Here is a 63,322-nt window from a genome sequence, read left to right on the forward strand (position 1 = left end):
GACATAGGTTAGGCAGAGAAACAGTGACTAGCTCAAGGCCAACTCCATAGCTGAGTGGTGATTTTAACCGTTATTGCCTAGATCCCAGGCAACCATCTCAGAGCTTGTTTAACCACCAGGTGAATGGGGCTTCTACCTAGGGCAGCAACATTTTAAGAATGGCAAAATAGAAGGCCAGTAAAATTTGAAAGGCGCTCATAATATTTTGCACCTTTGAGGGCTGCTGCCCCATCACCACTCCTTTGGGCTGTGTTTTGCTCCTGCCCAGTGCACCCGCCCCAGTTTCCCCTTATTGGGGTCACCCCAATGACTCGCCGCCTCCCTACTGTCAAGAAAAGAGGAGACAAGCTCTCCACAAGCTCAGGTGGTGTTGGGCAGCTGCAGCCACTGGGTTGTCCAAGCGGAGGAGGCAGCAACTGAAGAAGAGGGGAGGGCATGGAAAGAGCAGGTAGGATCCAAACGCTGTCATCACCCATACCTTTCCCTCCAGGTAAACTGGCCCATTTAAGCCTCCCTTCACCCACTTTCAAAGGGCTGTAGGAAAATGGGGGGTGATGGTGTTATGTGTGGGGTGTGACCTAGAGCTGTTGCCTTCTGAGGTGGCATGGACCTCCTTCCACCTTAATCTGAAGTGGGCCTCAGCTTCCCTGAAGGATGTGTGGCGAGCCGAAAGTGTGGTCCCTCTGCAAAAGTGCAGAGTGTTATAGTACGAGTGAAGAGGGGGTTGGAGAATCAGCGTTTATTAGGGCATAGAATACTTTTGTACTAGCACCGTTCCACCTTATTTCACATCCTGGGGGATCACAGTATTTTCCTATAGGTCTGGAAATGTATGGGGGCCCTAGTTAACAGTTCTGCAGTGTACCTTTAAGACTAACCAGTTCTGGCCGCAATCCTTAACATACTTATTAGGGAGCAATCGCCGTTGAGTTCAGTGGGAATTACTTCGGTTCAGTTGGGTCCAAAGTACTTGTGCAGCTGATCTGCTTTAGAATCACATAATAGTAGAATTGGAAGGGATGACCTACTTGCAAAACAGAAATCTAAACAAAAACATCCTTGACAGATGGCCATCCAACCTCTGCTTTAAAAATATCCAATGAAGGAGAGAAAGGTGCAAAGTACTCATGCAACTGAAATGCTTGCATCCACAGTATATTTGTGACAGTGGAAGATGGGGAAAGAGCAAGAGCAAATAGCCATGCTTCTTGAACTCATTGGCTATGCCCCCAGGATTACCTAGCAACTCTGCCAAGTACCCTGGGCACCAACCACCACTGCGTTGGAGCGCCATGACTTTTGACGGTGAGCAGAGAGCATGGCACACATTATGTCAGGTTATGTGATTATGTCAGCAGAGACATCACCTTGCCAACAAAGGTCCATATAGTTAAAGCTATGGTTTTCCCAGTAGTGGTGTATGGAAGTAGAGCTGGACCATAAAGAAGGCTGATTGCCGAAGAATTGATGCTTTTGAATTATGGTGCTGGAGGAGACTCTTGAGAGTCCCATGGACTGCAAGAAGATCAAACCTATCCATTCTTAAGGAAATCAGCCCTGAGTGCTCTCTGGAAGGACAGGTCCTGAAGCTGAGGCTCCAATACTTTGGCCACCTCATGAGAAGAGAAGACTCCCTGGAAAAGACCCTGATGTTGGGAAAGATGGAGCGCACAAGGAGAAGGGGACGACAGAGGACGAGATGGTTGGACAGTGTTCTTGAAGCTACCAGCATGAGTTTGACCAAACTGCGGGAGGCAGTGGAAGACAGGAGTGCCTGGCGTGCTCTGGTCCATGGAGTCACGAAGAGTCGGACACAACTAAACGACTAAACAACAACAGGACAGCATCATGTCCCTTTCAGGACAGAGTAGTCATTGGTTGATTGCAAGAGGGGTCAGTCATGGCCACTTGCAAATATGCCTCAAGACTTGCTTTTGAATTAGCGTTGGTATCTGGCATTTTGGGTGGGCTTTAGCAAAATCATCCAAACTTAATTCAGCATTTGGCAGGAGTACATAAAGGCTTGCAGGAGCCTAGCTCTCCCCTAACCTACCGGACCTTGGCTTTACAATGCTTTTATGAACAATACATTCAACAGGAATAGGAATAAATATATGTCAATGGTTTTCAAACGTTGAGAGAGCCTTTCCCATACCAAGGAATCACTTCATGCCTGCCACAGAATTTCAGAGATTTCTGCAGCACTCAGTTCTTGCAAAGCACTATCTAGGCCTGCTGAGCCTCATCATGTTTCAAGGAAGTTTGTCAGTCATTATTGATCTAGCTGAAGAATTTGGTGGTTTCACAGAGTACTGTTCAAAAATGATTGGCACATACAATTTTTCAAGCACGAATGTTTTCCTGCTCATCAAATATTGACTACAAAAGCCCCATAATTCAGCCAAATTTATTTAATGAATATGTGTTTCAAAACAAAAATATAAAGGCACACGCTGTAATTCTTTTAAACAACACTTTGCAAAATTAAGGCACCTTGATGAAATGTTGTTACTCCCTTCACAAAGATTCTTGCATAGTTGACATACAAGTATGGGAGAAGACGCAAATAAACTAGTTTTAAAAACAACAATTTACAAACAAGGCCCACATCAATAATGGAAATTGGTAGGGCTTCCTTTATGCAAAGGCTTCTGGACCAAGTACCAGTTGATATATATCTTCCTGAACAAGAATAATTTGTTGCATGCATTTCATTGATTGTTTTAGAATTCAACAATTCAGAGCAGGCTTTTTAAAGGCTAATGTTTCACAAACCTTACAATTGTGTACTTATACACTATAGTGGAGATATATTTCTTTTGATTTTTAGATTCATGTGGGTTACTTAGTACAATGGCTCATGAATAAGACCTGCTGAATTCACCAGGGCTCACTATTTCCGCAGGAATACACATTCCATAAAGCAGAGGACTTCAGCAAGAGAGTCAAATTCACAAATCAGACAAGCCAAAGTTCTTAAATATAAATTGTTTTAGTCCCACTGAAGTCAATAGCATATCTTTTTCCAGATTCAAAGCTATCAAATCATCACACCACAGGTCAAACTTGCTGCTTCTCAGGTTTAGTTTCAACCAGAGGGAAGTGGCGTCAACTATAAGCATGCCTAAAAGCTAATTCGGTTAACATCCCTGGAATGAAGGGCCACTTCATATTCTGTACTCAGCTACAGAAAGTACAAAATGTAAATGAATGTTGCTTCATTGGGGATATGGGGAACGTACATATAAATAATTGTTTTCTCCAATAAAATACATACGAGGCTGCAATGCTAACCCCACTTGCTTATGAATAAGCTCCATTGAATTCTGTAAGTCAGGAAAGGCTCTGTCCCCCATTTCTATACATTTTAACAAAAAATAAGTGTTTTTTTTCAAATTCAGTCTGCCCTTATCAATGAAAGGAAGGTGCATGTCTTTTATACTTTGGTATCAGTATGTGAGTACACTATTTAAAACAAAAGAGCATCTCTTGCTTCTAATCAAATTAGCCTGACTCATAAACAGATTTTGCAATCTGGTTTCGGGCTGGTTCCTATATGTACAAAAAATGATAGTACAAAAGAATATACAAAAGATAGAACCCACATTCAACATCCCCACATGTACACAGTTGAAAATATGGGGAGTTTAAATTCATACAATGTCTGCCACCTTTTGCACCTCGAACAGGTGAACGGTAGCACTGGTGTTTAAGTATGTAGTGTTTGCTTCTTCATTCAAGCATCTCTGAATGGAAGCTAATGTGTTTACTGTAAGTTTATTTTAATTTGGGACTTTAGATAGCCAGTACAGTAATCGATCCAAGAACATTCCTGAACGCTCGCATTTTGAGAGAGTTATCTTTGGAGAGTGCAGGAGAGAGAATCTATCAGCTTCGCTAGCAAATGTTTTACGTAGTGATGAAAACGAAGATCCTATGTCATTGCTTAAAGTTTATTATGATTTCTAAGGTAACGTCTGTGTCATAATAGTATTTAATAACATAAATCACATGGTTTTGCTGATCTAAAGGTGATACATTTACATAGCTTACACTCTTGGGTTTTCTCACTTTAAAGCTTATTTACTTGCAGGTGGAATGCATTTAAATTATAGAGTTCGGATTCATAGAAAAGGGGTACATTTTTAGTTGCTCCCTGCTCTTTAGGATCGTACCAGCTAATGCATCTTTTAGGAAGTGCTTTCCTCCCATATACACTCCCATCTGCTTTTATGGGGTAGAGGATGTTAATGGGAACAAGTAATTTGGTTAATGTTTTCCCTTATGATTTTTCTTTTTGCTTTTCTTCAGAGCTTCAGTTCTCTTTTTGTACAGTCTGCTTTTTCGCAGGTCTGACGAGCCTTGTTCTTCTCCGTGGTGAGCCTGTGGACCAAAAAAGTGAACAGTCAACATATTTCCTATATGTTGTTGTTGCTGCTGCTATTTTTAAAATTTGCATACAGCCCTTCATCTGAAGATCCCAAGGGGGTTCCCAACAGAAAAATACAAAAGGAGAACACAAAATACACAATAAAACAAAAGCAAAAACAAACCATCGCAAACTACCCCAAAGACACAATTGATTGCACACAATATAAATGCATAAATAATTAAGAAATAAATACGACAGTGTTATGTTCCTCCTCATACCTTGTGTTCTTCTGGATGTTTGTACTTTTCTAACAGGTGCTTCTAAAAAGAAGAAACAGAAAACAGTGTTGCGATCTTGCATTATTTATTGTAGAGGTTTGAAACAGCGCAGTAGGTATCTTCCGAAATCTCAGAAATTTAAAGCTGACGAATTCTTTTTCAGTTTAAGACACTGGATGAATAATAAAAGCTTTTTACTATGCAGTATATTTCACATGCTCTATAGATCACTTGCTGTTTTGATGGCAGATATTATTCAGTGATCAGAGTACAGTACTCTCCAAAACATGTTATCATCTGCACACAGGAAAAAATGGCATGTCAGGCAGAAGAGCTCTAGCCTAGTTTTGTCCCTGATAAGCAACATTTCTACGTCTAGGGTTCCCCTCCCTCCACCAAGGAACACTCAGTGATTTTGAGCCTCTCCTTTAATTCAAACATAGTACCACCCAAACATAGACTTACCACCTCAGTGAGATGTAGGGCACTGTGTGCAATTATAGAGACAGAATGAGATCCAAAAAAACTACTTTAAGCATGGTGAAGCAATATAGCACTCAACATGTCCAGGTGGATTTTTCACTTTTCAAAAAATTGAAAACAAAATAGGTCTCTGCCTCCTGGCATGAGGGGATGCTGCTTCAGAAACACACACACACACACACACACACACACACACACACACACACACACTCACTATAGTACATGGCACAAGTTGACCAGAGCTTTGGGTTCTCTATCCACAGTCCTAGAAAGCTGTGATACAGAGCTATGAGCCAAACAACGTTAAACACCTGTAAATCACTCTGAATGGAAGAGACCATAATTTGGAAGAAGAAAACAAGATACAATGAAGTGGAAGCCAGTGCTTTTAAGTTACTGCAGGCATGAGTGTGAGTACATGCAGTTTCACACTGTAGCATCCAAGTATTGTAGGGGCAGATTGCTACAGTTTTAACAGGCTGATATTAGAAATAAAAATTTATCAATGGCGATGCTGTCAAAAATACCAACTGCCCACTCGTAATGCTGAGACTCCCCCCCCTTTCACAGTACTGTGAAAGTTCCCACATTCCCCCCCCCCACCACCACCACACATCCTTTCTGGGTACCAGCTCCAATGTTTCTAGTTGGCTTAGGCTTATGAAACACCTGCATATTTTTGAACAGGCATTCTGCATAAGTTTCAAATAAGACCTGGTCCCCCCCCCCAAAAAAAGCAATTAGTATTCTGTTTAATCATGCAATATCTTGAACAAATCCGTGACATGACATATTCAGTGAGCACAACTTAACATACACAGTAAAGTAGATGACAGGTATGTTGTAGTCTTGTTGGAAGTTTAAAAGGAAAGGAACTATGAGAAATGCTTAACAACCCTTTATGGTGGTTAGAATCATTGAAACAGATTTTTGTTTGTTTGTTAATGACTAATAAATTATTCAAGTATGTTGTAAATATACAGAACACTGCAACTTTAAACTGGTGAACAAAACAAAGTCATTTCATGCCAATAGGCTACATAAATAACTGGGTTAGAAAGTATAGGGTGGAAATAAGCAATTCTGTATTCTCTAGGTCTGGTCCTGATTTCCATGCAAGTAATTCACTCACAACAATTGTTTGGATAAGAGGGTGGTTCCATATTACTGCATAACTAACCTTCCAGATGAATTTTCTTTATTTCTGTCTCGATAATCTGTGGCTCTGCCTCAATTACTTTAGTAACTTTGGTGTACTCAGATCCAGCTACAACAGGCATTAAAAACATTGCCAGTTAAGAGTGGGTAGGTTTTTTTAAAAACAGGAAAGTGGTCCATATTTGAAAGAGGCTGTGGATGGGTACAACATGAGCAAATTCCGAAATATTTTCTTAGAAGTGACAAATCCTCTGTTCTGTGGCTGGTAGCCAAGCATTGCCTCAACACCTGGGATGTTCTCCCAAATGTGCAACCAGCACGCACTGTTGTTAGTTTACATTGCAATAATCTTAACAGTGCGGTTCACAACTTGCAAAGGGCTTGTTGTGTTACCATAGGCAATGGAAGAATTTTTGTACCAGTTTGAACTGGGGAAAGACAGCTCCGGTTAATGTCCAGAATATCTGTGGAGCCATCGCCATCATGATCGCAGAGTGCAGATCATGTGTTTTTTTATATCTGTGTATGGGGGTGGGGTGGGTGGGGGTCTAGGCAAGTCTCAAAGAATTATACGGGTCTCTCATGGCAGTCAAAGGAAAAGAAGGGCTGGAATAAACGAAGCAAAGTGAGAAAAATAAAAAATAAAAACAAAGATAAATAAACGAGTCAAGGGTTCTGTTTCCAGTAGCCACTTCACAATTGCAAGAAGAACGGGAAAGAAGAATTCAGTGGATCGCATTTTGATATTTCAGGTTTTATGCCAGAGATTCTAGCTACTTTCGTGTGGTCTGCGGCTCACTACTTGACCATCTGACCCAGGACCCTATTCTGACTATCAGAAGCTTCCCAGGTCCCAGGCAGGGACCATTTCTCAGCCCTGTTACTGGAGATGATTTTAAATTGAGATTCTGTGGAATGTTTGTGAGATCTTCAGCATCCATCGCATGCACTCTCCCACTGAGCTAATTGTACTCATGATTTATCACTTGGAATATTTGAAGAAGAAAAATGACAAAGAATTGAGATTAGAAACAATGAATTGCACTGTTGTTGTTGTTTTAAAAAAATTACAGCGTAAGTTTGAATAAGCCATAGCAACTCCATGCAAAGTGGATTAGGCAATTCTTACGTTACAGTTTGAAGGCTACTGCCTTCAAATGCCTGCTTGCTGTTAGATCCACATCCTGCAACCTACAGCTACTTATCCTTTAGAATTTTTTTTAAAAGGGAGATTCCAGTCTTCCAGATGCTACTCTTCTCAAATGCACAATTGTGAAACCACTATTGGAGTCACCTTTTGGTTTGTGGAATGCCATAAAAATGGATGCTTTTCAGTATTTCTTTTCTCTACAGTTAGGTCCCTTAGATAAAATTAATATGTTATCACCTGTTCTTATAGTTTTATTAAACTAAAGGTATAACCCTAATCCCACTTCCCTGAGAATGAGCCCCATTGAATTCAATGGGACTTTCACAGCTGGATTTTTGTGCTCTAAGATGACATTTGCTAAATGCTTTCTGAGTTCTTTAGGCAATTTTTATGCAAGAAAGGCTTTCCTGGTTAACTTCATTATATAAGGATTTCAAACTGTAATCCAATGTAGAGCCAGTTGGACTGTAATTCTGTGAGGTAATCATAGCAGAAGCTGATGTGGTCTCACTTTAACTTGAGCAAGAATAAAAATATATAGTTTGGATTTAGCAGTCGGGGTTACTGTTAACTTTGTCCAGATACTTGAATTCTTTTTTCCCTTCACTTCTTAAATATCCCACAACAAGCAAAACCATTCAATCGAGGTATACAGATTAATAACATAAGCATTCAATTTTTTTAAAGTTGCCCGTCAGTTTCTTCTGGTTATTTCTTGGCGATCAGTAGATTATTAAGGAGAATAGAGAGGATCAGAATGTCATTTCTGGCAATACAGTGCACCCGACTAATACTGTATGGCAGTTCATTATGCTCAGACGCTATTGGCTGGCTGGCAACCATATGGTGGCGAAATCCTCATCTACAAATGGGCACGCCCAGGATTGGGCACAAAACAGCATGCTGTGAGTTGAACATCCATTGAAAGGTGTTACTTGTATCTCTCAAACACATGGGATTGTCACAGCACCAAATTGGTTGCCTCTGTAGCGTAGCACACGTTTTCCTACTTCTAGGAATCACTGCCCAATTCTACTGCAGTCATTCCTCATTTGAACCAACCATATAGCCATTTTGCATGACATTTGTATGCCATATCTGGTAATAGTACCTGCTACTTCCACAGTTGCACTGAGAACTGCTTTGCTGGCTAGCATTAAGTTGGCCAGGGGCGCCAGGTCAAGATGGTACTGCACATTATTGCAATAGGTGTTCAGACTGCGAATTCTGCACCTTTTTATTATTAACTGAAATGAGTTTGCATCAACATGCTCATCAGTACAAAGATGAGTGCACTGTACTCTTGAAGATAATTACAAAGCTTTAATGCACAGAACCAAAAGTCATTTCAAAAGAAGGATGCTGTACATGCCTTTGACAGTTAAATAGTGAGCAATGAATATTCATTTTTAAATGAGCAATGCAAAAAAATTTGGACTTTTCTCACGTGTTGCACTTCATTTGGAAGAATATCTTAAAATTCAAAAGTGATCACAGAATATTTATAATGCAAATAAATCTTCATTGCTCATTTGGAACTTTTTAAAGACTGGACAGATTCACACAAATAAAGCTTTATTGTACTCCAACATGTGTGGAGGTAAATGGATTGCTCAAAGTTCATCACTTCATGCATTGGGCTTGGTTTTTCTTCCATAAATTTGGCTTAATTGAATCAGTCTTTAAAAAGTTTAAAAGATCAGTTTGTCAGCTCTTGGCACTCATTACGATGAGGTTAGTTGTCTCACACTCACTAACCTCCCTTGAGGAGTCTTTTGATTTCTTCATCTTCAAGTAAATGACCGTCACCTTCAATGAATTTGGTCACCTTGGTCACCTCTGACAGAATACATGTTTATGGCATGATGCGGAACATTGAGAAATTGGTAGTTGCAGCACATTTAACGAGCTTACTTTATAATTACACAATTATCTATTGCAGTGAAAAGCCTCCTGCCAAACATCTGGTTGTTTTCATTAAAAGAAATAAAAGGTTGCAGTGTGTTCCTGATCTACAATATACAGTATATTGGCTGTTTCACTTGAACAAGAATTAAAATATCAATGTAGTACATATTGAATTCAAGACAGATTACAGCTAAGACATGCCTTCCATTGAAACCAGATAGCAGACTAGAAAGTCAATTTTGAATACTGCCAATTCCAGATGGATTTTGCTAATTTCTAAATGCTTCAGAAATTTGCAAATGAATGCTGAAAATCTTGTTTAGGTGACTGCCAACATTAAATGGATGTGTATCTGAGTTTTCAGACATTCACAAAATTCATTTTAGACATTTGAAATCCTATTAATCATATTTAGAAACTGAAATCCTGTTAATTTTGTGCATATCATTCCCATGATCAAATGTTCAGATCTAGTCATTTCCAGACTCTGCCTTGTAAAACCGCTATTCATGTTATGGAGCTGCTAAAATGAGCATTATTATCCTTAGAAAATAAACCCTTGAGCGTGCCAGATCACAGTCCATACTTCTCCCTTTGACATAGAATACTAACCTTCTTCCAGCAATTTCTTAAGAGTCTCCTCAGTATCTGCCCCACCTCCTGTAGTGATTCGAGTGTATTTCAGTTCAGGACCTGAAGTGAAAAAGATCCAGTTAGGTACATGCGAGGTGGGGGGGGGGGAACCCTCCCAAATTATCGTTGTTGTGCTGTAGGTAACCATATCTTCCTGTTCAAAGTAATGATATCAGAGAGTAATAAAAAAAAGTCATGGTGGAATAAGGTCTCCGTAGAAGCTTAGGTGCGTTGAGCGTAACTTACAGGAGGGTGGCATGTTTGGTGGACGGTTTGACAGACACACAGCTTACAACAAAGAGAGCAGGGCGGCTTTTGAAAGTGCAGGGGAATTTGTTGCCAGAAGTGCTACAAGTATCCGACCAATACACACAACCACATTCTTCTCAGAGGCTGATTTTTCACACAGCTTTCCTGAATTTGTGATGTGGTTTGAAAGTGCCATGCAGAGGGAGCTTGGGGGCAAGGGGCTGTCACTCAGCTGAAGAGACTCAGCTCTATTTTTCAATAACATTTGGGTAAGGAGAGGCTCTGCAGGCCCTGAACTGATGCCTGGATGCAATGGTAGGATGGATGAGGCCAGGGCCGGATTTAGGTTTGATGAGGCCCTAAGCTACTGAAGGTAATGGGGCCCTTTATATGGCCAGCTGTCCTTTGCCAACAACAAATTGATGCTGTTTTTTGTGTTGAATATATGCCATATGGTAATTTGTGGACCTAACAGGTATCTAAAGCCATTTGCACATAACAAAATATGTATTTTATCAAAGTAATGGTTGAACTTATCTTATATTTTGGAAATGTACATCCAGTTTTTCCCCCTTTAATTTTTTTGGGGGGCCCCCAAGAGAGTGGGACCCTAAGCTATAGCTTGTTTAGCTTATAATGGGCGGGTACAAATAATAAATTACAATCACAATTATACGTAAATCTGGCACTGGATGAGGCGGCTGCCGCCAGGGGTAAGGTCCTGTCAGCATAGTACATCTCTGCTCAGAGAACTGCACTGATTTGCTGACTTACTACCATGCCAAGTTCAAAATGTTACTATCAGTGCTTTCTTTCTGATGGTACGCAATGGTACCCAGTGCAGCGACCTTTTGGGAGGGAAGGAGGCAGGGGGGCTTTCGGATCCTGTCAGAGCATCGCACCTCCTTCCCCCAATCTGGGAAGTGTTTGCCCAACTTAGGGAAGGAGGCGCGATGCTCTGAAAGTCCTGGAGTCCTCCTGCCTCCTTCCCAAAGCAGGGGAGAGGCCTCTTCACCGGGGCGGCAGCGCCCTGATACTTGGGTAAGTGGGCGAGGGAGCATCAAGCAGCTAACCCACTCTCGGCACCCAGCCTTGGCATTAGGTCTTCCCTCCACATGCTGGACACTCCCCCTGCTTGTTGGTGAGCGCCAGCACTTTTTGCCTAGAAAAAAAGCACTGGTCTGTATTCATATATAAAGTCCTTAACAGCTTGGGGCCAATTTACTTGCAGAATAGCGTTGCCCTATACATGCTCATTGGACCTCTTCGTTCTGCAGAAATGGCACTGTTAGAGGTGCCACGTAATGCTTGTTCTACAAATAGTATGAAATCAAACTTTTAGTGAAACGCTGCCTACACTTTGGAGCTCCTTGAAGGTTGATATTAGCCAAGCACTGTCACTGAACACTCTTTAAATATTTACTTTAATATTTACTTTAATACCTACTTTAAATATTTTTGTTTAGGCAAGCCACTCCTGACATATCTAAGTTGGATGTGCTTGCATCTGTTCTTAGTTTATTGTTGTTTTTAATTAGTTTTTGAATGTTTTTCAGTATCAGTTTTCAACTATCTTTTTTAAAAAACTGTATTTTAAAAAAAATTAAGCTACTTTAAGGTTTTATTACAATCAAGTGGTATATAATTTTTTTAATACAAACAAACAAACAAACAAACAAATATGCAGCAAACAGATAACAAATAAGAGGAACATGAGATGGCAGTGATGGAAGATGGCAATGAACGTTAAGGTGGGAATGGAATTCCTTGATTGAGGGCTGTTTCTTCCTGCTCCTAAGGTCTTTTCTCAAGAACTGAGATTATATGGCCATTCTATGAAAAGGTTTGTTCTGCTTCTTGTAACCATCACAAATGGCCCAGAATCAGAAGTGGACTCCATCAGGAAACCTTTAAAACTCTGCGTATTATTTTCGTTATAAAGCTATTGTTTTCAAAACTGGGCGTATTTTTGGCGCATGGTTTTTTTTTTTTTTTTACCTTGAATGATTCTTTCTTCGGTCACTTCTTTTTCAGTCACTTCCACAGGGTAACCATCAATTATTTTCGTGTATTTTTTAATTTTAGGCTCTATAAAGATGTTTTTAAAAGTTAGAGACGGTCAATTCACTGGATTATTTCGATGTTTCCCCATTGTCTCAGTTATGCAGCCATTGGGGCAAGAGGGGTCAATGTTAGAAATGGTTAGTTTCAAAGTTCTCACTCAGGGCCAAGTCATTTACATTCCCAAGCATGCCCATGTCAAATATTCACCATCTCAAGCTATGAACATAATGTATTATTTAAAAATAAATAAATATTTAGTTGAGCCTTTGGGTAGACTGGCCGGTAGTTTTCATTTTTTTGTTCACAGCTAGGATGACAAAACATCAAGTTTCTTGAGGCTCAGTCATGATTCTTAGAAACATGCTACTTATGTTAGAATACGAAGGAATCAAAAGAGTTTTTCCACATTTCATCTCATGGGTACAATTCAGAGGGCAGGTGTGAAAAAATAGAGAAAGCAAAAATTCAGTGCACAAAATGAAAAAGAGAGAGAATACATTCCAAGAAGAAGGGAAAGAGAGGCAAAGGGTTTAATAATAAAACCGTATAGTTGCAATACATCATTATAACACATGCTAAGAACAAATCCAGCAGTTTAAGAAAACTGGGAGCTGCCTCTTCCAAACCATTCTGGTTAGTAATGTGCAGTCCATGAGACATATTCACCTCCATGAATAACTTTAGTGACTGTCTCGCCTTCCCTGACCAGCTTAAATTCTGGGTCCCCTTCAATCACTTTGGTGAGCCTTGTAATAGTGGGCCCTGAAAAGCATTATTTCAAAATGGGAAGGTGCGTTAAAAATATGATGTACAAAGCGAACAATGCTTAATGAAAATGCCTCTGACAAAATTAACTCCTACTCATTTGTGTCAGAGCCAATCCTAAAGCTATTGGGACTAAGATATAATTCTTCAGAGTGATGCGCCATATCTGGAATAGACTCTTATATCTAGTGCTTTTTTTGGGGGGGGGATGCAGGGGTACGCATACCCCTAAACATTTTGGGAATTTAAGTTTGGCCTCAATGAGGGGCAGTATTTCAATATGAGTAGGAAAATGAGAGTACCCTTAAACATTTTTTTAAGGAAAAAAACACTGCTTATATCACTTTCACAGCCATGGCTTCCCGCGAAGAATACTGGGAACTCTAGTTTGTTAAGGGTGCTGAGGGTTGTTGAGAGACTCCTGTTCTGCTCACAGAGTTACAATTTCCCTCTTTCCAGGGAACTCTGTGAGAAGTCTCCTAATAACTCTCAACACCCTTAACAATGTACAGTTAACCGCCTACACCTTTAACGGTCTAGATTTCTTTAGGGGAAGCCATGACTGGTACATATGAGGCCACTGTTGTAGACTGGGTTAGGATTCCAGAGCATGAATATGTAAAGGTAAAAAAGGTAAAGGACCCCTGGACAGCTAAGTCCAGTCAAAGGCGACTATGGGGTTGCAGCACTCATCTCGCTTTCAGGCCGAGGGAGCCGGCTTTTGTCCACAGACAGCTCAGACAGCTTTCCGGGTCATGTGGTCAGCATGACTAAACTGCTTCTGGCACAATGGGACACCGTGACAGAAACCAGGGTGCACGGAAATGTCGTTTATCTTCCCGCCGCAGCGGTACCTACTTATCTACTTGTACTGGCATGCTTTTGAACTGCTAGGTTGGCAGGAGCTGGGACAGAGCAACGGGAGCTCACCCCGTTGCACGGATTCAAACTGCCGACCTTCTGATTGGCAAGCCCAAGAGGCTCAGTGGTTTAGACCACAGCGCCACCCGCGTCCCGAAATATGTAGAGTGTTTGATCCTGGTGTGAATTGATATACATTCAATGCAACTGTGTAATCCAATGTGTCATGGATTAAGTAGGCCTGCAAAAAAAGGAATATATGGAACATGGGAGATATCTGTTTGCAATAGCTGTGCAGGCGGGTTCAAGGTTTTGATTCCCATCTGCTGCTTTTGTACCTCTGCTCTTTCGTGGCTATAATATTTTGGCTGCAAACTCAACAGAAGCACATTGGCCACTTGATGATGTCATAGAATCATAGAGTGTACAGCTGGAAGGGACCACAAGAGTCATCTAGTCCAACCCTCTGCACTTCAGGAATCTTTTGCCCACTGTGGAGCTCGAACCCGCAACCCTGAGGTTTAGAGTCTTGTGCTCTCTTGACTGAGCCATCCCAGAAGTCTTACATCAAAAGTGGCAGCAGCCATTTAAAGAACATTAATAGGAAATAGGGAAGGAAGCATTTCCCTCTTCGAGGTCAAATGAAGTACAAAGATTCTGTTTTCCAAATTGCTCGAGGACCAAGTTGCTCTTGGTCCTTGGCTCCCTGACTTTGTGATTTTTCTGCCCTAAAAATAATTTTTTTTTGGGGGGGGGAGGCTTGATGCTTTGCTTCATAGCTGGATATTATGAAAAGTCTATTAGTTATCCTCTTTCATGATACATTACCTTCAATCTCTTTTCGAACTGTGGTGCCACCAACTACTTTTATTTCTGTGATAATGATAAGAAATATTTCAAGAGAATCAGATGGTTGAAGTTTTTAAAACAATTTTACGTCGTGCTAGGCTACATAATCTAAACATAAGAAAACATTTGACCAACTCCGATAAAAAGCTAAGGGCATAATCTAATCCCATTTAAGTACCAGGACCTGTTGAGTTAAACACATGCTCAATTTTTCCAGTGAAGTTAGTGGTGCTTAAAAGTGCCTAACTATGCTTGAATTGTATCCACTGTTGGCTTATTTGCTTATTCATGCTAGCTGTAAAATCTCTTCTGTGTTTCCACAGCATTGTGTCTAAAATACATGTTGAAATACAGATCCAGAGCAGAACAACCGCTGAAACCAGTGTTGTCCCGTTATAAACGCTGCCTTTCCTTTCAGCTGTCAGAAACAAAACCGAAGTAAAGTTGAGGGAAAACATGGCACCCCAGAAACATCACCAGAACCTCCTTACACAGTGTGTTCACAGCCATGTAGCATTTCGTATTGGATTTACTTTCCCTCTTTGGGTTGCCAGTTGGATGAGGAGAACATCATGCACACAACACAAATTAAATGGGAAGGCGAACAGCAGCACGTACACATTCGGCACTGGTGTGGACAAGCCCTTTCCTTTTGAATGAATGATTGGAATATGGCTTCCTAAGACATTTCATGGCCCAAGTATCTTCTGGTCTCTCCACACATTTGGGAGGCCCTGTGAAGAATGCTTCTGTGTTCTTTTGTGGCTGCCAATGTTGCAATTGTTGGCATATAAAGAAAAGCTGGAATTGGCTTCTAAAGAGGACTGTTCTTGAGTCATCAGAGGTGGGATTGTGAGCAACGTTGAGAAGCCTGCCCAACACAAATCATACCCTGGGGCGAAGCCAGCGGTAGGATGACGAGTCTGGCAGCCAATGACAAGTTGGCTGCATAGAGGGCGTGATTAGCACTCACTATTTTCTCTGCTTATTTAATCTCCACTCGGGGAACTGCTTTTCTAACCTATAAGCCTGGCATTACTGAACGTTAGTCATTGCCTTTGGCATAACTCGATGTGAGTCACTGCTTTTGGCTTCCTTCTAGAATCCTGGGATCTGCATTTAAGGCTTGTAACAATCGTAGATCTTTGAGGGGTCTCCTAACAGTTCTCAGCCCCCATAACTAGCTACAGTTTCCAGCACTCTTGGAGAAAAGCCATGGCTGTTAAAGTGGTATCAGAGTGCTTTAAATACATGGCATGGATGCGACCGTGTGATGAAGCAGACTTACTCTTTCAAGCCACAAATACAATCATTACAGAACTTAAAGGAGAACGATAATAAAGAACATGCTTTTTCGGTTAAGTTATACCTCTAAATGACCCAGTCTGTGCTTGCGGCAACGTATTATTAAGCCCACTCTATATTCCCCTTTTAGAACACAAAATGAGCATGGACTTGGTTGCCTAAGTAACCCTGATCTTATTAAGTTTTCCCTTCATTCTTTCATCGCCAGTCTGTAAAGTCACACATTGAATTCAAGGTTAGAGCATTTAAAACATTTTTTCCTCAGTGTTCTTCTAAGGTAAAAATTAGAAGTGGATTTGTTGAGAATTGCAGCTTGGGAAGTCCAATCAATTGTCATAATCATTTGTTATTTGTACTGACAAATTTTAAAAACCCATGCGATCCACTTGCAAAAGTAGCAGGAAGTTCTCCAATAGATACCATCAGATAAAGGGAGCGTAGCAGTTGTCGCCTCCACCTCAAAATCAAAACAGATTGTTTTCAAATGGGCAGTGGATGTTCTTCTAAATTAATCTGTTTTAATTGGCCTCTTTCCGATTTGGATAGGCAAAGGCCCACCCAGCACTAATTTTTTCAATAGATTAAATTTTGGTGGCATCTCTCGCTTTTACCTCACAATTTCAACACGTTGTGGGCTTTTTTCCTTTCAGCAAACTCAAAGTTTCTGAATTTTATTTGGCTATATCTGTTATTATTCATATTACTCCTTCCAACCAACCACTTTTACCTTTTCGGATGCTGGGCTCAAAGCTGCTCTCAATTACTTTAGTCCCGGGGTCAACAACTTTAATAATTCGGGTGGCTGAAAGTAAGAAAAAGCAAAAACTGGTGGCGTTAGAAACGGCTACCCTACAGTGTCCTTTTTAATGGTATTGGGGAACTTACTGGGATTGAATGAGTTTTATGGGAGATCGCCAAAACAGGAATGTGATGCCCTCAAGAGGTGCAGACTGTGCATGCTTTTTGTTCCAGAGAACAAAAAACAATCTTTTTCAGAGTTAAACTAAACATGTGGGGAGGGGAGGGGGACAGCCATGCTATTTCTTCTCCCTGCCACTGTTCTGATCACCCTCCACACACTGGAGGGAGAATTTCTGAAGCAAGGAGCTTCCTGTACTTGTGGAAGTTCCTCGTGAACAAACTCTAAAAAAGAATCTGTGAAGAGAGTTCCTGACACATATACAGTGGTACTCCCATTAGCAAGACAACTGATGTGGTATCAGTAAACCTGTGGCCACCAAAGTCCTTTTTTTAATTTTAAAAAAGTGATAGCTCAGTTGTTAGAGCATGAGCCTCTTGATCTCTGGGTCGTGGGTTTGAGCCCCACATTGGGCAAAAGTTTTCTGCATTTCAGGGGGTGGACTAGATGAGCCTCATGGTCCCTTCCAACTCTAAAATTCTGTGATTCTGTGATGCTATACCAATGAAGCCCTTTGCTAACAGCTACCTCCTTTCTGACTGAAAGACAACTCCGTACCATATATATATATATATATATATATATATATATATATATATATATGGACGCGGGTGGCACTGTGGGTTAAACCACAGAGCCTAGGCATTGCCGATCAGGAGGTTGGCGGTTCAAATCATCCCCACGACGGGGTGAGCTCCCGTTGCTCGGTCCCTGCTCCTGCCACCCTAGCAGTTCGAAAGCACGTCAAAGTGCAAGTAGATAAATAGGTACCGCTCCGGCGGGAAGGTAAATGGCGTTTCCGTGCGCTGCTCTGGTTCGCCAGAAGCGGCTTAGTCATGCTGGCCACATGACCCGGAAGCTGTACGCCTGCTCCCTCGGCCAATAAAGCGAGATGAGCACCACAACCCCAGAGTCGTCTGCGACTGGACCTAATGGTCAGGATATATATATATCCTTTTTAGACTGAAAGCAATAATTTAAGCTATATTTTCCAGAATTATTTGTGCTTCTTTCACCAGCACAATAACTATATAATTGGGTGATACAAATGCAGGGCACGATCCTGCCGAATTTCAGTATTTCCAAGTCCCATGTATTCTGACTGCCTTTGCTTTTCCACATTAAAAGTCCAGTTGCACCTTTGAGGAAACGATTTTGCTGAAGGAGTCAGCTGAAATCTCTGGTTTGCATCTCACAGTTGCAACAACAGCAACTCTTCTTCAAGCCATGAACATCCATGAATGGACCGTTAACATTAATGGACATTCGTGAATGGAGAGTTATCTCCAGGCTTCAAAATGGGTGATCATCTGCTAATGAATGAGTTTTAGGGACATTTGTTTTAGTGTCCACTCTGTGCCACACATGCAGTATTGCCCCCCAATTTCCTGACCATTATTTGACAGTTCTAGTTATCCAAAATGGACATTCAAATCCCTCCATCCCATCAAACATTTGTGACCTTTATGTCACCTTTAAAAATACTTACTGTAAAATGTCAATGGAATCTCTTTGAATGTGCTGCCACGGACATACTGTGGAGGGGAGAGAAAGATGAGTTAAATCTAGTGGTACCTAAAGGGAAGTGGAAAACAATACTTCACATTTCACAAGGAAGAAATGACCATCACACTGGCAGCACATAGGGTAAAGTTCACATGGCGAGAATGTCATCTTAAGCATGCAACACAGAGGAGCAGAGATCCTTGGAAGTTAATCTAGGACTCACATTAAAAAAAAATAATAATCCCATTTTTGGCCAAGAACTAAATGTTCCCACAAAACACAGGGTTGCCAAAACTCCCCTCTAGTAAACATCTAGTAAAACTCAGCCTGTAGACCAAACTCGTCATCAAAACTGAGCTTGCATCCTGATGTTTTCTACCTCCACAGCTGGGGGCAGTATCCCTCTGAACAGCAGCAGCTGCAGGGAATCACAAGTTGGGAGAGCAGCAGTTGTGCTCTGGTCCTGCTCAAAGGCTTCCCACAGACATCTGGTTGTCCACTGAGAGCAGGATGCTGGCTCAGGATGCCATTGGCCTGATTCAGTAGGGCTGTTCTTGCATTCTTCCCACGTTGTGCATTTTCTTGCAACAGCAGTCAATAAGGTGGAGTAGAGGAGGTGAAACCAGGGGCGAACGAAGGCTAACCGACACCCGGGGTGGGGCAAACCATCGGCTGTGCATGCGTGGCGCCGCTAAGTACAACGCATGCACTGCGCAGATACATATGACACATGTGTGGCGTCGCTACGTAGGGGGCATGTGCGGTGTTGCTAGGTAGGGTGCATGTGCCATACGTAGCAATGGCGCACATGCACCATACATAGAGGTTTGCCGCTGGCACTGCTCGAGCGCCGTACAGACGGTGGCGGGATCCTCTGCTTGCAGCTGCAGCCACAAACGGAGGATCTTCCATGTGCGGCTGCAGCAGTGACGGAGTAATCCCACCACCGTCCGTTCAGCGCTTGAGTGGCGCTGGTGGCAAACCGCTATGTCCGGTGCATGTGCACTGTCACCACATACAACGCATGCGTGCAACACCGCGCATGTGTTGTACGTAGCGGTTTGCCACATGCGCTGCTCAAGCACTGAATGGATGCGAACGGAGGATCCTCCACATGCGGCTGCGGCGGCGCAATGGCTGCGTGCGTCGCCGTGCCCGGGGCGCACCCCCCCCGTCCCCTTGCGATGCCACTGGGTGAAACATGCTATTGCAATGGCAGCAGGGCACAGACTAAGCTCTATGAAATGGGAGGGGGAGACTCTCAATATGGAGCTATTCTTTGCTGCAGCGGCTGCTCTGAGTTTATTGTGACATTAATTTTGACCCACAGCTGTCACTGAAACCTCCACTTTCCTGAGCATCTTTGACTGTGGTTGCCCAGGGCTCTGGGCGCCCTGCAGTGTGCATGGCCCTGGCACAGAAATTTGTGGGTGCCTGGCCACTTCATGGGGAATTTTGTGGGTGCTTGGACACCCAGGGCCCCAGGGAGTTGGCACCTATGGTGCACAGCTGTCAGGCGGCAGAGGAACCAACCCCTACAGCAGGTTGCCAGGAACGGCTAAGACAAGGAAAAGTCCTTACCATCTGCCTTTTATTCAATATTTACAGAGAGAGGCTTGAGAACACAGCCTCTTGGAATAATGGCGCTGTCCCGAGTAAATCTCCACCCCTCCTTTCACCCACTCCCCATTTCGTCAACAGCAGCAAGCCCTTTATGGTTGTCGCTTAGGGCCATCTGTCTCCAAGCTCTTTGCTCTCCTACTTTTAAGGCTCGCTGGCGTCTGGGAGATGGTGGGTCTTGGATGCTTTTTAGTGATAACGTGTCAGCCAGCTGCTCTGGCTCTGCCGCCTCCTCCTCTACTATTATTTCCCAACTTTCTCCCTCATCTTCCCCTGAGCTGTGACTTCCCTCAAACCCCTGTTGTAATTGTGAGCTGTCTTCTTCTTTTCCTCTGGAAGGGTCAGGTTGGGGAGGCGGTCTCCATCATTCCTCTTCTGCCCAGACCCTGACTAAGGCCTTGCAGAATCATAGATCTGTAGAGCTGGGAGGGATCCCAAGAATTACCGTATTTTTTGCTCTATAAGACTTACTTTTTCTCTCCTAAAAAGTCAGGGGAAATGTTTGTGCGTCTTATGGAGTGAATGCAGGCTGCGCAGCTATCCCAGAAGTCAGAACAGCAAGAGGGATTGCTGCTTTCATTGCGCAGCGATCCCTCTTGCTGTTCTGGCTTCTGAGATTCAGAATATTTTTTTTCTTGTTTTCCTCCTCCAAAAACTAGGTGTGTCTTGTGGTCTGGTGCGTCTTATAGAACAAAAAATACTGTAGCTAGCCCAACTCCCTTGCAATTGCAGGAATCACAGCTGAAGAATCTCTGACAGGTGAAGTCCACCTTTGAAACCTGCAGTGCAGAAACTGGAGCACAGAGCAAATTGGGGACAACCCCTCAAGCATAGCTGTCAACCTTTCCCTTTTCTTGTGAGGAATCCTATTTGGAATAAGGGAATTTCCCTTAAAAAAAGGGAACAGTTGACAGCTATGCCCTCAAGGCTCTGTCCACAACCAGATACCTTGCCACATACCAAATTATTTCTGTTTTCTTTGCCATTGGTCTCTACTCATTCCAGTTCATCTCTGTGCTGTCCTCTATATTTGCTATTCTCCTGAATAAAAAGCATTTGGGGAATTACTTGTTACTAAGGGCTCTTGGCACCCATGTCAAAGTCGAGTTTATGGACAGCCACCCCAGCTTGCTCCTTTCAGGTGCACCAACTCCAGTCTAAGCAAGAGGCAAGTGTGCAATGGGGCGGGGCAATGTTCATTGCATAGCCAGGAGGATGTCCCAAAGTGGAGTTAAGAGCATGGATCCTATTTGCAAAGCCCTCTTTCCACCTCACTGTCAGGGTTGTGGCCATCAAAGTGTATTGATGCTTAGTAGGCAACAGGAAAAGAACGTCAGGGAATTGATGATCATCAACATTTGGTGAAGTAGATATGCTTTGTGGGATAGGAGTTATTGATGTGTCTCTGCTTAGGGCATCTGCTGGGTGGTTAACTGCCCCACATCTCACTGACACTGCTATTCTATGACAAACGTATTTTCTGGCCTCATGGACAAAAAGCAGTGGAAATTAACCCACTGGTGTGATTCAGATTTGGCTCTATGTGTTATCACAAATTACAATCTATAGAACATACCTTGAGCTGGATGTACTTAATCAATTTTTTCAGAATTGTGAGGAGCTGGTCATTTCCAACAGGTACATCTACGTTTTTGTTCATAAAGAAAAAGATAAAAAAAGTATGGTGAGATAAAGATAATTTTAACACAGAGAGAAAATCCTAAGCAATACTCTGGTTTCTTCAAAATGGAAAGTCAGTAAAATGTTTCGGCTATGCCCTATATATGAATAACTTAAATTGGAAAACAGGAGAAAGGGATTGTAAAGTTCTCAAACGCACCACATTTCCTCAGAGTAATTATAAACATAAATATTGTGTTTTTCAAGTACTTCTGTCCCAGAGAGCTAAATGCTTCATTTATTTCTTTTCTATATTTATATACCAACTCTATACCATCTAAATTACCATCTCTGGGTAATTTTAAAGTAAAAATTAAAACCATAAAATGCAACATGAAACAGAACTCGAAAGCAAAAGAAAGCCAGCTCTAAAGAAGAACTAAAATATAATTAGCAGCAGAGAATTATATCAGTACAATAGTGTGAAAACTGCTTAAATATTTAAGAATAAAAAGCCTGGGAAACAGAAAAACTCTTTGTGTGCTAAAAATACCACAACATAGGTGACAGCAAAGCTTTTCTGGGGCAACCACTCAGAGATAGGAGACGAGTATAATGTTCATTCATCTACCATCAGGTGAGATTTGTGCAGATGACTGAATCAATTTACCAAATGGTCAGATGCTACAGAAAACCTGCTTCCCTTTTGATTGGAAAACAGCACGTGTATGGTCTAGGGAACACGGGTGAATACATTACAATAATCCACAACCCACCTGCGGGATACAGGAGCTTGTCAATGACATGAATCACACCATTGGTCGCCATGAGGTCAGATTCCTTTGCTTTTAAATCATTCACCAGAAGAGTGTCATTCACCTAAGGATTAAATAATAAAGGTAAACAACAAAAAGAGAGAATACATTTCCAAACAGTTGAAATATTATTATAATGTCTAGTATCTTATATAGTGGAATACACATGGTAAGGCAATGTTAGAAAATCCTCTTCTGGCAAAATGCTTTAGGGACTGCAAGAGAAGCCAAAAGAGTTCTGACAAAATCAGAGAAATTTCTTGGCAGGTTTCGCACATCTCTCAGAATACTGTCTCCGTCCTTCAACTTAAATTACAGGGTTAATCATTCTTGTCGAAAGGTTACTGTCAATACTCACCACTTTCAAGTACAATTTGCCGCCCTGGATAGTTTTGAGGATGTTGGTCACACGAGGTTCAAATCCGCTTCCAATGAAAACTCCTTGAGTTAAGTGATAAAGCAGAATATTCCTGAGAGCATTTTGGTCCCCTGTGGAAGAAAATCAGTGATGGACGTAAGTACGGTTGGATCAATGATTCACCAAGCCTTTCCACTGGCTAGTAAAGTTTCCTACAGGGGAGCTGTTTATTTTTATTTTATTTTTTTGTGCTACAGAGAACCTGTTTACCTTTTAATCCCTTATCCCGGAACAAAATGCCCTAAATTCAAGATCTGGTTTTTCCTCCCACATCCACAAGGAAAATCAGAGAGTTGAGCTGGGATCAAGAACCTCTGACAAGACCAGGGGCTCTTTCACCCTTGAAAAAGTAAAAATAAAATAAATACACAGTAACAAGGTTGTTGCCTCTAGTAGTGTTCAGAGTTTCATAGAAAGCATAGTAGACTGTGAATAATCCAAGAGATTATCAACTAGGGCTGGATTTTAGTGTATTATTGATTTGTTTATTTCAACAGTTTGTGTATATCTTATTCACAGGCCCCTGAAATTCAACACGGGTATCAACTGGATATGGAATAACTGATTGGCTCAAAATTGGGAAAGGAGTACAACAAGGCTGTACATTGTCTCCCTGGTTATTTAACTTATATGCAGAATTCATCATGCAAAAGGCTGGACTGGATGAATCCCAAGCCAGAATTAAGACTGCAGGTAGAAATATAAACAAACTCAGATATGCGGATGACACAATCTTGATGGCAGAAAGTGAGGAGGAATTAAAGAACCTTTTGATGAGGGTGAAAGAGGAGAGTGCAAAATATGGTCTGAAGCTCAACATCAAAAATACTAAGATCATGGCCACTGGTCCCATCACCTCCTGGCAAATAGAAGGGGAAGAAATGGAGGCAGTGAGAGATTTTGCTTTCTTGGGTTCCATGATCACTGCAGATGGTGACAGCAGTCAGGAAATTAAAAGGCGCCTGCTTCTTGGGAGAAAAGCAATGACAAACCTAGACAGCATCTTAAAAGCAGAGACATCACCTTGCTGACAAAGGTCTGCATAGTTAAAGCTATGGTTTTCCCAGTAGTGATGTATGGAAGTGAGAGCTGGACCATAAAGAAGGCTGATCACCGAAGAATTTATGCTTTTGAATTATGGTGCTGGAGGAGACTCTTGAGAGTCCCATGGACTACAAGAAGATCAAACCTATCCATTCTTAAGGAAATGAGCCCTGAGTACTCACTGGAAGGACAGATCCTGAAGCTGAGGCTCCAGTACTTTGGCCACCTCATGAGAAGAGAAGACTCCCTGGAAAAGACCCTGATGTTGGGAAAGATGGAGGGCACAAGGAGAAGGGGATGACAGAGGACGAGATGGTTGGACAGTGTTCTTGAAGCTACCAACATGAGTCTGACCAAACTGCGGGAGGCAGTGGAATACAGGAATGCTCTGGTCCATGGGGTCACAAAGAGTCGGACACGACTAAACGACTAAACAACAACAACAAATCATTCAGGAGTAGGTATGGTGATGAAGTTCATTTAATGTTCATGCACAAACCAGGCAGAGGGCCTTCTCGGTAGTGGCGCCCACCCTGTGGAACGTCCTCCCAGCAGATGTCAAGGAAATAAACAACTATCTGACTTTTAGAAGACATCTGAAAGCAGCCCTGATCTTTTACTGTGTTTTTAATGTTGTGTTGGGAGCCTCCCAGAGAGGCTGGGGAAACCCAGCCAGATGGGTGGGATATAAATAAATCATCATCATCATCATCTCCCGCCATGCATGTGATCACTCACAAGCAGTCTTCAATATGGATCTTTTCATAAACTTTTCACCACCACCCCTTTCTCATCACTGTTCTCGATCTTCAAGCTTAAGGTCGTAAATCTGCCTGGCTCACTGTCATTGTTTTTTTGATTCCCTTCCAATTCAGCATGATTGCATGTGTATTGGAATCCTCTGCTGTGTACTCTGCCTGGTTTTTAAAAATGCATATTCTGTCTACTCCTGCTGTGTCTGTCAAAAGCGTGTATTCTCAGAAAATATCCACTTATTAATTGAATACACTTTGTCTGTAGGAAGTGGAAGTTTTTCCAAGAACAGTCAAGGATCTTTAAAGGCTTAAATTCTGGTCTATGAATGCAGTAAAGATTTGTATTGTATTGTAAAGGCTTAATGGTTAGTATCAAAATGTCCAAACAGGAGCTTTGTTGTTTTATTCTGCAATAGACAACCACAGCTGCTATAGAACTTGGTAGAATAAAGAGGTGTCTTCCTCTTTTCAGTCCTAGAGACTTCGGGAAGCTAAAGTGGCCAAGAGAAATCACACAGCATCTCTCACAACCAGGGCTGGATTTAGGTTTGATGAGGCCCTAAACTACTGGAGGTAATGGGGCCCTTTATATGTCCAGCTGTCCTTTGTCAACAACAAATTGTCGCTGGTTTTTTATTGTTGAATATATGCTATATGGTAATTTATGGACGTAATAGGTATCTAAAGCCATTTGCACATAATATGTATTTTATCAAGTGATTGTTGAACTGAAATCCAATTAAGAAGAAGTATGTTAATAGTGAAATACAACCCTATATATATAAATGAGCAAACCAGTGATATTTTAGGGAGCAAGCTAGTAGGCGGGGCCCATTACTTACATCATAGGAGCCTACACAACACAAAACACTGTTGCTGTATATAGGTTTTAGTTTGTTTTTTATCTTATATTTTGGAAATGTACATCCAGTGTTTTTTCCCTTTAAATTTTTTCGGGGCCCCCAAGAGACTGGAGCCCTAAGCTATAGCTTGTTTAGCTTATACGTAAATCCAGCACTGCTCACAACATTGAAAAGGACTACTGCAGAGAAGCCACTGGCTCTGTGATCTTCTTTTTGTGACCTACTTACTTATCAGGGTCTGTTTCTCCTGCTCAGTCAAGCCTTTGAAAGCATCATTAGTTGGGACAAACAAGGTCCAGTCACCAGGTTGAGAAAGAACCTCTTCTAAGTCTGCTGCTTCCACTAGGCTGAGGAATGTGCTGAGGAAGAAAAGAGAGCACAAAACAATTAACAACTGCCCAGTTTCTGCATGAAGATTGTCCTATTGTTTCAGATGAAGGTGTTCACAGGCAGAAGAGTGTCCCTAAAGACAGATTCATATTATGAAGGAGTGAAGGGTGGCAAACTCATCAATCATCATCATATTCACCATCATGATCTTTTAAAAGTGTTAAAAAACTGCAAAAAATATCTAAAACCAAGTTTAAAATATTTCAAAAATATTTTCAGAACAGTTTACAACTGGTTAGGGAACCTTTCAATGTTTGATGCATTACTGTATTTTAATATTTTGTTGGAAGCCGCCCAGAGTGGGGAAGCCCAGCCAGATGGGCAGGGTATAAATACAATTATTATTATTATTATTATTATTATTATTATTATTATTATTATTATTTAAAACCTATTGACGCAACTAGTGATTTCAGGGATTGCCAGGAACACTGTCTTTCAGCCATCAAATGCCTGGATAAACAGTGATATTTCTGAATTCCTCCTGGAAGTCAGTAATGAAGGAAACAAGGCGTACTTCACCAGGAATGGCATTCCACAAACGGGGAATTGCCACAAGAAAGTCCTGTCATGGGTCAACGCCAACTAGGAAGCTCCTGGTGGTGGCAACGCCACCAAGGTACCACCTGCCAATTGTAGGGTCTGAGATGGTTGACACTAGGTAAGTTGCTGCTTGAGTCCCAAAACATTTAGAGCTCTGTATGCTAATAATAAGGGGTCTGGGTGGTGCTGTGGTCTAAACCACTGAGCCTAGGGCTTGCCGATCGGAAGGTCGGCGGTTCGAATCCCCGCAACGGGGTGAGCTCCTGTTGCTCTGTCCCTGCTCCTGTTCACCTAGCAGTTCGAAAGCACGTCAAAAGTGCAAGTAGATAAATAGGTACCACTCCGGCGGGAAGGTAAACAGTGTTTACGTGTGCTGCTCTGGTTCGCCAGAAAGCGGCTTAGTCATGCTGGCCACATGACCCAGAAAAATCCAGACAAACACCGGCTCCCTCAGCCAGTAAAGCGAGATGAGCGCTGCAACTCCAGAGTTGTTCGTGACTGGACTTAACTGTCAGGGGTCCTTTATGCTAATAATAATAATAACCCCTTGAATTGGACCCAGTAGCTCACTGGCAGTCAGTGCAATACATTCAGGTCTGGTGACACGTCCCTTTGTTCTGCCTCCATTACCAGTATAGAAGCCACATTCCACATTAGCTTCAGCTCCAGACCATCTTCAAAGGCAGCCACACATTCAGCACATTACAGCAGTCCAGATGGGAGGTCACCAGTATGGTGTCCTCAGTTTGTTGTAGGACTCCAATTCCCATTGGGCCCTGCCAGAATGACCAACTTTCAGGGATTCTGGTAGTGATAGTCCAACAACATCTAGAGGGTGCTATATTGGCTATATTTAGGCAATGTACGCGACTGAATTCTACTGGGATGTTTCAGACATAAACAGCAAGGCTGCTGCTTTTCATCTTTTCCCTCTTTTCCTTGAATTTAAAGAAAGAAAAAGCACCACAAGCATGCTGGGATAGGAGCAACCAGCAAGAAGATACGAACAGCAAGGCGGTGAAAATATAGTACTCTCTTTTTCTGATATACCCTCCGACATTTCTGGCTGGAAAATGTGGAAAGCAATAAATGATTCATTCTCCTAGTCAGATTTTTTTCCTGGAGAACATTATAGTTGTTGTTTTTTAAAAAAATATTTTGCAGTCTTGCCTCCAGCTTCGTGGACTTGATCATGATAATAGTTGACATTCGCATGCATACGCAATATATCTGCCAAAGTACATTTAGAAGGTAGTATATATTTAGAGCTCCAAAATGCAAGTACCAAGACAGTTCCTGTATCTTTGCGCTACTCATAAGGAAAATTGGCACAGATGCTGCTTCTCCTATCAATACAGCATTAGAACTGGAATTCTCCCTTCCAACTGTGGTCTGAACTTTATTGTATTTGATTCCTTTGCTATGGCTTGCGGCTGATGCAAATAAAGATTCTATCATCTATCTATCTATCTATCATCTATCTATCTATCTATCTATCTATCTATCATCTATCTATCTATCTATCATCTATCATCTATCTATCATCTATCTATCTATCAATCTATCTATCATCTATCATCTATCTATCTATCATCTATCTATCTATCTATCTATCTATCTATCTATCTATCTATCGATCATCTATCTATCATCTATCTATCTATCTATCTATCTATCTATCTATCTATCTATCTATATCTATCTATCATCTATCTATCTATCTATCTATCTATCTATCTATCTATCTATCTATCTATCATCTATCTATCATCTATCTATCTATCATCTATCTATCTATCTATCTATCTATCTATCTATCTATCTATCTATCTATCTATCATCTATCTATCTATCTATCTATCTATCTATCTATCATCATCTATCATCTATCATCTATCTATCTATCTATTGTCTGAAAGGTTTGGAGGTTTCCCTGGGATCTAGCCCCAGCTTTTCTTTTAAAATTTCATTGTGGACTTATGAGCCACTGTTTGCTTTTTAAATTACTAAGTATTAAAATAATCGTTTCATTTTATGATCCCCCAAACCTCTAATTACAGATGGCAGTCTATTCACTAAAACTGGTGACAAGAGTCATCCACTCACGATACTTTACGGATTTTATTTAGATCATTTTCACTCCAAGCCTAAAACAACAACAACAGTTAAACTGAGGGTGGGAATTTTTAAAAGAATGATTCTCAACATCACTCAGTATCAGCGTGTATAACTGAAATCTCATCTTTCTGTTTAGTTTGCTGGGGGGGGGAGGGAGTTTTGATACGGTTAAAAATCATGGTTTACCTGAATCGTTTATCCGATCTCAATACTTCATGTAGAGTTTTCTCTGCTGGATCAATTAATTCCCTGAAAATGTGGATAAATCCATTTCTTCCCTCTTTGCTTCCTCGAACCATGCATGAATTCTCAACACATACAGCCTAGTAATGAAAAAATAAACAGAAGTATCACAGAATGCAGCCTTGTGGGTAAACATATTAAACAAGCTCTGGATTATGCAACTTCTCCAAACTTTTGTGCTATATAAAATGTAGTTCACCCAGTTCTCTTGCGGGTGCTTAATTTCTGCTCTTTTCAGGAACCAATGTTCCCTGTTGGCTGTACAAAATGTGCAGCATAGCAACGAATGGCACAGCTTTTTTCTAGATGGATGGAGTGGAAAGAGAATCTCTTACTGATCATGTTTGCATGGGACCAAGAAGTTTGCTTTGGTCCACAAAACTTTGAGCTGTTGTGCGACTTTTCAAGGGAACAAGGGGAGCGAATGTGAAGGAACATTTTCCTACTTTGGCTATGGAGAAATGTTTTAATTTTTTTTTTACTTAAAGCCAGCCATTTGTTTGTATTTGAAATATACCGTTCTCCCCGAATGTGTTTACAAGCTAAGCTGGATGGATATGAAGAAATCCAAGGCAGGGACAGGAAACAGTTTTAAAAGTATCTAAATGGTCTTCAAACATTCTCAGAACCCAAATTTTGCACTCTGGCTCAGATTATTCCCAGGGTTGCGATATCCTGAAAGGTCGCCTTCCCTTTTAAGGCTCACTTTCTCCCCAGATAGCCTTTCCCATCAAACACTTGGATTGATGGGAGAAACTGAATCTGGAAAGATTTCGCTTTCGGTAAAGGTAAAGGTAAAGGTACCCCTGCCCGTACGGGCCAGTCTTGACAGACTCTGGGGTTGTGCGCCCATCTCACTTAAGAGGCCAGGGGCCAGCGCTGTCCGGAAACACTTCCAGGTCACGTGGCCAGCGTGACATCGCTGCTCTGGTGAGCCAGAGCCGCACACGGAAACGCCGTTTACCTTCCCGCTGGTAAGCGGTCCCTATTTATCTACTTGCACCCGGAGGTGCTTTCGAACTGCTAGGTTGGCAGGCGCTGGGACCGAGCAGCGGGAGCGCACCCCGCCACAGGGATTCGAACCGCCGACCTTTCGATCGGCAAGTCCTAGGCGCTGAGGCTTTAACCCACAGCGCCACCTGCGTCGCTTTCGGTACTGTTCTTTAAAGTACAACTAGCAAAGGAACAGCTCTCATGGTGAACCACTAGAGATGGGCAAATTTTGCAAGTTCTCATTTTTCCAATCTTAAATTTAGTTCTTACTGATTTCCCCATCAGTCTGTGATTATTATTTTTAATCCACATGAAGATACAGTGGTACCTCTGGTTACGTACTTTATTCGTTCTGGAGGTCCGTTCTTAACCTGAAACTGTTCTTAACCTGAAGCACCACTTTAGCTAATGGGGCCTCCCACTGCCGCCGCGCCACTGCTGCACAATTTCTGTTCTCATCCTGAAGCAAAGTTCTTAACTTAATACTACTTCCAGGTTAGCAGAGTCTGTAACCTGAAGTGTTTGTAACCTGAAGTGTTTGTAACCCGAGATACCACTGTACACCAGAATTTCAGTGTGAAGAACTCCTAACATACACATTCTTGTATGCAATTTCCCCAAATATACACATTTTTTTTGCAAAGCAATTCTCTTAATGCATACTTTTGTATACACAACGTTAGCCTAGCATACATGTTTTTGACATTACTCAGCTGGAGAACTGTACTGCAAAATTCATAAAAGTGTGAATTGTTAAGGATTACTCTACTTTGCCTCATGTATTGTTTGGGAAACAGCTAGTTAGGTAGGCTTGCCTTTAAATGTAAGATGAATCAAGTTTCATCCCCCTCCCTGATGGCAACCCATTTCCAAGTTTAAAGCCTCAGTTCTCAGATTCTCAGGAGCATCGGGCTCACTAGTCACCTTTCCAACAAGTCAATTTGATTGCTGGCATTAATCCTTGCTCTCTGAAATAATTTTTTTTTTCATTGATGTACTCAACACATGGAACTGCCTTCAAATCTTATTCTTCTAATTTGTTAAATCACTGGTCTTCAGCTGGTGGACTGGGACTCACTAGCGGGACACAGCTTGTCCAAGGTGAGTCACAACAGGAGAAGAAGAAGAGTTTGGATTTGATATCCTGCTTTATCACTACTCGAAGGAGTCTCAAAGCCACTAACATTCTCCTTTCCCTTCCTCCCCCACAACAAACACTCTGTGAGGTGAGTGGGGCTGAGAGACTTCAAAGAAGTGTGACTGGCCCAAGGTCACCCAGCAGCTCCATGTGGAGGAGTGGTGACGTGAACCTGGTTCCCCAGATTACGAGACTACCGCTCTTAACCACTACACCACACTGGCTCTCACACATAGCACTACTACTATGCAAATATATGGTAAAAAACTAAGAAATGGGTCCCCAAATGCAAATATATGGAAAAAGACTAAGAAATGTGTCCCCAAATGCATTTTGGGGTTAAAAGTCGGTATTGGTTCCCAAGATTCTTGCTTTAAATCATGCACTTTCCCAGCTGCTGTCAATCTCGCAGCTAGACATCATTAAAAAGTACAACTGTGAATAATTCACTACACCTCTCTGTAAAACCGTATACAATCCTTCTTTCCCAACGGCCACACAGTGCCAAAAGCTCATGGACAAGATTGCTAACCAGAAACACTGGGGAGATGAAACAATGGACTCATTCCTTATAAGATTTACCTCCAGATACAGAAGAAAAACATTTCGGATCCTGGCTCCTTAGAGCTTGCTCCTGCCCCACTTTAAATCAAAGGAATACTAAGAACACAAGCAGAGCAGGGAAAATCACTGGGCAACTTTGGATACTGGATTTCCATGGTAAAATCCAATTTCTGTTAAAACAGGGCAACATAATTTACTCTTATTCTCAAAGGGCATTGGATCTCTCCAACCATAAATATTGAAAACTATACAGTCGTATAGATCTTGAATGCCTTGGCTCCTGAACAAATTGGCTCCCGAACGATCGAAACCCGGAAGTGAGTGTTCCAGTTTTCAAATGATGTTTGGAAGCTGAATGTCTGGCAGGGCTTCCACGGCTGCCAGTTGGCTGCAGGAGCTTCTTGCAGCCAATCAGAAGCCGCACTTTGTTTTTCAAATGTTTTGGAAGTCAAACGGACTTCAAGAATGGATTCCGTTCGACTTCCAAGGTGCGACTGTACTGTGTAAAGAATACCTTTCAAAACCAGTACCTGCCAGGTTCCTAGCACAGTCACATATTTAACTATAGAACTGTTGGAGATGGTTTAGCAAGGATTCCAGATTTAACTCTGGGGTCCAAGAATTACATGAATTTTCTTTTTTTAATAAGGCACAGTGAAGTAACTTAATAGTGTAGTGGAGAACCCTATCTCTTTTCCAGCAGTTCCTACACATTGCAATCTTTTGCTGTCATAAATATTTCCCGAGTTTTAAAATTCACTTACTGTACGATACACAAATACTCTGAGCTTCTTTCCTCCCAGGGTCTCCAAGAACTGTCCATTGTAGAGGTCATTCAGACCAACTTTCACTCTCAAAATGTGATTCTGCAGAATCAATTTGAGGATCCTCTGGTCCGTAGTTAAGACGTCATCTAACAGTTTGGATAGAACATAATGCCTAAATTAGGTTTCGTTCATGTAGTTTTACATACAATCTCAGATATAATGGGAAATGATATTCACCTCCATTCAGCTTTGGCCTCATTCTTTCACATCTGTTATTTACCCCCAAACCAACAATTGCCTCTTTTTAAAGCATGCAGTGGGGACGCGGGTGGCGCTGTGGGTTAAACTACAGAGCCTAGGGCTGCCGATCAGAAGGTCGGCAGTTCAAATCCCCGTGATGGGATGAGCTCCTGTTGCTCGGTCCCTGCTCCTGCCCACCTAGCAGTTCGAAAGCACGTCAAAGTAGATAAATAGGTACCACTCCGGCGGGAAGGTAAACGGCGTTTCCGTGCGCTGCTCTGGTTTGCCAGAAGCGGCTTAGTCATGCTGGCCACATGACCCGGAAGCTGTACGCCAGCTCCCTCGGCCAATAAAGCGAGATGAGCGCCACAATCCCAGAGTCGGCCACGACTGGACCTAATGGTCAGGGGTCCCTTTACCCTTTAACTTTAAAGCATGCAGTAGCTTGCATGATGCACTGTCCTCCGCTGAATTCAGATGCATGAAGAACTATTTGAGTGGTCAAATAAATGCATAGGTGCGGAGAAAGACTGTGTGTGGAGGGAGGCCCTTTAACTATGTCTCTGGCATAGTGATGGCAGTAGCAGGCTGGATTGCAGTGACAGTCTTTTCTCTTGGTCAAGACAAGCCTCATAGTCCCATATTTGTACCCATCTGGAGCCACTCCAAGATTGGTTGTGGATGTGGTTCAGTCATAGACATAATTGGGAATTGGGGGGAGGAGAAATTCTCTCCCTTGCTCTTACTCTTTTTAAAGCAAGTCCAGACACTTCCATATCAGGAATTTGAGTTAACTGTTACTGTCCTCACAGGCTGTAGTAATGACAACTCAGCCAGGCCAGCCTTGGTGCATATATATATGTGTGCCATCAGAGAACAGAGCAACAACTCTCCTCCTCCAGCATTTGTGCTTCCACCAGCAGTTGATAAGACTGGCTCCTCAGGAATGCCTCTCCCTCTGAAGCCATGAAAGGTAAAGGTAAAGGACCCCTGGATGGTGAAGTCCAGTCAAAGGTGACTAGGGGGTTGCAGCACTCATCTCACTTTCAGGCTGATGGAGCCGGTGTTTCTCCACAGACAGCTTTCCGGGTCATGTGGCCAGCATGACTAAACCACTTCTGGTGCAACAGAACACCATGATGGAAACCAGAGCGCACAGAGCCATTTACCTTCCTGCCACAGCAGTACCTATTTATCTACTCGTACTGGGATGCTTTTGAACTGCTAGGTTGGTAGGAGCTGGGACAGAGCAACAGTAGCTCACCCTGTCATGGGGATTTGAACCCCCGACCTTCTGATCGGCAAGCCCAAGAGGCTCAGTGGTTTAGACCACAGTGCCACCCATGTCCCATGACAGTGAAGCAACCATAGCTGGAACTACCAGGCACTCACTCCTAGCCATGGAGGTCCCATGGACTTCCAGCAACAGGTCTCACAGAGGTATCTTCTTGTATTGATCAAGACTTATTTGTAGAGTCTGAGCATCCTAAATCTATCAAGGGGATTTCAGTTTCAGTGATTGTAAGTAGTTTCAACTCTCTCGTGCTGGACTTCTTCACAAAGTTGTTGAAGAAGATATTTAAGATATCTCTTAAGAGTTATTTTTAGTGCCACCAAGTCTGTCGGTCTACCTACCGGAGAAAGCCCCATTCACTGGAGCTAGCAAGGTATATTCCTCCTCTGGCTTTAAAGCTGCGGCCAAGCCAACCTGAGACACCAGGTCTTTGAAGGTGGTTTGTTGAGGACCAGCAAGATCTATAACTTGCTTAGCTGAAATTGAGGAAGAAATGGGTGGACAAGCATTAGGTTTCGCTCCAAAACTCTTACCAAACAGATAAATATTTTTAAAAGGATACACAAGGAATATCCATAGAGTTCATAAATGGGTTACTTCTTCAAAAGAGACAATTAGTTGAGACTACCTGCCTATCTATTCCAGGGGTCAGTTACTACTAGAGAAAGTGCATAGGATTGGAAGTCGCCTGAGTGTCACTCTCAAGGCAAATCTTTAAAAATGTAGTATAAACACAGACAACTGGGAAACACTGGCCTGCGAGCGCTCCAGTTGGAGAACAGCCTTTACCAAAGGTGTCATGGGCTTTGAAGACACTTGAACTCATGAAGAAAGGGAGAAATGTGGTAAGAGGAAGGCACGCTTGGCAAACCTTCACCCGCCCAGAAACCTATGTCCCCACTGTGGAAGGATCCAGAATTGGTCTCCACAGTCACTTATGGACTCACTGTTAAAACCGTGTTTAAGAAAGACATTCTTACTCAGCTACGAGTGATCCCAAAGAAGAAGAAGACTCACCAGAGTCAGGAATAAGCACTTGGTCTATTAGATGAATGACACCATTGCTTGTCACAATGTCTTTTCGCTTCACCATTTTGACGCCATTGATTGTCAAGCTTTCGCCATCACAGCCAACTTCGACAGTATTGCCTTCCAAGGTCTCGTAGACACCTCCACTCATGATGGCTTCAGAACACTGGAGAGTATTCAGAATGTGGAACTTCATCAGAGCTAAACAGGGGAAAGAACAGAAAGGGCTCAAATGAAACCTGAGGCGATGCTGCAGCCATCTCAAACTGGTACGTTTTAGAAAATACAATGCCATTATAAACAGTTAATGTAATGAGTTTTGCTTTTGACATTCATTTCCACTAGAAATGTTCTTAACTATTTAGGGGGAAAGAGAGATTCCCACACACCTTTAGTAGTACCCATATTGAAACATTTGCTATGTGGTTGTTCCAGCTAGAAAAGCGAGTGTGGACTGCACTTGAACAAGACTTTTACAAGCATCATATGCCTTTGGACAAGGGCTTAGCCCTTCAAATGTACATTTCATTGTGAATTTTATTTTGTACCTTGCAACTCATTACACTTACATTAGAATCAAAATCATGAGCAGAAAAATAGCAAAACCATTAAATAGCACATATAGCTAGGGATATTTAGAACATACATTTAAACTGTTTCATTAAAAAAAACCAACCTTGTACATTATCTCTCTGGTGGCAATATGTGACATGAATCAGTAACTTGCTGTTTGTGGGAGGGGGGCAGAGGGAGAGGCAAAAGTTGCCACTTGTTTCAGACAGTTCATACCGAGCTGCCAGAACGGTGCTGGTTTCACATATCAATCTCTTAGCCATTCCTGCATTACAGGGGGTTGGACTAGATGATCCTTGGGGTCTCTTCCAGCTCTACAGTTCTATGAATCTGTGATTCTACTATGTTATGCATGAATCTCAAACCCAATCGCATTTGGCCAATAACCCTACACTAGGGGTCAGCAAACTTTTTCAGCAGGGGGCCGGTCCGCTGTCCCTCAGACCTTGTGGGGGCTGGACTATATTTTTGGGGGTGGGAAATGAACAAATTCCTATGCCCCACAAATAACCCAGAGATGCATTTTAAATAAAAGGACACATTCTATGCATGTAAAAACACCAGGCAGGCCCCACAAATAACCCAGAGATACATTTTAAATATAAGGACACATTCTACTCATGTAAAAACACGCTGATTCCCGAACCGTCCGTGGGCTGGATTGAGAAGGCCATTGGGTCGGATCCAGCCCCCGGTTCTTAGTTTGCCTACCCATGCCCTACACGTTCATACCACAGGTTTCCCAAGTAGCAATGCAGTTCTCCTAATGAGCTGTCACAACCCAAACATACTATGATGAACTCAGCATCTGAATTCAAAAGCAGAAGCCACAGGAGAAAGCAATATGCAGCAACCCCACTAGCCCCTGTGTGGCATAACAAGTCTTCGTCCAGTTTCTGGAACACATTGAGGGAGCCAGTCTAATGAGGTTCTTTGAACAGGGAGACCCTATAGTAGGGAATTTTAAACTTGGTTGTCTCTCAGCAAGGCTGTTGAAACTATTCTAACCGTTGCCACTATCATAACATAATAATAGCTCTGGATTATAATAATAGGTTATTACATCTATCATGACTGCAAAACTCATTAGCCCTTAATCAAATAATATGATCCCTATATTTAAAATGTGAATTGGAGACCAATATTTGACCTGAACTTTTATTTACAGTGCACTTAAAAGACAGCGATGATCTAAGATATTTTAGTACTTGAGGAAGGAAGTTCAAATTCCCCCTGCAATTGTAAAAATGTAATAAGCACACTAATTGACACCTAGCTCTGCCTCACAATAGAGGCAGCCCTAAAAAAACACACACACCAAAAAGTGGTCACATTTCTCTTTTTGCTCCCCAACTTATTCCTTTTCGATGGACAAAATAGGCTAGTGGCCAGTCAGTCGGTAACCATAGAATCAATTTTGTCCCCCCAACCACATCTACCTATTTTAGTGTGAAGCTACTCCCTCTTTTTTCTTTAAAATATCAGTGTGCTTCTGGTGCACTGTGATAACATGGAAAAGAAAGCTTCACTCTTCCCCTCCCTTTTATGCAGCATTTTCTGCGGTGCCAAGTGGGGTAATTGATCTAACAGGCTGGTTGGGAATTCCCTCCAGGTAAGACGGTTCTCAGCTGGCATGCGGCAAAGGTGTTACGAGAGAAGCGGTAAGGCTAAAGGCATTTCCAGCCTTTTCCTGCCAATCTTTCACAGGCGCATGGTCCCTCTGAGGTAAAAAACCAACTGGAGTGAGTTATAAAATCAACAGCCAGACCAACAACTAGACCTTGACGCCTAGGTAAACTGCCAAGGCACTTCTCTAACTTAAACATCTGACTTTGTAGTTTCCCTTCCTTACCAGAAATTTCCTTTTTTTATCAGGGACAGTGCTTTGGTCATGGTCAAAAACCCCTCAATTTGATTTGGAAACGGCTCTGCTAGAGAATTCTCCGGGGAGAGGTTGCTTTCTCCTCAGAGAGTTCTAAACTGACGTCTTACTTGAAATACTAGGTTTCTTGAAAGACCACTTCCTTCCAAATGTAACTTCTTGAAGCTTAAGAAATCCTGCTCCTCGTTAAGTCAGGGAGGTAATTATGAGCGATACAACCTTTCTGGTAGTGGCACCCTGGGTATGGAATCGTCTTCTCAGAAAAGTTTGCCTAACACCATATTTTTGGTCAGGCAAACCTTTCTGTTTACCCAGGCCTTCAAAGCAACTTAGGGAACCTGGATCTCTGAGTTTATAATTTTGGGACAATTGTGCTCTTTTTGTTGTTGCATTTATTTGGTTTTGATTTTAATGCTGCTATGGTTTATTATTCTTTATTAAATATGAATTAACACCCTTCATCCGCAGATCTCAGGGCGCTTCACAACATAAAATTTGTAGTAAAAATAACAACAGCAGCAGCAAACCAATAATTCTCCCTCCCACAACTCATTTAAAAGGTCATCGGATGTCAATCAACCAAAGGCCTGGTTGAAGACGAACGTTTTCACCAGGCGCCTAAAGGAGTATAATGAAGGTGCCTGGCGAGCCTCCCTGGGGAGAGCATTCCACAAATGGGGAGCCACTGCAGAAAAGGCCCTGTTCTCGTGTTGCCACCTTGGGACCTCTCATGGAGGTATGGGTTAGTTCATATGGAGAGAGGCAGTCCTTGAGGTATTGTGGTCCTGAGTTGCTTATTTTTTAGTTTCAAGGTTTTATTATTATTACAGTGGTACCTTGGTTCTCAAACACCTTGGTTCTCAAACTCCAAAAACCCGGAAGTTTGTGTTCCGGTTTTCAAACTTTTTTCGGAAGCTGAACATTCGATGCGGCTGTCGACTGTTGTTTCCAGGGCACCTGCACCAATCAGAAGCTGTGCCCTGGTTTTTGAACATTTCGGAAGTCAAACGAACTTCTGGAACTGATTAAATATGGCACTTTTGTTTTTGCTATTAATTTTGCATTTTTGTTTTTGAGGCTTTTTCAAGTAAATTGTTTTTGTGACTGTGTGGAACCCAGTTCAGATGGATTGACTGTGTGACTGTGGAAATGGATAAAAGCCCCCCATCCAAACAAAACTATCATCAGAGCAGGTAAGAAACAAAAAATACCAGTAATTTTAATTTTTATAATCTACAATATTGTCTTATTTATTTTATGGTACAGTACATTGATTATTGCTTTCATTTTTAGGATCAGTGGCCTCGTTAGATAGTAAAATTCATGTTAAATTGCTGTTTTAGGGGTTGTTTTTAAAAGTCTGGAATGGATTAATTCAGTTTGCATTACTTTCTATGGGAAAGCGCGCCTTGGTTTTGGAACACTTTGGTTCTGGAATGGACTTCTGGAACGGATTAAGTTTGAGAACCAAGGTACCACTGTATTATTATAAGCTGCCCAGAAAACTTTGTGTTATGGGGCAACATGCAACTGCACCAAATAAACAAAGAAATTACACATACATAGTTAGACGCCAGGGGAAGGTGAAGGTTATGACATGATTAAAACAATTGGAGCAGAAATGTTATTTTCAGTAAAATGAGATTGTCGTAAGCTTATAGGAGGAAGATAGCATTTGAGAGATGGTTTCTAGTGAGCACTTCCAGATATCCTGTTGCTAAAGCTGAGCACGACTCCCTCGAGATCCTCCCTTTCTTTTTCCTTTGACATATGAAGCAGGGAAAATTCTTACTCCTACACTGTCTATGTATCAACTGCCCTTTCTTAATGAGAAGAACAGATGCAAGCTGTAACTTGCAGTAACCATTAGCTGTAAAGATTCAAATGGGACTTCCCTTTTCTTTTATAGAATGTTTATGGGATACAAAAGTATACCATTTGAGTAGTTCTGAGCACATTTCAAATGCAGGAAGTTTCATTTACTAGAGCTTAGTTGGTTAGGTTTTGTATCCTCAGCGGTCGCACCAATTACACTGAAAGGTGCTGTTTACAGCTTTCTCAGTTTCATCTGCTCAAAGCGTAATAGTACATAAGGCATATTCAAGAGCTGAAGCTGTTGTGAACATTAATGTCTCATTGCTGCTATTATTTTCCTAAAAAGGGCATGTATGAAAGGTTGTCTTTCTAAGTAAGTTGAAGCTGACCACATGTGCTCTAGGTCCAGTTTTTCAGATACACATAACGTTGGGTAGAAAAGATGTGGGAAGACAAGGAGAAGCCAACCTTCCAATCATCATTTATCTAGTAACTTATTTCAAACTCCTTACTGGCTTACACACCATGCAGCAATGGGCTAATGGAAATACAGTGGTACCTCGGGTTAAGTACTTAATTCGTTCCGGAGGTCCGTTCTTAAGCTGAAACTGTTCTTAACCTGAAGCACCACTTTAGCTAATGGGGCTTCCTGCTGCTGCCACGCTGCCGGAGCACGATTTCTGTTCTCATCCTGAAGCAAAGTTCTTAACCCGAGGTACTATTTCTGGGTTAGCGGAGTCTGTAACCTGAAGTGTATGTAACCTGAGGTAAGGTAAAGGGACCCCTGACCATTAGGTCCAGTCGTGATCCACTCTGGGGTTGCAGCACTCATCTCGCTTTATTGGCCAAGGGAGCCGGCGTACAGCTTCCGGGTCATGTGGCCAGCATGACCAAGCCGCTTCCGGCCAACCAGAGCAGCCTACGGAAATGTCTTTTACCTTCCCGCTGGAGTGGTACCTATTTATCTACTTGCACTTTAACATGCTTTCGAACTGCTGGGTTGGCAGGAGTAGGGACTGAGCAACGGGAGCTCACCCTGTCGCGGGGATTCGAACCACTGACCTTCTGATCAGCAAGTCCTAGGCTCTGTGGTTTAACCCACAGCGCCACCCGCATCCCTAACCCGAGGTACCACTGTACATTTATGTGATGAGCTGTAGATGCAAGACAGTGGTAACACTGATAGCTTGGGAACAGCTTGCAGAAAGATAGTGAAAGGAGGATAAATAGCAGAAATCCTCCCCTATGAGGGGGGGGGGTCCTCATTCTCAATGGGTTCATCCACACTTTCATTTGACCCCTACTTTGATTGTATTGTATGCCAGCAAAATCCCCCCCCCCAGTTCTGAGAGCTTTTCTCATTTTTTCCCGCAGCTGTGCCTTGCAAAAATCCGATCTCACCTGCTGAATTGAAGATTGGCTGAGCAAAATCTCCCTTCGGATTTTTTTGCACATCTGATAAGGTTCATTTCAGCAGGTAAAATTGGATTTTCGCAAGGCACAGCTGCGGAACAGCGAGAAAAGCTCTCAGACCCTGGGGAATTCATCGGTACACAATACAACCAAAATACTGCTCAGGCAAAAGTGGGAGTGAGCCCTGAGTTTTGAAGAGGAACAATCCGAAGAATGTGTTGGGCTGTGCTGCTGCAAATGGGAGGGCAATACTCCGGGCTCCCCTACAAACACAGCAGACTCAACAGCTATTTATTACTTCTCTAAAGTTGCCATATTTCAAACAGTGAAAATCCAGACAGAAACGTTGTTGAGCTTTTTGTGCAAAATCACAACATATGGCAACCCTAACTTATCTCACTTATTAGAGGCAGTTGTTATGCCTCCTGGAACAGAGCTGGATTCAAAATAATTGCACATGGACAATTTTGCCATACTTATTTACAGCAAATGGTCTAACATGGTGGGAGACAAATCATGTTCTTAACTATTGCTTTCCAAAACTGTCTCTTTTTCTTTTCCCACAATATCAACTTTACAGAAATACCTTTAGCTGCCACCTTGTCGTTCATAATCCTGTTTAATACTCCACGTGGAAGTTTCTCAAAAGCTTCGTTGGTAGGAGCAAAGAGGGTGTATTGGCCAGGCTTCCCAAGAGTTTCCATCACATCTGATGCCATGGCAGCAGTCTTGGAAAGAAAGAGATGCCGTTATTAAGCACCTTGATATTTTAGGTACAGAAAAGCAATATTTTAAATGAGCCGAGTACGGTAATACTCTTCCCATGGTCACTTAAGACCGGTATTTTTTCATAGTCACCCGATTGGGCAACTCATAATATAATATGTAAGCATTATAGAGTTGTTTTCCTAGATGTATACTCACAAAAGTAGGAACATGCCTGCATTGCAAGGAAGCTTCCCCTACCCAGTGTGCTCATTTGGCTACTCAACAATTAGCTAGAAAGCCAGATGCATATATTATATTTACATGTATTTTTTTGGTGTGTGTGTGTATAAAAGGTAAAGGGACCCTGACCATTAGGTCCAGTCGTGGCCAACTCTGGGGTTGCGGCACTCATCTCACTTTATTGGCCGAGGGAGCCGGCATACAGCTTCCGGGTCATGTGGCCAGCATGACTAAGCTGCTTCTGGCGAGCCAGAGCAGTGCATGGAAACGCCGTTTACCTTCCTGCCAGAGCGGTACCTATTTATCTACTTGCACTTTGACATGCTTTCGAACTGCTAGGTTGGCAGGAGCAGGGGCCAAGCAATGGGAGCTCACTCCGTCATGGGGATTCGAACTGCCGACCTTCTGATCGGCAAGTCCTAGGCTCTGTGGTTTAACCCACAGTGCTACTCGTGTCCCAGTGTGTGTGTATATATAAATAAAATTAAGGCTGCCATAGCACAGCTCCCATTGGAGTATTTGTAGTGGCTCCTGCCAATCCAGGATTTGCACAACAGCAGTGGCCATGGAATGGGAGCTGGGAGGGCAGAACACAGAGAGCAGAAAATAGTGGGAGAAGCCAGAAGAGACTGGGGAAGAAGGGTTTCTTTATAAAAAAGTTTTTAACATGGAAAAATAGCAGGCAGGTGTCCAACACAAAAGCTAAAACCAAAAATCTAACTGTGTTTAGATGTGTGCTTAAATCAGGATGCAGCAACTATCAAGGCTAAAGGCTAAAGGACGCTCATAATTACGAAGGGAAGCTTACTCTGAGAGATGAAAGATCATCTTCCACGTCAAGGTAGTCTTGAATGGTATTTCCAACTGGGGTCAGCACACGGTCGATGACATGCACAACACCATTTGTAGCAATTTGGTTACCATGGATGATTCTAGCGCAGTTAACCGTAACAACCTGCATTTGAAGAATGATACCAGAGAATATTAAGCACAGAACTCACTGGCAACCAGAAGATTATTGAGAAAGTGTCACACATTTCTTTATTCTTCTAGCGCCTTTATGGGATGTGTGATGTGATGTCTGCTATAAAACATTCTGGAAAGAATCTAGCTAGAACACACATTGCAATGAAACTTGTACCAGATACATTTCATGTCCTATATTTGGTAGCAATAATGTTTTTAAATTCTTTAAGGTGAACATACAGAGCGAAATTTAACACTGAGTTAGTAGCCATTGTTTTTAACCTGCTGATAGTTTGGTACATCTTTGGATTTTGCAAAGTGCCTTGAAATCATTGATTAAAACATGACATATAACTAATAGGAATAAATAAATAGCCATGTCTGACTTGATTGCTGCAGTACCTTAGGTCAGCTAACAGAAGCTGTAATCCTTTACCACTTCCCCGGGAGTATGTCCCACTGGGACTTACTTCTGAGTAAACATGCATGGATGACTGCCTTCATAGATCACTGCCTTGCCGTGGCAAAGGGGCTTGAATAACTCAGAGAAGCTATGAGCTATGCCGTGCAGGGCCACCCAAGATGGACAGGTCATAGTGGAGAGTTTTGACCAAACGTGATCCACCTGGAGCAGCAACCGGCAAGCCTCTCCAGTATCCCTGCCAAGGAAACTCCATGGACAAAAGCAACTTTGACCAAACTGTGGGAGGCAGTGGAAGACTGGAATGCTTGGCATGCTCTGGTCCATGGAGTCACCAAGAGTCGGACATGACTAAATGACTAAACAACAACAAACATGCTTAGAATCGTGCTGCATCTCTGGATCCCACCAAACACCTATAAAAATGAAATTCTATCTAGAAAGTTGAAGTTTACAGCTCTTTCCAAGCTTAGAGCCACATTTATAAAATAAATATCGCATGCAAGATTACAATGTCCTCTACTCCAGGGGCTAAAGTTCATGGTACTACATAAGAAAAAGAATAACTAAACAGACTTACACCATTGGGGTAGTGATTTATATGCAGTTTTTGGTTGTCGTACATAGACACCAGATCCATGCCATTCCTGAGGTCCTTTGTCAACATGCGCTTGTTCACCATGTGGTTATGGAGGGCATTGTACAGTTCAATGTTTACATTTTCAATCAGGCCTTCGTGGATTTCCTAGGGGAAGAGATTCAGTTAGACTTTCCATGGCCATCATCCCAGTCAGCCTGATATACACCAGATTACTCTGCTACAAGTGAAATAATCCATGCTAATGTTTTTTTTTTATGCTAATATTCCCTTTGGCAAGCTACAGTACTTCATTTAGCATCCAGCTGCTAAGCTTCTAAGTTTCTTTCATTTGAAAGTACCGCGGCTCCATGAATTACAACATTCATTTATTCGTGCAGTCTTGGACATCTTGCCTTCTTGCCCCCTTTGCTTTTTCTTACATGTTACCCACTATTCCACAAACATTCTTCCACACTATTTGTGCAACCAGCATATTCTGCTCCTCAAACCCGACTAAATTTGCAGAGCCTTTCTGGGATCAAAAGGCCATTTTCAGCACTGCTTGCCATTTGCCAACCCAGCCAACGTTCTTACGTTCTATCAAGCCCTATCCTGGGCCTTCATCTTTGACCTCCTGATCTTAGCCTGTGCTCAGGTTCTTACGTTTACAGTCATAACTCAGAAGTCAAATACCTTGTGAGTTGAATGTTTTGGCTCCCGAATGCCGCAAACCTGGAAGTGAGTGTTCTGGTTTGTGAACGTTCTTTGGAACCCGAACGTCAGTCACAGCTTCCGTGGCTTCTGATTGGCTGCAGGAGCTTCCTGCATCCAATCGGAAGCCATGCCTTGGTTCTTGAATGTTTTGGAAGTCGAACAGACTTCCGGAACGGATTCCGTTTGACTTCCGATGTACGACTGTATTACTTTGGTGGCCTGGGAGCCAAAGTAGTGTTGCTGCTTCCTCTGCCACTGGGAGCTACACGGTGAGGGGAAAAACAATGCTGTCCAGGGTTGTAAAGACTGCGGAGAGAATAATTGGGTGCACTCTTCACACCTTGGATCAAATCTATGCTTCCATGTGTCATAAGAAAGCTGCAGAGATAGTGCAGGATAGTATGCACCCCGAAAATGATCTCTTTCAGCTTCTGCTTTCTGGAAGAAGGTACAGGGTTATAAAGACTAGGACTAGCCACCTGAGAAACAGTTTTTATCCAAATGCAATTTTTGTTTTAAACACAATGTAAGGTAGTCCCTGTGGGAGTATATTGTATTTAATTATGGGGTATCAGAGGTTTTTAGGGGGTTAACCAGGCTGGGATAGCTGGGATAGCAGGCTTGTTGGTTTTTGAATGTCTGATGTAGATTTTTTCAATTTCGTTGTTCAGTATGGGACAATGACAATAAAGATTATCGAGATGCCCAAGACCACATGGGAGGTATGCAACATCATGCTAAGGCACCTGGTCTATCAGAGCAAGCAGTTTGGCTTCCAGACAGAACAATTCCTCATTTCCTCCATGCACACTCTGTTCCTGACACCTGCCCCCTGTGAGCCAATCTGAGGAGATGGGGGAAGTGGAAGTCCCTGTTCCATAAGCGGAAGTCCTTGCACAGGACTTAGGTTGAATAATGCCTCCTTTCAGTGTTTCCTTTTCTCATTGCCCAGCAGCACCCAGAGCAGTAGTGGGAGATGACCTAGAGCTTTCTAACACCAACCGTATAAAAGGGTTGTTTGTTGCAAAAACGTCTGTACATTTTTAATTACTATATTAAAATAAACTGCCTCTGAGGATTTTCAGGATTTGCCCCTAGGTTCTCCCTATACATTTGCAAACCTGGCAATATCTTTTACCCTTTAAATCAGGGCTAGAAAACCTGCAGGCTGCAAAATTCCCCAATACGTTTTTATAGGCCCTCCAACCAAATTTGTCATTTTATAAAAATAGATTTTTTTTAAAAAAAAAAATAAATGTTTTGATTACTTCTAAGGCCAATGCCAAAATGCTTTTTTGGGACCCCCAGATTTGTCACACACACACATAGTAAGAAATGTCTTTTTACTGACCACTCTCTCCTATAAGTCCCCTCCTGTGATTTGGTGATGATGATGATGATAATTTTATTTATTTATTTATTTATTTATTTATTTATTTCCCGCCCATCTGGCTGGGCTTCCCCAGCCACTCTGGGCGGCTTCCAAAAAAATATTAAAATGCTATAATACATCAAACATTAAAAGCTTCCCTAAACAGGGCTGCTTTCAGATGTCTTCTAAAAGTCTGGTAGCTGTTGTTCTCTTTGACATCTGGTGGGAGGGTGTTCCACAGGGAGGGTGCCACTACTGAGAAGGCCCTCTTCTGATACCGAAAGGTGTTTTGACCCACAGCCTTGCAAGACCCACACAAAGATGTCCTTTGATTTTTTAAAAAAAAATTGGCCATGCCCACATTCACACATAGTCCCCTGAGGGTTGATCATACTGTAGGTTGATGTGGCCCCTCCTTTAAGCTAAAGGCATTCAGTTCTTTCAGGCTTGTCTGATATGCCCTTCATTCTGAACTCAAAATGGGCCTTCCGTATGCATTGGCAGGGGGAAATAAATGCATACAGGGCCCCACCACAATCATATGCCTGAAATATTATAGTAATCCTCCCTGGTTTTTCCTTGTAGCAAGGATTACAGAAATCATACATATTGATTTCTCTTTACATATTGAGTTGGAGATGTGAAGGGTTCATATGAGCATCCATGATGCAAGTTTTCAGTGCAAGTAACATCTCCTGGAGGGAGGATACTATAACAACCCAATGTTCTGCCCCACACACCTGCAACACTAAACTCTGGTACATTTAAATTGGGTAGTTTTTCTTAAATTTATGTTCAGCAGCTGAGTGTTACTATTTCCCCCACCAATAATTAATTTGTATAACTTGGATTTAAAAGGTAAAGGTAAAGGACCCCTGACAGTTAAGTCCAGCCGTGAACAACTCTGGGGTTGTGGCACTCATCTCTCTTTACTGGCCGTGGGAGCCAACGTTTGTCCGCAGACAGTTTTTCTGGGTCATGTGGCCAGCATGACTAAGTCGCTTCTGGCGAAACCAGAGCAGTGCACAGAAACGCCGTTTACCTTCCCGCCGCAGTGGTACCTATTTATCTATTTGCACTGGTGTGCTTTCGAACTGCTAGGTTGGCAGGAGCTGGGACTGAGCAATGGGAGCTCACCCAGTCACGGGGATTCGAACCGCCGACCTTCCGATCAGCAAACCCAAGTCTCAGTGGTTTAGACCACAGCGCCACCTGTGTCCCTTGCATAACTTGGATTTATATATCCATAAATCCAAAAGCACTTGAAACATTTTTTAAAAATCCATTCTGAAATACATACACGATCCAAAGCATCCCAGGCTTCATTGCTTGGTGCAAACATTGTATACGAGCCAGGTCCTTCAATCTCTTCTCTCAGTTTTGACATGTCAGAATAGCGTTGAGTGGAGGTCGCTCCCACAATGCCCAAAGTACCATAGACATGATCGATGGGGGCAACTGAAAAAGACAAGAAACAAGCACACTGTACATTCTGTTTATAACGGGTTTGCCCTCCTCCCCTCACCTCAGTTAGTGCCACTTCATCTGGCAGAAATCATTCATGGGATTTGCTGAATTAAATGCTGTTTGCTGCAGGACTCCCAATTTAGCTCATGATTTGACTTAGGATGCAGCAGTACACAAACCACGTAACAAAGCGGATGTTCAAAGGAAGGAAACCCACCATTTCAGGTTGCTTAGGAACTTGTGCACTTTCCACAAGGACACTACTGAAAATAGCATAGTTAGGTGGTCCACACACAAATGGTCCACTCAAGGGTATGAAAAATGTAGTTGCCATATTTGAGGAGCAGCCAGCTTATGTCAGGGACTGTATAAACACACAAGACATAACCGGCTGTACTTTTGAATAAATAAGGTATAATATTCATTGTGTCAAATTGTAGATTTCAACAGAGGTCTCATAAAGTTCAACGAAAAAAGCAGAAGACGCAGTGGATCAGTTCATTCTCTAGTCAGTTCATGCATAAGGTCCATACATGTATAAGTATCTACTCCACCTGTCTGTTCATAGAGTCCAATAATCCACTTATACATTCAAAAGTACATCCGGTTACATCTTGTGTGTTTATTGAGTATGTTTCACGTAACCATAGGTTTGTTGTTGTTATTTTGCTTAAGTCAGGGACTGGGCAGAGGAGGAATGGTGGAGACCGCCTCCCCAGCCTGACCCTTCCAGGGGGGAGGAAATAGAAAACAGTATAGATTTACAACAGGGGTTTGAGGGAGGCCGCAGCTCAGAGGCAGATGAGGGGGAAAGCTAGGAAATCATGGGAGAACCAGAGGCAGCGGCGGAGGAAGCAGCTCGGGCGCCTGGGGCGGTGCACCGGCGGTCCAAGCCACCCATAGGGGCCTTCAGAGTCTGCCTGCCTCCTTCCACTGAGCCACCCTACAGCGGGGGGGGGGGGGAGGAAAGCAGCAGGCAGACCATTTGGGCAGCAAGGAGCCTGTGTGCGCCCAAGCCACCGCGTCTCTCCCAGGAGAGTCCTACCCAGGGCGGCCCGTCCCCACCGCCCTCCTTCCTCTGCCCCTGGCCAGAGGAATACCCGGCTGAAACATTGTCATTAGAAATTCCAGACCCTCCATCTCCCAGAACACGGCAAGCCTTAAAAGTAGGAGAGCAAAGAACTCAAAGACAGAGGGCATGTAGCAGCACCCGTAGAAGTGACGAATGAGGAAGTGGGAGAGACAGGGGATGGAGATTCACTTGGGACAACGCCATTATGCGAGAGGCTGGGTTCTATAGCCTCTCTCTGTAAAGACTGAAATAAAAAAGGACAGTAAGAAACTTTTCCTTGTCTTTGTACTTTTCTGGGCAACCAGCCGAGAGCTGCTGACAGCATCCTGACAGATTGTCCCAAGTGAACTTTAATTGCTGGTTAAGTCATAAATCACGCCATGAGAGAGTGTTTTGTCCCAAGGTGATGGCAACAGGTCGCAACTGCCGCCCACCCTGGGAGCAGGTGAGTGATCATTTTGCACAATATCCCTTCAGTTCCTCATTTACGTATTATGCACAAACAGATCCGTCTCGTGGCCTTAAAAAACAAGGCCTAGTTTTAATGTGTGGCTCTTCCTTAAAGCAACGCTTCATAACATAGCGATGATCTCTCACAAGCTACCTCGTATCCCCACCTGCCCCCTTCTTTTGGGAGAAAAAGTAAGCAAAATATAAGCTTCTTATGTTCTCCAACATTACCTGCAGGGCATCCTCGTTCGCCTTCCATCTTCATATAACCAGGGCAGCATTCATACAAGACAGTTCTACAATATATCAACACAATATATCAATATATCAACATTTTATTTCCCCCGCTGTTGACTTGTTAAACTGGCTTCATCATTTTGATTTCTACTTTTTACCAGAAAAGACACAAAGTTACTTATAAAAAATATTTTTAAAAAATATGCAATGAAATAAAATACACAATACAAAAGAATTGCTGGAGATTTGCCCGCTGTGTTTGACCTGGTGTTTTTGTTGCTGAATCCCTAAACTTCCCTTAATGAAAGGGCTAGTGCCATGCTGCTTTTATTGTAATTTTTACTGTAATTATCTGCATAGTAGTTTTAAGTATATTAAATTTACTTTTTTATGATCCCCTCCCTATGTTTTAAAGTGTTCTTTTTTTATTTGTTAACTGCCTTGAGTCCTTGTCAAGAGGAAAAGGTGGGGTATAGGGTTAAGGCAATTCTGGTTGCAATGGCCGTAGTCAACAACTTCAAGAGGAAAATGTTCTGGCTACAGTTGTACCCTTTCTGAATGAAGATAAGTCTGTGCAATAGGCTACATATATTTGATTAAGCATGAAATACTAGTTTATCACTTATTAGGAGACACAGTAAAACTAGTTTACTATTGGTGGCCCAGCCATAGCTTAACCTCTCGGGTGACTTTGCACTCAAAGAGGGAGCTACACAACTGAAACAATCCCTGGAAACAATGGCAGTTGCACAATACAGGAAAAGAACAAGTTAGCCAAGGATACCAATTCCTAGGCTGACAGGGCACTTCAGAACGCATTGCAAAGGCCCTTTTGGACCAGGTATGTTGAGCCTGGTCAACTTGGCAGCGCCTTAGCCACAGCAGAAGCAAAATGCAGGTATCTAATTCACCTAATAAGACAGACCACTTTGGGCTCTAGGTCTTTTCAAAGGGCTCATGGATGCAACAGAAAGGTATTTTAAACTTCCTTACTAAACTTACATACCAAATAGGTAAAGGAAAAGGGACCCCTGACCATTAGGGGTTGCGGCACTCATCTCGCTTTATTGGCCGAGGGAGTCGGCGTACAGCTTCCGGGTCATGTGGCCAGCATGACAAAGCCGCTTCTGGCTATCGTATACACTTGACCGAAGAACGGTACACTCCTTCTATCTGGGATGGTCGTTCTCTTCCACCGAGCGCGCAGCTTCGGGAGGGACGCACATGGAGCGGTGAGGGAGGAAGGGGACACCCGCCTAGCCAGCCAGATCAGCCGAATCAACCCTGGCGATCAATGGGGTGACAGATGTCGCAGCCAGATCGCCCTCACATCCAACAAAGCCGCTTCTGGCGAACAAGAGCAGCACACGGAAACGCCGTTTACCTTCCCGCCGGAGCGGTACCTATTTATCTACTTGCACTTTGAGGTGCTTTCGAACGGCTAGGTTGGCAGGAGCAGGGACCGAGCAACAGGAGCTCACCCCGTCGTGGGGATTCGAACCACCGACCTTCTGATCAGCAAGTCCTTGGCTTTGCGGTTTAACCCACAGTGCCACCCCCGTCCCTTATGTACCAAATACTTATAGGATTAAATGGCAGTTTTCATGATTGATGAGACAATTGGTATGCATTTTCCAATTCAATGTCTTAACAAACTTTGCCTTGGGAGCTACAGGAGAGTAGCCAAACTCCTACAGCTTTGATTTCCCTTTCATAAAAAAATAAAAGAGAGAGGCAGAAATGTAAGCCACCCCCTCACCCCCTGCAGTGTTCTACAACAGATCCAGTAAAATAAGGGGGGGGGAGAGAATTAGGTTAACACAAATTTGATACAGATGCGCCATAAATTTTGCCAAACTGTAATGGCTGCCACTAAAATGTTATATGAGTGTATTTTCGATTATCATGTTCCTTTAAACACATAGCACACTTCCTCAGGGAAGCTCAAGGGATTCATGTCTAGCCAGCAATTGCCTTTGAATATGCAAAGCCATATGTTCCCTCATGGTTCAGTGCATCTAGAAAACTGAGGCCTTACATATCTGAGAAGCGCGGGAAAGAAAGAGTTCCAGGAGATAGATGGAACATCAGTCTTTGCCAACTTCCTTGCGGGGAGGGAAAATATGTTTTTCTGTTTGATTCAGTTTGCGGCACCTAGTAAGCACACAAACATGAGCCCTAAACCAAACACATTTCAGCCTGTTTGAACATGGGGAAGGCTCTGAAGCCAAGTGGCATTCATCAATCTCCTCCTTTCAAAAGAAGAAGGGCGTTTGAGAGGGCTTAAAGCTTAACCCTGTTTGGTCCTGACTAAGCAAGCTAGGAATTCCTTCTAGTCTCATCCTGTTCTCCCATACAAGTAGGCAGGCACTGGAGAAGAGAAAGTGGGATGTTGTGTTCACTGCAAACCCCACCCTGTGTATGGGAGAGGGGTTTGGATGGCACACTTTAGGAATCTCTTGCACACTTTCCCCTTGCGTCACCTCTTCAAAGTTCACATCACAGAGACGCCTATGGTTTCCTGGTTCGATATTTGCCTCCCTCACACACACGGCAAATTTGGCAGCCAAATAAAAAACCTATCACTAGTTGCCTTTCCTCAAGTACAGACAGTGCTCCATTGCATCATAGCCACACTTCCACTGTCTTTCCCCCTGGGTTGAAGGGTGAATGCTATTGCTGATGAAATAGCAGCAAGAAATATGCTAGAAATAATCATTAGGAGGTCCATTCAGCGATTGCTTCTGTGACCTCTATAAAAATGGCAAATGAAATATATTTGTGTACTTATCTTCAGTAATTCTGTGCTTTATTAAGTCTAGCACACACTGCATTGCATATGTGAACCCTCCCTGCCTTCATATACCATATTTTTCGCTCTAAAAGACACAACAGATCACAAGACGTACCTAAGTTTTGGAGAAGGAAAACAAGAAAAAAAGTATTCTGAATCTCAGAAGCCAGAACACCAAGAGGGATCGCTGCGCAGTGAAAGCAGCAATTCCTCTTGCTGTTCTGGCTTCTGGGATAGCTGCGCAGCCTGCATTCGCTCCGTAAGACGCACACACATTTCCCCTTACTTTTTAGGAGGCAAAAAGTGCGTCTTATAGAGCAAATATATGGTAATTTTTCCTCCAGGTTACCGAGCCAGGGAACTGTACCAGAGTCTGGATTCTAGACCAGAGCGAGGCACACATGGTTTCTTGCTCCTGCTCCCATTGTTGCCACATGTCCTCGTTGCCTGAGAAGCTTATGTCACAGGTTTGGTCACCCAGGTTTAATAGTCATGAAAGGCACGGGACTTACGCTTTCTTGCCACAGATGGCTCCCTGGTACCAATTCCGGCACGTGCTGAAGTATTTCTTGTTGGTGCCCACAACTTGTTGGAGAGCACAGACATTGGGGCTGGGAGAGAGAAAGAAGGAAACGTTAAGAAGTCCTAATGGTTCCCCACACATTTTGGTACTGGTGGTCTATGTTCACCTCAGACAGATCCTTCCAGTGTCTATTTACAATATTTCTAGTTGCTGCGAGTAAGTGACTGCTAGAGAGGTTAACCAACCAATTAAAATGGGGACAAGCAAAGGGGAACACCTTCACCTAGGGTTGCGATACATTTCCCAGACATATCCGGAATACTGTACAGCACTCAAAAGCAATGTCTGGTCAGAAATTGCTAGAAATGTCTCGGGAAATCCAGACGTATGGCAACCCATGTCAGCAGTGTTGTTTTTGGCGATTTCCCTTAAAAATAGCTCAAAAACTTCATTTTTTCTGTTTGAAATATGGCAACCCTACCTTCGCAGCAATATGGTTTCCCTTTATCACATGGACAACATGGCAATGACCTATTTCCCCACAACAGCATACAAATAAATACCTAACTGACCCAGCAATGTAACACACCCCCACCCCCACAAACAAACAAACAAACAAACAAACCACACTGAACACAACCAACCAAGCTTAGGACACACTAATCTCTCACATTATCAATCAAAATAAATAAATACATAAACAATGAACCTACCCACATGATGCTGACACAAATCCGTACACTAATAATAGGCAATAGAATGAATGGACCATATCCCCATCTCTCCCCTGCCTCTCTCCCCTGCCTCTTTCCCCCCAACTGCAAGATGTCCATGACAAAAATTGTCTTTCACTATATGTAAACGAACAGTGAAAAAGACGCTGAATTCAAAGTGGAGACAATAGATGTACCTTTCCCTGTTTATCTGTTTGTTTTGTCACACACAAAAAAAACTTTAATGAAATTATCTCAGGGAAGAAGTCCTAATGGCACCTAATGCGTTCATCTTAAAAAGCAAAAATTGGCTGGAGTCTCTTTCCGATATGGTAGCTTGATTAAAGTTCATGAGAGTTCATGCAAGTGAAATATTGGGCGGAATTCAACGCTGGGCTGTGGTGAACGTCCGGGCAGCACAAACATTGCAGCTTGCCAGATGGAACGATCGCTCCTCTATTTCCACGGCACGCTGTTCTCTGGAGGTTCTCCCACCTGCCCCCCCCCCAAGTCAATTTCAGGGGACTCTTTTGATAAATCCCTCCCAGCGTGTGTAAAAGTTTACTTGCACAGACAAGGCTTGCAACATTTCATACTGAAAAATGATCAGGAGACTCAGAGTTCAAATCAAACCACGTTTGACAGCTTCACTTGCAAATGTCCACTGGCTTGGTGTGTCCCCCCCCCCCCCCCCCAGTTTATTCACATTGCACTTGTCTCTGAGCAGAAATTTCAGTCTCTACCTTTGGAATTCCTTCTGCTTTCCAATGGTTACCCTACTTCATTTCTATTCTCTCCCCCCCCCCCTGCACTTGAATGGCCAAGGCTAGAGATGGACAATAGGATTTCCCATCCACAAGTAGGCACAGTAGGAATTTTATGGTGAGGGTGCATCTAGACCAGATATCTCCCACCTTCTCAGACTGAGGACCCAATTTTAACCAAAACACGCAATTGGGAACTCATTTCTGAATCTTTCAACATGGCAGTAGTGTTCTTCAACTTGGATCAGGCCACTAGGAGATCCTGACCCACCAGTTGGAAGACCAGTGATCTAGAACATGCTGTGCCATACACCAAATGATATTTCAAACAGCCACCTCTGGATTTCAGTTCAGGAAATTCAATGTTGTTGGGGTTTTTTACAGCCAAATCTTATCAGTTCCCCAGAGATTTTTTTTTATTTTTTCAGAGAGAGGAAGGTAATATGATAGAACTGTTGTTCTCTTTCACTGGCAAGTTCATCACCCTTCCCTCCTGTTTGGTGTCATCTTCTGCACAGCTGCAAAGCTTAATTTGCACTTGTGGGGCAGGGGGCAATAATGGAGTAAGGCAAACATTTTTTTCCCTCTGCTGACCCAAGGGAAACTCTCATCTTCCATCGTACAATCGTTTATTTTGGTTGCCACTGTTTGGAATAGCACAAGAGCAGCTAAATAAATAATCCCATCACCAAATGAGAAAAAGGGGGTGAAACAACCCACCCTTTTGAATATGAATCCTTTATATTTGAAAAAGGAAATGTCTTCAGTAGCTCCAGTGAAATGAAGGATAGCTGTGCAAAATCAGGTACCATTCATTCCAATGGGGTTTGCTTGTGCATTCTGCTATGCAAAACTTCCACCTTCAAAGTTCATGTAAAAGCTAACTGTGGAACGGCAGTGCTTAGTTTTAGATTAGGTTTCATTTAATTTTTTTAAGTATTACGAGCATTTCCATCCTTAACATTTCCATCTATATGGCTGTTTGTCCATAATGAACTTTTAACATACCATTTTAATTAGGCAGAATATCTCATAAACATTCAATAATGTTTATCACATTCAGAGGTTAAAGGTGAATGAAGAAACTGCTTGTTTGGAAAAAAAAGCAAAAACCTTCCCATATCATACTATTGCAATTAATTGGTAACAGTTATCTAGTCTGGGCTACACCTAAAAGGGTGACAGGTTGAGTAAATCTGAAATGGAGTTCTTCATGTCTCAAAAAGAGGTGCCAGGGCTCACATTTTTGTGCCCTCCTGACAGTCTTTTTCTGCAATCCTTGATGAATGTGGGTTCTTGATTACTTAGGGAAATGTGCTCTGAATCTGCTTGTGGGGCAGAGGCATAATTTATTCCAGAGTTGAGCCCTTGGAAAACAGATGTCTAAACTGAGCTCTGATGAGCTCTGGCACAGTTCAACCCTCCTGAAATGTCCTGTTTTATGTACATGTTTTATACTGTACACAAACTTGATAATTTCTTTTTCTTTTTCTGTCCAACAGCTAGTTAATTTATTCGGTTAGCAACCTTAAACCTTCCAGTGTATATATATAAATATATATTTCTTACAAAAATTACTTCGCCAAATGTTATCCCCTTTTTGGACCCCTCCACTTTTGGCTGCACAATAACTTTGCGACCCCAGTGATGAATTTTAGGAGGATGAAATGCAGACTTACCCTTGATCACGTGCCCTGATCCGACTGTGGGTTAAAATCTTGTCATAATAAGCAGTGGAAGATTCTGCCGTATGGAAAATGGACAGAAAGCAAACGGTGGCTGTGGCAACCCAGAGGAGCTCCATCCCTTTGTCTCTCTGTTGCTCCTGACTCGTCTGAGAAGAGAACTGGCAAGAGGCTCCAGAGAGCTCAACGTTTATATATGTGCTACAAACACAGTGGGAGGGGAAACATATCAACCTGAGACTTGGAACCACCCTCCAAGAAACAGGGACATCTGACGAGTCCAGTATGAAAGTGGAACCTAAAGGACACTCAATACCAGCGCTTGTCCTCCCCCCCCCCTTGGCCACCTGTACTGTAAGAATATAGGTATTAAAATGCATAGTTTATCACAGACTTGTTCCCCAGCAGTCAGATAAACTGTATGAAGCAGTCAGATAAACTGTATGAAAGTATCCATGTGTTGTAGATGTAAGATTATTATTTATGACAACACCCTTAGGATTTAATTGGAATTTGTCAAGTTAGTCCAGTTCTTCGCTCAAAAAGGCCCTGGGCCAAGTTCTCCTCAACAGCAGATAAAAGGTAAAACTCCCCCTGCTTAGGGATTTCACATGAAGGAACGTACACACAAACAAAAAACTGTCTGTACTCTGAAAACTTGATATCAGGGAAAGTTTTTTTCCACCCCTTGCCAAGCTTCTTCTTCTGGACTTGTTTCGTATGAGCACAATTGTTTTTGCAGACCTCCACCCACAGTCTGAAGAAATAGAATCATAGCGTCATAGGACTGTAGATCTGGAAGGGACACCGACGGTCATCTAGTCCAACCCCTTGCAATGCAGGAATCTCAACTAGAACAGTACCTTCGGAAAAATGTCCGCCCCCTTATCAGCCGTTTAAGAGAAGAACTGTGCCCCCATCTCTGCCCCCAGCAAGGCAGACATACTACCCTGGTTTGTAAGGACTTGTTTTTTGTTATTCCCAACTAATGTGCTGCCTACATCCTCAGGGAAATTTCCATTAAACACTCGACAGATGCAATACAGTTTATCTGGGTGTGTAACACTTCAGACTGCAGGAAGGGAATCATATATTTCGGCTCACGGGAAATCAGCACAGAGATGATTCAAACTAGCCTTCTCCCTGACATGTTTACAACTGGGTGTCAATAGAGTGTCTTCTGTGTAGGAAAGCCAATACAGTGGTACTTCGGGTTACAAACGATTCGGGTTACAGACTCCGTTAACCCGGAAGTTGTACCTCGGGTTAAGAACTTTACCTCAGAATGAGAACAGAAATTGCATGGTGGCGGCGCGGCAGCAGCGGGAGGCCCCATTAGCTAAAGTGGTACCTCAGTTTAAGAACAGTTTCAGGTTAAGAACGGACCTCTGGAACGAGTTAAGTTCTTAACCTGAGGTACCACTGTACACTAATGCCTCCTCGAGTGTAGCAGCTTTGCACAAATAGGGATGAACTGCCTATCCAGACAACAGCACTCAACACACAGCTGTTAAAAAAACAAAAAAGACAGGACAGGTGGGTAAAGGCATGATCCTGCTCCGGTCCATATATTCATATGTCCTAATAGAATGTGCAGGGACACAGGGGCAGGGCTTGCTTGCACGCCCCTCTCACCACTTTAAGCCTGCAAACTTTCAGATGAGCACATAAACAGGGCTAGCTACTTCTTAGCAGGAAAATAATTGTTTGATTTATTTCACTTTTTTAAAAAAAACGGCTTATAGCAGGCATAGGCAAACTCGGCCCTCCAGATGTTTTGGGACTACAACTTCCATCATCCCAAGCTAACAGGACCAGTGGTCAGGGATGATGGGAGTTGTAGTTCCCAAACATCTGGAGGGCCAAGTTTGCCTATGCCTGGTTTATAGTCTTGGAGGATAAGGTTGTCAATGGCTTATTGTTTAGTCATTTAGTCGTCTTTGTGACCCCATGGACCAGAGCATGCCAGGCACTCCTGTCTTCCACTGCCCCCCCCCCCAATTTGGTCAAACTCATGCTGGTAGCTTCGAGAACACTGTCCAACCATCTCGTCCTCTGTCGTCCCCTTCTCCTTGTGCCCTCCATCTTTCCCAACATCAGGGTCTTTCCCAGGGAATCTTCTCTTCTCATGAGGTGGCCAAAGTATTGGAGCCTCAGCTTCAGGATCTGTCCTTCCAGTGAGCACTCAGGGCTGATTTCCTTCAGAATGGAGAGGTTTGATCTTCTTGCAGTCCATGGGACTCTCAAGAGTCTCCTCCAGCACCATAATTCAAAAGCATCAATTCTTCACAATCAGCCTTCTTTATGGTCCAGCTCTCACTTCCATACATCACTACTGGGAAAACCATAGCTTTAACTATATGGACCTTTGTTGGCAAGGTGATGTCTCTGTAAGTTCTGCCTAAATAGGCAGGGAGGGGCAGCAATGCTTCTGAAAGCCAGTGGCTGGAAGCCACAGGAGGAGAGAGTGTGAGTTTGGATCCTGCTTGCTGGTTGGCCACTGTCAGAACAGGATGCTGAACTGGATAGGCCATTGGCATGATCCAGCAGTATTTTGTTATGTCTGTTGCTCATCCATTGCATTCAAAGCTACTACTATTAGAGGGCATTTTTCTTTCGCACGTGGTTAGCCTTCCTGATCTTCAAGACAGCGCAAATTCTCTCCAGCAAACTGGAGGTATATTTAATCTGGTTAACATTCACACATTTTGTTTTCGTACTTTCACACTTTACAAACTGTCCTGAGAAGTTCCTGAACAGTCTGAATCTGTGACAAGGTTTGGCTTATCTAAAATTATTTGTGCCTCAAAGTATTTCTATCTTGAGAAAAATGTTTAATGCACAGATAAAAGCCAAAATACGCATGGAAAGTGGGTGTTGTGTTTCATTTGTTACCAAGCATTTCAGTGGGTACACCAGCAACAAGGGCAGGGGAGAGAACTTGATCACTGTCCCCTCCATGCCTCCAACAACCATGGCCCCCTGGAAGTTTTAAGGCCTGGGAGCCATTGGTAATATCTGGAACAGCAGTGGCAGGAATAATGGCAGCAGGGACTTGATGGACTTGGATGAGGATGTTGAAGAGCATCTGGCCTGCAGTAGAAGAGAAGAAGAAGAGTTTGGATTTGATATCCCGCTTTATCACTATCCGAAGGAGTCTCAAAGCAGCTAACATTCTCCTTTCCCTTCCTCCCCCACAATAAACACTCTGTGAGGTGAGTGGGGCTGAGAGACTTCAGAGAAGTGTGACTAGCCCAAGGTCACCCAGCAGCTGCATGTGGAGGAGCGGGGAAGTGAACCCGGTTCACCAGATTACGAGACTACCGCTCTTAACCACTACACCACACAGTTATTTGAAGGGAAGCAGATTCTGGAGCCCAGGTTTGTTTGATACCATGAAAAGCACGTAGTCTTGCAAAGACACAGAGCACAAAGAGGTGGCTCATTCCTCTCATTTGGGGAATGTCCTCAGACCATCAGGATACCACTATTAGGAATGTAGCTTCTGAATACCAGAAGACACTTCACAGGATCTGTCACTGTGAGGGCAATATCACCCACTGATAAATCTGACTCAGTTATTATGAATAGCTTCAATTGTTATGGTATATAAAAGTTAGGAATTGGACTCAAGAGGGCGAGACGGATGAGAAATGGTGGAGATGACCCACCACTTCTCCTGATGCTGTGGTAGAAGAGGAATGCAGCATCGATTTACAGCAGGGGTTTGAGGAAGGTCACAGCTCAGAGACAGACAAACAAAAGAGTTGGGAAGTTTTAGAAGAAGGGAGGGGGGAATTGCAACAGGGCAGCCAGCTGACACATTATCACTGGAGAGTATTTCTGATCCCCCTTCTCCCAGAACACGGCGTTCATTAAGGGTGAAGGAGCAACGGAATCATTTGACCATAAAGAAGGCTGATCGCCGAAGAATTGATGCTTTTGAATTATGGTGCTGGAGGAGACTCTTGAGAGTCCCATGGACTGCAAGAAGATCAAACCTCTCCATTCTGAAGGAAATCAGCCCTGAGTGCTCACTGGAAGGACAGATTCTGAAGCTGAGGCTCCAATACTTTGGCCACCTCATGAGAAGAGAAGACTCCCTGGGAAAGACCCTAATGTTGGGAAAGATGGAGGGCACAAGGAGAAGGGGATGACAGAGGACGAGATGGTTGGATAGTGTTCTCGAAGCTACCAGCATGAGTTTGACCAAACTGCAGGAGGCAGTGGAAGACAGGAGTGCCTGGCGTGCTCTGGTCCATGGGGTCACAAAGAGTCGGACACGACTAAATGACTAAACAACAACAGCCACCGTAAAGGGAGATGCTGTTGTTAGGAAAGAGGGAGGAGGAGCAGTGGCATAGTGTGGGGGGTGCAGGGGGGGCCGGCCGCACCGGGTGCAACATCTGGGGGTTAGGGGGCGGAAATCCACGGGTTAGGGGGTGCAAATTACTTGCCTTGCCCCGGGTGCTGACAACCCACACTACGCCACTGAGGAGGAGCCCAGTTTGGAGCAAAGCCATTGTTAAGGTTCGTTCCGTTCTTTTGTCTCTCGCTATTAGGATTGACTAAAACTCATTAAATAGGACTCTGCCTTGTTTACTCTGCTCTTGCTACAATGGGGGAGGAATAGCTGTCCCGAGGCCTTGGCAGAGCATTGGCAATAAATTTCTGCACGATAAATCAAAAATGAATCCTCACCACGTCCAACCCAGCCTGTTGCTCTCCTTTCGCCATAAAGCCTTCTTGTGATTCTTTCGGCAGTCGTACTGATCGATCCACACCACTAATTCTCAGTTTGTGTGATGGACATGACAATACACCTGCCAAAAGAAATCCGTTACAAGATGCTGCAATCTTCACTGCTTGCCCACAATGGATGGCACCTGTTAGATGTCTGAAGGAAGCTCTGTTCTGGCCTTCTTTCTTGCCGCTCAGCCTTTGCCCTGCCCATGTGATTCTGCCTCATTTCCTACATCTGGAATCACTGAGTCGTTTTTTAAAACAGCAGAATTATCTGCCCTCAGAAAATGTTGCCTGTCCCCTTTGTTCATAAGCCCCTGCTCCAGACTTGTTTTGTGGCTGATGCTTTCATTTTTGTAAGAGTAACAAATGGTTTACCTTCCATTGTAATTCCAGGGGTATGTGTGTGGTGCCTCAGCTATCAGAAACTGGAGGCGTGCGTGCAGCGGGAGGTGCCCTTAGCAAAAGTGTGCCTCAGGATAAGAATTGTTTCAGCTTAAGAATGGACCTCCAGAACAAATTAAGTTCGTAACCAGAAGTTTTAGTGGTTTTTAGTGGTATTCACATAGCCTAAAAAGCCAAGTTGGTCAAGATATGGAGCTATTTGTGGGCTAGAGGTCATTAATAGGCAATAAAGATAGAGTTTATTGAAGAGCCTCTACAGTCATACCTTGGAAATAGACTGGAATCAATTCCGGAAGTCCGTTCGATTTCCAAAATGTTTGGAAACCAAAGCACTGCTTCTGATTTGCTGCAGAAAACTCCTGCAGCGAATCAGAAGCCATGGAAGCCCTGTTGGACATTCAGCATCTAAAAATAGTTCGCAAACCGTCACTTCCGGGTTTCCGGCGTTCGGGAGCCAAAATGTTCGAGAACTAAGCTGTTAAAAAATCAAGGTACGGCTGTGTTTGTACACAGTGCTAGAGTCCAACTGTGTTAGTCCAAGCTAATGTTACCTGGATTGGGGCCTTTATGGGCTTACTGCATGATTTCAACAGCCTCACTTTACCTTACTATGAAATGCAAATATTGATGAGCTCAATGAATTATCTGTGAATCATATAGTTGTAGGGTTGTAAGGGACTATCATCTAGTCCAACCCAATATGCAGCTGTCCCATACGGAGATGGAACTCACAACCTTGTCATTATCAGCACCATGTTCTAATCTAACCAACGGAAGTATCCAAGCTAAAGATTGCAAAGCCCTTCACTGCAGAATTTTGTCAGTCCTTCGGCATAGCAGAGGGGTGCACATGACACTTCACAAAGGTGTGAGGGAATTGTGGGGTTGTATTTGGTAGGCTCCCCTCCTCCTGTGCAATGACACATGTGCTAAGCCCTGCAGTTGGCACGAATATGAAGGGGTCCTTCACACAACTACCACACATCCATTGATTGGAAGATAGCCCCAACAGCTGCCAAGCATATGTTTGGTCATGAGAGCAGCCGATGAGCACATTGTCATATGGGGTGAGACTAGCCCGCAGGATCCTATGAGCTGCCGTACATGCTTTTCAAAGTGCAAGACAGTTTCCTCTAGAAATGCCCCTGAATGCATCAACCTTAGCATCGGCAGAACATTGTGGCACCAAGCACATAACTGCTGATTTTTAAGCCTACGCTAACCTATTTTGCAATGGTAATTTCAGATATATGTACATATACATGGAACAGTAACAATGCAAGCTTATTATTTTTAACCTTTGCCTTAGGAACCTTTAAACCTGTCCTATTTTGAAGCTAATCATTTATGAATTTAATTTAACTAGACTTAAGATCTTGCTTAGAAAACTTCAGTGCCCTTTCTAAATATATTGCAAACCTAATTCTAAAGCAGGTTGTTTTCCTAAGGTGGGGATAGAACTATCATACATTTATATTATTTTCAAAATTTTCAAAGAAACTTCCATCTGGAGCATAGCTGGGGAAAAGAACATTGGACAATTTTGAAAAAAGTGGGAATTGCTCCAGTTCCTGTGTTTGCATCTGGTGAGGAACAGAAATCAGTCAAGCCAATATGATTGATAGTTGTTGTTCACAAATGATACATAATTTTCTTTTGGGTTTTTTACATTGTTTTGACATTCGCTTTACAACCATTGGAATGGATTTAAGTTAGCTAAATAGTTACACAGTGGGCAATGAGAGGAATAATGTAGTATCTGGCAGAAACTGAACTGCAGGCAAAGTGGAAAGAGCGCTGATTGTGATGAATACAAGTCAGAATGGAAATCTCTGCCTTCTTAACATCCTTAGCTGGGGCCGGATTGAGAAGGCAATTGGGCCACATCCAGCCCCCGGGCCTTAGGTTACCTACCCCCGATTTAGATTTTGTCCCCCACCTGTCTTTCAACAAATGTCAAGCTTAGAGCTGGGCTGCTATAAATTTACTACCCCGTTTTTCAGGTGGTGAACATGGGTAACCATTTCTGGCAATTTCTTCAGAGAAGAGGTTGGGCGGCTATTTTTGTGGAAGGGGTTTATGGGGAACAATGGTAGTGGCTTTTTCTTTTTTTAACCTTAATTTCAAATAATTAAAGAAAAAGACCCTAGTTGTTTGCTAAGCACTGCAACAGTGAGGAAAATCAATGTCAGTCAACAGCAGACAAGTGACTGTAGGAGTTTTGAACTTTTCCTTGTATTTTCTGCCATCTATTGTAAAGGCCTTTGAATATATACGATAAAAAATGACTTGAAGTGACTATAGGAGTGTCTTCACTGCTATTTGCAATGCCTGTTAAGAAACTGAAGTTTTTATAACCTATTAAAAAGTTTTTGTTGTCTTTTTAAAGGAAAACTTGCTACCTTCTCTCAAAAAATTGTAACCTCCTCCCGCAATTGGCCAGTAATTTTCAAGCCCCCTTTTCACTGCCCCCAGTCTCCTTTAAAAGCTTATCTAGGGGGGAAACAATCAGATCAGCACTCCTCTGGATAAAAACTGCTGCATCTTCTTTTGCATTTCTCTGGAGACCTCTAGTGGGGAAAATCTTGTAAACATTTTTGTTCACCTTTCTAAAAAAGTTTGCGTCTATTGCGATACAAAGCCAGCTTGCTTGAGTTTTTTTAAGTTGAGTTTCAAGAAAAAAATGCAATATAGTAAAAAAAGAAAAGTGTGATACAGCATGTTTGCAAATGCTCCAACGTTTGCAGCAAGGATTCTCATACAGTATTGGATTCCAGTTTTGAATTATGGTGCTGGAGGAGACTCTTGAGAGTCCCATGGACTGCAAGAAG

The 63,322-nt window shown here is 42.8% G+C and overlaps 1 protein-coding gene across 16 annotated transcripts; it reads right to left on the reverse strand.

Annotated features, from left to right (window-relative positions):
* Window positions 1-2,396: 2,396 nt before the first annotated feature.
* POSTN (periostin) lies at window positions 2,397-55,518 on the reverse strand. 16 transcript variants are annotated; one of them, XM_079959286.1, is made up of 25 exons: window positions 55,338-55,518; window positions 52,171-52,269; window positions 48,859-48,923; window positions 46,939-47,096; window positions 43,553-43,717; window positions 42,394-42,540; window positions 41,224-41,365; window positions 34,943-35,155; window positions 34,267-34,401; window positions 32,389-32,537; window positions 28,873-29,009; window positions 25,864-25,994; window positions 22,914-23,044; window positions 22,517-22,619; window positions 21,697-21,764; window positions 18,484-18,529; window positions 16,803-16,877; window positions 14,750-14,794; window positions 12,962-13,057; window positions 12,230-12,319; window positions 9,962-10,042; window positions 9,200-9,280; window positions 6,314-6,400; window positions 4,651-4,692; window positions 2,397-4,383 (listed from the first exon to the last, which is right to left on the reverse strand). In XM_079959286.1, exons 1-25 carry the CDS (start codon window positions 55,460-55,462, stop codon window positions 4,316-4,318), a joined length of 2,679 nt encoding a protein of 892 aa, XP_079815412.1. In that variant the 5' UTR covers window positions 55,463-55,518; the 3' UTR covers window positions 2,397-4,315. The 16 variants fall into 16 exon arrangements, with proteins under 16 accessions (XP_079815412.1, XP_079815420.1, XP_079815423.1 ...); XM_079959294.1 differs by lacking the exon at window positions 16,803-16,877; XM_079959297.1 differs by lacking the exon at window positions 12,230-12,319.
* Window positions 55,519-63,322: the final 7,804 nt, after the last annotated feature.

This window comes from Podarcis cretensis (assembly GCF_951804945.1).
Source record: "Podarcis cretensis genome assembly, chromosome: 17".
Taxonomy (NCBI): Eukaryota; Metazoa; Chordata; class Lepidosauria; order Squamata; family Lacertidae; genus Podarcis; species Podarcis cretensis.

Bases quoted from the DNA above. Each gene is read 5' to 3' on its own strand.
- POSTN (XM_079959286.1), bottom strand. From the start codon at position 55,462: ATGGAGCTCCTCTGGGTTGCCACAGCCACCGTTTGCTTTCTGTCCATT. The intron at 21,765-22,516 runs GTGGGTTGTGGA...ACAAAAACGTAG, and splicing joins CAAGCTCCTGTATCCCGCAG to ATGTACCTGTTGGAAATGAC. The intron at 18,530-21,696 runs GTATGTTCTATA...TCCCCTCCACAG, and splicing joins TTAAGTACATCCAGCTCAAG to TATGTCCGTGGCAGCACATT.